Source organism: Plecotus auritus (assembly GCF_963455305.1).
Source record: "Plecotus auritus genome assembly, chromosome: 8".
Taxonomy (NCBI): Eukaryota; Metazoa; Chordata; class Mammalia; order Chiroptera; family Vespertilionidae; genus Plecotus; species Plecotus auritus.
Genome location: NC_137782.1, coordinates 172,317,770 through 172,388,983, shown reverse-complemented (window position 1 = coordinate 172,388,983; position 71,214 = coordinate 172,317,770). Strand labels below are relative to the sequence as shown.

Below are 71,214 nucleotides of genomic sequence, written 5' to 3'. Positions count from 1 at the left end.
TTGTTGTTTCCATCCTCATCAGTATATGATGTCATCATATTCATTTATGGCTTTGTCTCCCCTCTCTGGAATCAAGCCTCCATCCAGACAAGGACCCCGTCTCGTCCACTGCTCTGCTTGTAGCGTCTGGACAGCGCATCATGTCCAGTGGGGGTTTGATAAACACTCACAGCCTGACCATCTCTTTCTATGACTCCAGGCAATGTCTTTCTTTTCAGGCCAAGCTTTGTGTCTCCCGGGCTGTGAGGACCCGTCTGCTGTCAAGGGACCTGGAGAAGGTGCAAAGTTAATGCTCCTGCTCTTTAGACGCAGAGGCAAATGGCTGTGATTTTCACATCCTCTGAAGATGAAAATTACAGCGTGGCTCAGGAACTCGCCCCATTGTCTCACCACCCTGCCAGGAAATTCTTCTGCAAATCTGACCTAAATTTGTCCAGCTGTGGCTGGAACCGACTTAGTCCTGGGTGGTCCTCGGTGGGGACAGCTAGTGAAAGAATTCTTTGTGTCAAATGACACAAAACCCTGCCCAGACCTCTCTGAGAGAGGGAAGCTGGGGATACAGGCTCGGTTACAGCCTCGCTGAGTGAGCTGTCCCCGGTGGGCAGGGGGGCAGCCGGGTGTGTGGGCAAGGCCCCTGAGAAAGTCTGATAGGCCTGGGCTTCTGTCCCAGCTCTCCCTGCCTCCCGGGGGACCGGGGCTAAGGCATTTAACCTCCAGGAGCTTCTCTTTGTCATCAGTCGTGTACACAGTAACACCTGTCTCCAGGTGTGTGCGACGATGGTGGTGAGTTGCTATTTGTTTTGTCATTGGTTTAAACACTGCTACTAACTCACCAGGATAATGAGTCAGGACCAGAAAAATTAGCAGCCCACCCAAGCTCACAGAACCAATTCCTGGTAGGGTTCAGATCATCTCTCTTCACAGTCAGACATCACCTTTGAGATCCTCCCAAATCCCCAAGTCAGGTTTGACGCTCCCCTTGACATTCCCAAGGCAACATGGGAAAGGTCTTGGTTAGCAATGGATCATTTGAATCCACAGGGTGTGCTCCCGAGAGGAGCCTGCGGGCCTCGGGCTCCCTGGCTGCCATGTGTTAGGTTCATCACAGCTCCTTTAAGTCATCTAGTCCCCATCCCGCCATGGAAGCTGGCGAGCGGCAGCTGACAGTGCAAAGAGATGGCCAAGGCTACAGATGTGGGCTGCTTGCTGGGCCTCAGTCCTGGGTACATGTAGTCATTTCTGACATCTTCCAGCAAAGAAAATGCAGCTGTGACTGGGTTTCTCAGCTTAATAAGCTTCTTTTTCTTTTTTTTTTTTTTCTTCAGCATTTTACCCACATGCATGAGGCACAGAATAAATCCTTAGTGCCAGAGGCACCTTCGTTGTCTTGCACGTGGGGAAGCTGAAAGGCACAGGAGGCGAGAGTCTGGCCCATTGATTCTATGACAGCATAGGGCTGGAGCCCAGACCCCGATGCCCAGTGCTGTACCCTTCCCACAGCGCCACCCTCAGGCTGCTGGGTGAATCTGACTCTGCAAATCTCATAGGCACAGACCCACTTTCCTGTTCTCGCTTAGTGTGGAATCACAGAATTCCTGCGCCTGGGATTCTGTTATCATGGACTTCTTACACCATGGGATTCTGTTATCATAGAATCCCTGCACCATGAGATTCTGGCCGTGAGCATGGACATCCTCCCGCACCATAGTTCACCACGTGTTGCTGATACACTGTGGAGAGGGACATGGCTCTAGAGACGGATGAACAGGGTTATAACCTGGGCATAACACTCAGTGATGTGTCCTTGGGTGAGCTTCATCGTCTGTCTCAATTTCCTCACCTATAAAGTAGTGATAATAACCAGAAGTGTCCTTAAAGTTAATGAATTAAATGAGTTACTAAATATTCACTGATTAGAATGCCTGGCTTCTAGTAAATGCTGTTATTTCCATTGAATAGACAAGGAGGCTGAGATGCCCAGATGCAATGACAGAGGGCAAATTGATGAAAAAGGAGAAATGGGCATCAAACTTTCCTGACTCTTGGTGCAATGCCCTTCCTCCCTCATCAGTTTAATTAATAGAATCACAAAGCATGAAGGATAGAGAGGGTTTTAGACTCTCTTTGCCAGTTTCCTGTTGCACAGCAGGGAAACTGAGGCCTAGATCAGGCACACCTGGCTGTGGACCACCTGGAAAGGTAAGGAGGAAGGAAGAGAACTGGGCCCTACTCTGAACCTATGGCATTTCCAGAGGTGGCTACCTGAAATTATTTTGTGTTTCCAAGCAGATCTGTGGGACGGCGCTTGGCAGTCACTGGATGAGAGCCATCCAGCCTGGCTTAGATGGGACTCTTGGTGAGCTGGATGCTTATCTCTAGGCCAGCAATCTACACGGGATTGCATTTTACCTCCCTCCCTGTGTATCACCCCCATGGGCCACCTCTCCTGCAGGCTCTGCACTCACCACAGATCAGCTTCATGTCAGTAACATTTTCCTCATGTACTTCTTAATAAGCAACTTAAATTCCAAGCTTGGGTAGGACAAATTCTCCTGGCTTTGAGTCACAGAATTTGGGTTTCACCACTGAATGCTTGGGTGACCTTGAACAAGTCAATTACCTAACTGGGTCTGTGTTCTCATCTGTGAAGTGAAGGTCCTGTAAACTGCCCTGCCCACCTCCTTGGGCTGGGGTGTGAGATGACCTGCATAAATGTGCTCTGTGAATTAAAAAGCCCACCCAAATAACAGGGACACGAGGCCACCAATGGAAAGAAAAACAACCCAAACAAAAAAACCACACATGACTTTCTGTTTTGTTTTTAATGCAAGGCAATTGGAAACTCAGTGAACTCTTCCCTCTTTCAACAAAATTCTCATTGGAATCCGCAGACTTAGGAAATTTGGTGAAGACCGTGAGAGTTAGGGAAGCTTCATAGAAGTAGCCATCATTCAATCATTCATTCTGTATTTCATGGTAAAAATACACTGAATCCTATTATCTGTCAGACACCGTCCGCCAAGTCCTAGAGAGAGAAAGGTGAGTGAGACAGGGTTCCGGTCCTCAGGGAGCGCCCAGGCTAACCATCCAGTGTGATGGGGATGGGAACCTTGTGCTGATGGGAGTGATCCCAGCCTGGGAGAAGTGACCTGAAATAAGTGCTAAAACATGAATTTGAGATAAAAGAAGGCTTTTCACCTTCAGAAAATTCCGAAGAGCCCTGCATGGCCAGAGCATCTTCTGTATATGGAGTGTCCGGAGGGACATGAAGAGGGTTACAGGGACACGGAGCAGTGGAGCCTTGAACCTGAGAGCTGGCATGCTCTGGGCTGCGTTTTAGAAAGATCATTCCGGAGACTTCTTGAATTAATCATGTGCTAGTATTAACTAGAGGCAGGGTTTTGCAAATGAACTATCAGAATCATTCACGGAGCTTGTACTGAACTCAGATTCCTGGACCCATGTCTTCTAAACCTGAGTTTAGAAATGTGTCTTTTCAAGTAATTCACATGAAGCCATGTCAACTGAAATGAGCTGAATGGTGGCCCCTAAAATTATATGTCTGTACCCTCAACCCCCTGACCTATAAATGTTGCCTTATTTGGAGAAAGTGTCATTGCAGTTTATCCTGGATTATATGAGTGGGCCCTACCTTCTTATAAGACAGGCGATGTGACCAAGAAGGCAGAGATTAGGGTGAGGTGGCCACAAGCCAAGGAATGCTGGGGTCACCAGAAACTGGAAGAGGCAAGGAACAGACTCTCCCCAAATCCTTCAGGTTGAACAAGGTTCTGCCAACTCCTTGATTTTGAACTTCTGGCCTCCAGTGCTGTGAGAAAATACATTTCTTTTGTTTGGAACCACCCAGTGTGTGGTTATTTTTATTTATGGAAGTCCTACGAAACTGATATGACAACCAATAGCAATGTTGCTTATTTCCTCGGTTCCAGAAAGGCAGGAAAAATGATAGTACAGACTGAGGCGAAACTGAATAAATTGCTAGATGAATTTGTTGAAGAAAAACAAAACAATTTGCATAGGGAGACTTGTGTTTTTTTTCAACCTGAGCCACAGCCCAACCCTGACCTTGGCTGAGCTTGGAACATAGCATTCTTCTCCCTTCCCTGCCTTCTCTCACCCACTTCAGTGTCTGTTTTGCTCTTTGGTACTGCAAGTGGCTGTGTGGATGGACAACCTTAAAAACCAACACACCCATGGAAGCCGCCTTCAGCAGCTCTCAAGGGAAAACTCCTTCATAGCTTTGAAAAGCGTTGGCTTTCAGGAATGCAGTGGCACCTTCTTTAGGGCTTTAAACTTGATCCTGTCATGGGTCAGATGCTACATCACTGAGACATGGAAGACCTTCTGAATGTATGTGAGGGACTTTCTACATTCTTTTGTTAGCTTATAAAAGGAAGCTTCCTTAATAGGCTGTGTGTGTGTGTGTGTGTGTGTGTGTGTGTCTGTGTGTGTGTGTGCGCGCACGCGCGCACCTGCATGTGTAGGCAGTGTTTGTATGAGTGTATGTGTCTGTGTGTTTGTGTCTCTGTGTGTCTGCTTCTGTGAGCATGTCTCCCCATGTGTCTGTGAGTATCTATTTGTGTGCTCTCCTTCCTAGAAACTGTCTATTTCAGAAGTCCCTTGAATTACACTAACACAATTTCCTGAGCCTCTGATGCAGCCCAGGCCCTACTGGAGGCAATGAGGACACAAAAGTAAGTTAGACACAGTGTCTGACCTAAAAAACGTTCACAGCCCGGTGGAGCGAGACAGGGTATAATGTAATTGCTGAGGAAAATGACTTTGGACCCAGACAAACCTCCATTCAAATTCAGGCTCTGCCTTTTATTAGCTGAGTGATTATTAGCAAGTTTCCTAAGCCCTTGAAACATCAGGTCTACAAAATGAGAATAATAATATCTTCTCTCCAAGTTCTTGAAAGGATTTCATGAGTCAATATATGCAGAACCTTTGATGTATTATGTGGTACATCCTAGGCGCTCGGTGAAAGAGAACTGCTGTTATTTTATTTGTGCTCTAATACAAATAGACAACTCAGTAAACACAGCAGAAAAGAAGGAACTAAGTCAGGGTCAGGAAAGCTTCCCACAGCCATCAGGGAGAATCGTTAAGCTGGCAAACAGGAAGAATAGTTGCGTCGGGAAAGGTAGAACCATCAAGAATCCCAGCTGCCATGTTAACCTTGACCATGCCCTTAATGGGAAGAAAATCTGCATGTTTTTGTAACTCATGTCCATTGAGACTTAACATGATGTTCCTCTAGTTTCATATTTAAGAAAGAGAAAGTGTTTATTCAAATGGAGCAGTGTTTGGCCTCATAAAATCATAGTGAATACCAACCATTCAACTGAAGAATTAAGGTTTTACTGCTCATTTGGAGAAGGAGCCGTTACACCTAAGAACATTCCCTAAAAAAATGATTTTTATCCTGTTTAGGGCTAAAGCATAAATAAAAAATAAATGAACACATTAAAAAATCAAAATTTAAAAAACAACAGCTTTTAGAGAATGCTTGCCTAATGCATGTATGTATAAAAATCATAGCACAGCATCATCATCACACGCATGAATTACGCAGCAGTGCCATTGGTGGACCGAGTCCCACCATTCCTCCATCGTGAAGCGTCCCTGACTGCCCAGCTCTTACAGTGGCCGTGTCTGCTCTTAGTTTGGTCATGAACTTCTGCTGTAGCTCCTCTCAGCGTGCTCTCATCAAGCCCAACCTTGGCTCAAAAAGTGCTTTCACCCACTTAATCTTAATCCTCACAACAGAACTCAGAGGGAAACACCACTGTCCTCATACTAAAGAAGAGGAATCAATTCAAAGAGATTCAAGTACCTTAATGAAGTACACGGTTCAGGCTCCTCAAAAAGTATCTAAGAAATGGCAGATCAAAGCGCAGTCTTATTTGACTCCAAATCTAATCTTTCCACACCAAGGCCTTTCTCATTTATGTTCATTCATTTATTCGCTGAACAAATATTTGTTGGGTGCAACTATGTGGGCACCAGGTTAGATGCTGACACCCTTTGTGGGCTTCTTGCATCTTTCATATATTCTGGTTCTCTTTTTCTCTCTTGAGATGTAGCAGATTGTCTGCTCTCCATATTCCTGAGCTGAATATTGAAGGACCAGCACCACGCTCTTCCACAGTATCTCCTATAACTTGATTTCCAGTGACCACCCAATCCTGCTCTCTTTTCTTGGAATGTGTCCCACTCATCAATGTCAGATCCATAGACCAGGGGTCCTCAAACTTTTTAAACAGGGGGCCAGTTCACTGTCCCTCAGACTGTTGGAGGGCCGGACTATAGTTTAAAAAAAAAAACTATGAACAAATTCCTATGCGCACTGCGGGCCCGGGACGAGTCATCTGCTAAGCAGGACAGGCAGTCGGGCCGGATAAATGTCCTCGGCGGGCTGCATGTGGCCCGCGGGCTGTAGTTTGAGGACCCCTGCTAGACAATCATATGAAATTTCATTGGCCAAGGCAGAGCTAAGCCGGACTGCTGCTTATTCTGAGGTGGCTATCCCTAACTCAGACCAAGGACTCTGGGAAGATAAACCTTTAGTCTAAAGCAATATTCCCTTCCCATCCTCACAAGTACCTCCAGGCACCCATTAGGTCCACAGAGAGAATGAGAGCGAGGCACACTGAAACCCAAAAGCATCACCAGATGTGAAAATTACCCTCAGCTTCAGAGCCCACAGGCATCTGAATGTTTTTTTATCACCTCAGTTCAATGAGCTGCACATGCCTCCGTCTTCTTGTTTTAATAGAACTTTCTCCACACACCTCAATAAATCTCAATGGAGTGCTCTTCTGAGAAGCCCGAATGTTCATGCAAGAGATGCTTAATGACGGCGCTCCCTGCCTGTAAATGAGGCAAGGGAAGGCAAGTATTCCATAATTCATGGGGTGCGCTCTTTTAGAAAACACTTTTGTTAAGATTTGATTAATAGCCTAATCATATTGCGCACACAGATGATTCAGAACTTGTAAAGCTGATTTAGGGAAAAGCTCTGACACCTTCAGAGAACTTATCCCCATTGGGGATGGGGTGGCCTAGAAACGGGAATGAAAACGCAGGCAGTGCCTTCTCACTGGTTGCCTTCAGAGAGGGGTACTTTTTGAGGAGCCTGAACTAGCTGAGCATTTGGTCTGTTCAGGGACTTACAGAGAGTCAGTGTGATCCATCAAAGACAGCAGCCGGTCACCCGGCCAGGGATTGACTCCAGGGTCCGCCACGCACAACTATCCCTGCACAAGGAATTGAGCCCCTCTGCGCCTCAGTGTCTAGTTTTACAGGTGAGAGGACTAAGTCAGGCACTGCGTGCAAAATTCCAGCTACCAAGTAGCTGCTCAATAAATGGCAGCTGGTTATCCATTTAACATTAACCGAGTTATCCAGATAAAAACTCACTTTCGACTTTTAAAGAAAAATAGGCAACTAGCCTTTTTGCTAAATGCCTGGTTAGGAGACCGCCATCCCTGTGGAGCCCAATCTCTGGGGGCCAGGCATTAGGCTCACGCATGCAATCCTCACCCTCTCTGTAACGGGTTGAATGGCTGGCCTCTACTAAGATACGCTGACATCCAAATCCCAGAACCTGCGACTGTTTCCTTACTTGGAAAAAGAGTCTGCAAAGTGATTCAATGAAGGCTCAGGAGGTGAGTTGGCCACCCTGCATTGTCTGATGGATCTCAGCCACTGGAAATACCCTTTTAACAGTCCCACATACACAGACACACAGAGGAAAAGGTGATGTGAAGAGATTCGAGTGGTGTGACCAGAGCCCGGAAATATAAGGGCAACCACCGGAAGCTGGAAGAGGCAAGATGCAGGAAGTGGATTCTCTCCTATCGCTCCCCGAGGGGACCATCCCCGGTGAATTTCTGACTTCTGGTCTCCAGAACTGTGAAGGGAGAAGCCTTGAAACTGGTATTTCTTACTGCAGACTAAGGAAACTCATGTACCATCCTTGCTCAGTGCATGTTTTGGAGCAAGAACCCTCAGAGAAGTTAGTAAATAGTGGAGCTCACTTAAGCTCAGACGGAGTGAATAATGGAGCCAAGATGCAAACGTCAGCCTCCCTCCAGTGGAAACACATGGGTGCTTGTTTGTTTGTTGTTCCTATTGAACGGGCATCCTTAAATGACCCGTGAAGACTCTTGGATTTGGAATGAATTAGTGTGACTCCGAAGTAATGGACATCTCGCCATTTCCCACCCAACATAATTCAGCCTCTGGAATAAACAAGGAAACACCAATGGCATCCTAACTGATAGACAGAAACACAGAGACTTATTTGGAAGAGCAAAGGCCTTGGAGCGTGCATCCCTCCTTCTGGTCCAGAGTCACTAATCAAAGTAAAAGCTATGCAGCAAGGGAAAGTGCCGCAATCTAACAAAAACCACACTTGGAACCACAAGACCGGGAAGCTAGCAGCAGCTCAGAACACGTGGGTCAGACCCCTACACGATCCAGAAAGCATCATGAACTTTTCTAGATTTCATTTTCTTCTCCAGAACATGTTGGGGCTGAAATACATCATTTCCAGAATCTCCTCCAACAAGACCCCCAAGGTCTACCTTGAGGAGCATTTCTTGGCTTTTTCTGGAGCCCACACTTGGCACCAAGTAGCAGCCTTTCCCTATGCTACCTCCCAAAACCCACTGGCTGATACAGAGCCCAGTGAGAACTTCCAAAGTACCACTCAGTCAGAGTCAGAAGTGGAAACAAAACCTGGGTTCCTGGTCCACCTGCCTCCGCAATCAGGGAGAGATTTGTTTCCGAGATATCCAGCTGTCCTCTACTTCTTCTCCTACATACATAACCCCCGACCCCTGACATCGCTCTGCAGCTTCCAAACTGCCTTCACATACACAGCATCATCGGTGTCCACCCTGTGCGTAGACAGGCATCAGCATCAGTTACCAGAGGAGAAAGCAGGTCAGAGTCTGAGAGCCTTGTCCAAGGTGGAGGCTGATGGAGGCGAGCCCAGGTCTGAACCTGCGCACTCTGGGGACAAAGCTCGCTTTTGCCACAGTACTCGGTGCCTTCTGATGACTCGCGGACCTAAACCTTACACCATCACCCATTTTTTGATTCCAGGAATTGAAGGAGTGACTGGAAGCTTGCAGCCACTGCCGCCCATTTAACACTTAGAGTTCACCATCATCATTTGTCTTCGAAGGCGGTAGCTTTCTTTTACTTCCCTACACCTGGTACATGGGCGACGCCCCATAAAGGCTTAATGAAGGGAAGATGTTACTTCAAGTGTGGAAATCCAGAGAGAGAAAGTTTGGATGGAGGGACCGAGCCAGCATGCCAGAATCAGGCTCACTCCCGACGCCTTCCTATGAGTGCCATGCAGAACCAAACCTTTTTAAAAAATGTATATATATTTTTTTATTGATTCCAGAGAGGAAGGAAGAGGGAGAGAGAGAGAGAGAATCATTGATCGGCTGCCTCCTGAACGCCCCCTACTGGGGATGGAGCCTGGAACCCAGGCTTGTGCCCTGACCAGGAATCGAACCGCCACCTCCTGGTTCATAGATTGACGCTCAACCACTACCCATGCTGGCTGGGCAGAACCAAACCTTTTTTAAAGCATTTTCCCAGTTATGCTAAATGACGAGCAATGTATCTTGCATAGGGGTTTGGACAACCTAACGTTATACAAGTTTATATTCTAAATTAAAGACGTGTGGCCAAGCTCAAAGTCGCTGTATTTGTGTTCTTGGAATGAGGCAATGGGTTACGACAGAAGAGCACATTGGGCTAAGCTGGAACGCATCCTAAAGACATATTTGTGTTGTGCTGTGGATGTGGGGCCCGTGGTGTAACGTGTGTGATCTCTGCATGCTCTCCGCTCCCTCTGTGCTCCGGCTGCGGGCCCATCTCCCTATGCTTCCACTCCCTTCAGCATAACTGCCCGGTTATGTAACTGTTCCCTGCACCCCGACCCTCGGAGGTCACTCCTAGAGCATGACGTCAGAACAAGGACATCCTGTGCAAGTCAGACCGAGGCACAGAGCAGGCCCGGGCCACCCTCCCGCCTGGCTCCTGGGCTCACCTGCCTCCCATCCCAGCCCCGCAGGCTGGCACCGAGGATTTTAAGCGCTGTCCTTGTAGCCACGAGGGGAGGAGAGCTGCTGGCTCTCACAGTGGGAGAACAAGGAGCCCCTTTGTCGCAGGTGGAGCTCACCCCAAAGGTGGCTGGAATTTGGGGAGGCTGGGATGAAAGAGGAAATGGGGGTTCAAGGAATTCACCGGTTATGCTTTGCCTGACCTTCTTGTCCTGAAACAAAGAGTGCATTCCAGAGATGAATCTGTCCCGAGGGGCAGGTTTAATACCTTCACTTCCCCTGCCAGGAGAGCAGAAGGGAAAGGCTGGTCACCCAGAGAATCTGTGGCAGAGTTCAGTCCAGTCCCCTTTGCCCTTTGTGTTCAAGATTGAAGCCCATCTTCCTGACTACAGCAAGTCACAGGGCATGAGGACTAAACAGTCAGCCCAGCCGGTGTGGCTCAGCGGTTGAGCATCTACCTATGCAGGAGGGCACGGTTCGATTCCAGATCAGGCCACATGCCTGGGTTGCAGGCTTGGTCCCCAGTATGGGGCCTGCAGGAGGCAGCCAATCCATGATTCTCTCTCATCATTGATGTTTCTCTCTCTCTCCCTCTCCTGTCCTCTCTGAATTCAATAAAAATATATTTTAAGAAAGACTAAACAATCAAGTGTGTAATGCCCCATGTTATTAGGTTTTTGTGTTCTCTCCCACCAATCACAAGCTTGGCAAACTGCAGTGCGTACTATGCTGACTCATTCCTGTACGACCTGCCATGTTGATTTCAAAAATTGCAAAGAAGATCCTGGGACACACAAGCCACTCCAAGTCTCCACACCTGCCCCCTGCCCCCCCACTCCACTCAGGGCACCTGCTACCTGACTCACCTGTCTCCCGGGCTGCACTCCTCAACTGGCCTTTCAGATTTGGCAATGCAGTCCATTTCTCTCACCTGGACCTGGACCTCTACCAGCTCCAGCCCCGTTAGTTCTCATTTCCTGATTGTCCAGCCCTTCCCACCCCGGGACTTACCCACTGGGGAGAGTCAGCGCCAGGATCTGGGTCTGGCTGTATTAAACCGAAGTCATTTGCAAACCATGTTACTAATTTAAAGAACCACAGAGAATTAGAACGTAGCCAGGAAATACAGATTCTAGTTGCCTCATTGATTCATTTTGTAGCCCTTCTCCCCTCTTTTCCTCAAAGAGGTGGTGAAACTGGAGTTCTGGCTTCAGCGTAGCACAAGCATATGAATTGGAGGAGATCGAACAGGTGAAGAGAAAGGCTTTTCTGAATTACTGGCATCTCCCATCAAGGCCGTCAGGAAGGAATGCCCTCCGGGAGGATTATTCAGCTGAGCAAATGCTATCTACACACAAGCAATGGCATTGATTTTCTTAATGTCACAAGCTGTAACCTAGTTTATAAAAAAAGGAAATGAGTTTTCCTCGCCCACTGGGAACATTTCTCCTATGATGTTTTCGTCCTCTGAATGGAGATCTCAGACTGGGATATTCTGGAGGACTTCTGAAGGGTCTGGATTCTGCTGTTAGGAGAACAGATGAGGTAGAACGTTGTCCTCATTCCCGGGGTGCCTCCCTCACCAAGCCTCGGGCTGGGCCTGGTTGTCATTGCTCCATGTCTCTGAGGAAAGCACGGAACTGCTCCTGTCTGAAGTTAACCTGGCCGTCGAACGCTGGATCCCCCTGTCATCAATCACTCGCCTTTCTTCCTAATTCTTCTAATATCATCCTGTTAATTAATTCCACTTGCCTCCCCCTCCCACATTTGTAAGAAACCCCAGACAATCTTCCCAACAGGGAGCAGGCCAACTCCTCCTTTGCTAGTTTATAAAAACCCATAAACAATAGGCCTCCTTCTCTCACCCAGGGACCTCCTGCCTCTGCACTGCCTCTGGCCCCTCCATCTCTTCCCTGGATTCTGAACAAACCTGGCCCATGAGCCCACCTCCAGGCCTGCTCCTGTCCGCCCCTCGTCCCTCTCCACAGCACAGCCGGTGCGGAAGGTGGGTTCCTCGGCCCCTTCCTGGGTAACAGGCCCAGCGGTTCCCCGTTGTCTCCAAAAGCCGTGGGTCTTGGCCTCCATCAATTGACCTGACTCTGCCTGGCTGATACTCCCATCAAATGCACGTGGGCCTCTGTGAGTTTACATCTGCCTTCCTTCCCTTCCTTCAGGGAGGAACCTCATTCCTCATGGGGCTCTACTGAGAATGGGCACCCTTACCCACCCGCTTCTTGCTCCATGAACGACTCTTGTCCAGAGCATCCACAGGAGAGCACAGCAGACTCTTGTCCAGAGCATCCACAGGAGAGCACAGCAGACTCCAGCCGACCCCTGCAGACAAGCTCCCTCCACCTCCCACCATGGATCTGAAATGTCACCCCCAGGCAAGGTAGTGGCATCTGCATTTTTAATTCTTTCTCATGCTTTACTTAATGTTTACTTTCTCCATAAAACGCTCTCTTTTAGGTAAATTGTACTGATAACAGTGATAATAGTAATTAATATTTGTATTAATCTTTGTAGTGTATAAATTTATATATCACATTTATTCCCTGGATTTTTAAAGCTCAATGTTGTATTTGAGATAACTGCAGATTCACATGCAGCTATAAGAAACGATATGGAGAAGTCCCATGGCCCTTGACTGATTTCCCCTGGGACATTCCAATTTTACTATCGTGTTGTGAAACATGTGCACTCTCATAGCCAGGACACCTGACATAGAGGAGCCGGCAACTTAAGGAAGAGAGAGCATTCCCATCACCCCGAGGACCCCTCACGTTGCTCCTTCATTGCCACACCCACATCCCACCCAACCTCCCTCTACGTCCCTGGCCCACTAATCTGTTCTGGAATGTCATTTGAAAGATCTTATAAGAAGGGAATCATATGGTACCTAACCCTTTGGAATTAGCTGTTCTCACTGTGCACAGTACTCTATAGACTCATCAGAGTCCTTGCATGTTTCAGGAGTTTTTCTTTTTTTTATTGCTGGGTAGTACTCTGTGTCATGAATATTCCAGTTTTTAAGATCATTCACCTATTAAAGACCACCTGAATTATTTTCCGTTTTTACCTATTACAGGTACAGCTGTTATGAACATGCACATACTGGTTTGGTGTGAACATACTTTTCATTTCTCTGGGAGACATGCCTAGGGAAAAATGGCTGAATTCCTGTCGTAGTTGTACAGTAATTTTTTAAGGAACTCCCAAACTATAGTCTTTTTTCTAGTCTAACTCAGAAATGCCCGCCAGTAGATTTCTCCATTCACAATCAAAGTCATGTACACTACCGTTTGGATTTCTCGAACTAATTCCTACTCAAGGAACTCAGCCAATAGCTAGTAACAAGTGAATGGCCAGTGACTGTTAACCTCTCTTAGGCCAACGCTGTTTGAACTATTTAAATGAAAGCATCTTTCAGAAATGTGTCTTGCCAGTTGGCTGCTTAAGCATGAAACACCTTTTTGAAAAGTTTTAAGTTGCCGGCTTCCTGTGGGCTGGAGATAAAGCAAAAACTCTCAACACTGCTGTGATCTCTTTGGTTCCAATTGGCCTGTTTTCTTTTAAGCTCTGATTTAAAACCTATGCCCTGTTTAGTAGATCATGGGACACCAGTCCAGAGAGGGAATCCTGGACACAATGAAAGATGAAGAAGGAAAGATCAGGAAAGGTCTCAAAGCAAGATGCCCAGTGTTACAGCTCATTGCACTTGAACTTGTCTGTGTGGAAGGGAGAGTGGCCTCGTCCATATTTGTAGACCCCAAAGTGACAGGTGGCTGAGGAAAGAATTAAAGAATTAAAACTCCTGCATGAGCCTGGGCTGCAACCTTTGCTTCCAGGGCTCTCAGCCTCCTTCCCATGAAAGAAGAAGCTTCACAATTAAGTCTCGAAAATCTTCACTTCTCTCTTCCTCCTCGAACACTGGCGGTGTGTGTGTGTGGGCGGGGGGGGGGTGGAGGGGGGTAGGGGTGTGTGGGGGGTCTGGCACCAACTCTCCCGCACTGATTGAGGCCGCATTGAGTTTCACAGAAAACGGGTGAATCTGATGTTCTGAAATGAAAGGAAGAAAATCAGGGTTGAGTTCCCCTGTCATTAAAATTCCTTCCTAGACTATTGAGTTCCTGCGCATTTGAATGAATTATCTAAGAATCAGTGTTAGTGTCTAATTGGAAGACAGAGAAGACCTGGGAGAGTCTGACAGGAGGAGGCAGATGAAACAGACATGTCTCCAGGCATTGAAAAGTTTGACAAGCGGAAGAGCTTGTGACTTGCAAGACAGCTAATGGGGAACATGAGTCAGCAGGAGATAACTTTAAACTTAAATAATTAAGCTTACATAAGAGGTATCTGATTGATGCTCTAGATTTGGATTCCATTGACATGTCTAACCTCTCTTCGTCCGTAACTATACATTATTCAGTTGAAAAGTGGAGAGCTTTCGCTGTTAAAAAAAAATCATTTGCCTACAGCATGCCTGTGAACTTGTTTCCAAATTTAGTAAAGAAGTTGTCCTCCCAACCCCACCACCACCTACATGCAGAAAACCTCACAGCTAGTTTTCTAAAAGGAAAGGCAATTGAGACTGTGCCTCCCTCATCGTTTCCTATAGGAAACTGGGAATGGAAGTACTATCATGAAGTGAATTATTAGCATACTAGAGGCCCAAAATTCATGCACCGGGGGCATCCCTCAGCCCAGCCTGCACCCTCTCCAATCTGGGACTCCTCAGGGGATGTCCAACTGCTGGTTTAGGCCCGATCCTTGTGGGATCGGGCCTAAACCGACAGTCGGACATCCCTCTCACAATCTGGGACTGCTGGCTCCTAACCACTCGCCTGCCTGGCTGCCTGATTGCCCCTAACCACTCTGCCTGCCAGCCTGATCACCCCCTAACCACTCCCCTGCCATCATGATTGACACCTAACTGCTCCCCTGGCTGCCCGATCACCCCCAACTGCCCTCCCCTGCAGGCCTGGTCGCCCCCAACTGCCCTTCCCTGCTGGCCATCTTGTGACAATGTGGGGGCAGCCATCTTGTGGTGGCCATCTTGTGATGACGTGGGGGCAGCCATCTTGTGACGATGTGGGGCGGCCATCTTGTGACACGAGGGTGTGAGGGTCACTTTACATATTTCCTCTTTATTATATAGGATTCACTGGATGGCAGGCCCTTTCCTAAGCATGGGGATTGGGAAGGGGGAGGTGCTGAGCTTAATCAGACCTGGTCTGGGCTGCCTTTGAGCAGCTCCCAGGCCATGGAAGACAGACCATTAAATAAACGCCATTTGCGGGAAAGTAGCTAAAGGTCTTTTAAGGAGAACAGAAGGCTTTTCCCCAGGGTGGGGCAGAGCGTTTGGGGCGAAGTCCAGGAGGAGCCTCAGTGGGGTCCCAAGATCTCCGTAGCCTGTGTCCGTGCAGCATGGTAGAAGTGGAAAGCTCCACCATGCCCAGGTTAACCCCCAGGCCTGCTTAGGGCTCGCTGGCACCCCACGCTCCCCATGGCATTGCCACGCAGTGATGAAGTCCTGATGCACATAAGGAGCGAGTATATGTCTGCTGTCAAACACAAGTCTGATGAGGTCAGGGACAACCTCTGTCTTTTCCGACATTGGAACCCAGGGCCCATGATAAGGGCACACCTGCATGTGGAAGCGTCACTACCTCGGGGGGGGGGCAGGGGGGCCTGAGCTCCCTCAGCCTCGGTTTCCCCATTTGTGAAAGGACCTCCCTGGAAAGCTCTTCAGACAGGAAGCATTGACACCCTGTGGGGGCACAGTTTCAGCGGGACACATTGTAGAGCTGAGACATGCATTGGAGGACACATACAGATGGATGTCCCTATCAGGAGGTGAATGAACTTGGAATAAACGCAATGAGGCGGGGGAGGAAGAAGACATAGGTTGACCTGGGGGAGAAGGAATTCCCAGCTCTGAAGGGGCTTTGGCATGGTTGGGGCCCTTGCCTTGTGCATTGGGTCACTGGAGATGTTTGGATTTTGCCCTCTACTGCGTGGGGCTTCCCACGGCCACGGAGGTGAATTCTAACTCTGCAAATAGAACGAAGAGCGCTTTGGTGCTAAATTATTTACTGCCCATTACATCTGGCCCCGAGCCATGACGTGTTTAGGTTGCACGAAGGTAGCTGGCATAGCCTCTTGTCGGTACAGAAAGGAAACTCCGACAGCTCACGTTATAAAAGATGAATTACTTGTTCATTAACCCGGAGCGGCGTGGGGCTGCTCTACTGCGGAGACTAGAACTAGAGTTCTGCCTCCTCGCCCACACGCTGTGTCATGTCCAAGCTCGCCATCAAGGCCCGGGTGCATCTGGTTGCAGTCCTGCAGGAGATGTGACAAGCAGCCGCTGCTGGCTGGGCCCAGCTCCCAGGGCCTGGGGCTCCGAGGAGCCTTCTCCACGGGCGTCAAATACAGAATGAGCCCCTTGGAAACGACACACACACACACACACACACACACACACACACACACACACACGTTAGGAAAGGCGGACTGGGACCCCCTTCGCCTTCCTCTCTCTGGTGACAGCAGGTTTGGGGTTGAGGGAGATTCTAAATAGGAAAACACCCATATTCATGCCTAGACCGCATGGGGGAGAGGGGTGGGGGAGTGGGTGGGTTGGGGGGTTGGCGGGGCTGATGCTGCAGTTCCCAGACTCCCATCTTGACTGGTTTGGGCTCCAGCGGGCCAATGAGGGTCGGCTGAGTGACAGAGTTTTGGAGGCAGGGGAGGCTGGGTGGCTCTCTCTCTTTCCCCTCTCCAGTCTGGCTGGTGAGCGGGCCCTGGTCTTGGCTGGCCCAGCCTCATCTCTCCGCATCCCATTTGGGCTGGCCCTGGCTTTGCTTCCTTTGCTGACCTCTGGGTTGCTTTGATGCATTTGTTATTTATTCTCTTGGGCTTCTCAACTCCTCCATCACCAGTGTAGCTAATTCCCTGGATTAAATTCCTCCTGTTTTAAATACCTAAGTAACTTCCGCTCTTCTGGAATGACAAACAAGTGAACTTTGCAACAATAGAAAGCCATGGGCTAGCAAACATGCCCCCTTACAATACTGCACAAGATTCCCGTTCTACACCTCTTGCCTTGAGGTGAGTTCCACCACAGATTTTGAATGTTTAACAGTAAACACTTTATTTGCATAGAAGTCGAAGTGTTTACTTTGACTTCAGAAAGGGGATTTTGAAAGAATGATCAATTTCTTTTCAAGTTCTTATAATGAATTAAGACACGTTATCATCCACAAATTTTCGAAAAGGCTCATCCATATTTAATTTTCTTGTAAGAACCACATTAGGATTAACATTACAAAGCAAACAGGCTTTTGTTCCAAGGGAAAATGTGTCTCTGTAATGCAGCCGCTTTATCTGATATCTCCGTTAGCATAATACAGTGGAGGGGAGTGTATTTATTCTAACAACAGAGCCCTTTTTTGGAATTTCTGCCCCTTGCTTCTTTTACAAACGAAGCAGCGTTTGCACCAGCAGGGAGGTGGGGTGCATGACACTTCGCAGCTGCAGGAGCCCTTCCTAATGTTTGGCTAATCTTTGGGTGATCTCTAAGGGAGGGCAATGGAAGAATGTTCGCAGTGAGCAGGGCTGCTGTGAGTGGCCCTCTTTGTTACCTGGGTCAGCTAAGACTGCAAGATGTTGAGGCACCAGAGCCTAAGGGATGCGTGCAGAGCCTCCTCGCTGCTCCGTTCAGACCCGATTTGCCGGTACTTCCTAAGTGCTCAGCTTTCATAGAGATGCTCTCAATAATTAATCCTTTCCTTAAAGTGCTTTGATTTTTCTGATTCACATTCAGCTGAGTATAAATTTGGCAACTCGAAGCCTATTGTGCTGTTGGAGGGGGTGGGGTTGTGTTCCAGCCCCGGGGGGTTCTAGTGGAAGAAGCTAGGAAGCTGAGCTGCCTCCACCTTGAAGAGGAGTTGGCATTACTCACCTCCCCAGAAGAAGTACTTGCAGCGTGAATTAAACCCTCTAAAACACTCACGTGGGCTGGTCCCCATGCAGGCTGGTCCCCACGCATGTCGTTCCACACGCATGTGCCATTGCTTTGTGTTGCTGCTTTCCTACCTACTCCACTACTCCATACTTCTCTCTGAGGATTCAGCCATCACTTCCTCCAAGAAGCCTTCCTTGACTACCCCCTGTTCCAAGCTTCCTATGGAGCCCCTCCTCAGCATTTCCCAGCCTCCCCTGCACATTTCTTCCACACATGGGGCCAAGGGGATCCCTTTGTGGGACTGCAGCCCCTGCAGACTCCAAGGTTCTTTCTTTCTTTCTTTCTTTCTTTCTTTCTTTCTTTCTTTCTTTCTTTCTTTCTTTCTTTTATTGATGAGCAAGAGAGAGCGAGGCATCACTTCATTGTTCTACTTATTCATGCATTCGTTGGTAGATTCTTGCATGTGCCCACAACCATGACACTCTAACGGACTGAGCCACCAGCCAGGGCTGGGGACCTGTTTCTTGCCCACAGCTGCGCTGAGCCGAGCAAGTGGCTGGCAATGGATGGAGTCTAGACCAGGCCTCCGACAAGGCCCCAGAAGCAATGGCTCCGCTCGCCCCGCACTCGGGGACCGTTTCGGGACCCCAGCACACTCAGGTCACCTGTAGGTCGCCTGGGTGGGGACCCCGCTGCATGCTTTCCTTCCCTTGCTGGCTGTCTTTCTGTAAGAATCACACAACCTGGCGCCCCGCTTCCCCCCTCTGCTCACCCTGCACTGGGCTGGGCTCTGTAGGGCTCTGGATAAGGAAGCCAGCTGGTGCCGTGGGATCCGTTACTAATTCAATACGACTCCCTCTCCCCTGAGCCTGGCGGGGAGGCAGTGCCTGGGGAATGGCAGGACAGGGGAGCTTTCCCTCTTCCCAGCGGGAAAAGCAGGTCTCAGCAACCCCAAAGGGCTCGAGGGTCCCCGTCAGGCTGGCCCGACTTTTCTGGGAACCTGTGGGCCGTGAGGCCTGGGACCCAGGTCCTAAAGGCTCTGCTCTTGGCTTCCTCCTTGTGACCCCAAAGCAGTTACTCTACCTCGTTGCAGCTTGGTCTTTTCATTCCTAAAATAAGGCCAATACTATTTATTGCACTGTATTTGGAAGTACATTAATAAAATAATGTTATAAAGAGTCTAGCACAGCCGTGGGCAAACTACGGCCCGCGGGCCGGATCCGGCCCGTTGGGCTGTTCTATCCGGCCCGCGGAGCCGAAAGAGCGGAGGGTTCTCTTGCTCTCCCCTCCGCTCCTTCACCAGCAGCAGTGTTAACATGGCAACGTCGGGAAACACGGCCGCAGCACCTTCTTCTGAGTGGGCGGACTTATATCCCCATTCAGTAGAAGGAACAACCTCTCCATCTTCCAGAGGCTCCTTGGAATGCCCGCGGACGCGTCCCCGACATCACCCTGGGAATGCGGAGACATGTTATCGTGGTGATGTAGGGAGACACACCCCTGGAGAGCACAGTATCAGAGCATTAGCTAAAAAGGAGACCAACAACACTGTTCCCACTGAAGTTGATGTTTTAAAGACCAAAAACCTTTCAACCCAGTCTACATTGCCATCTACATCGACATCCCGGGCATAATTTGGAAGTTGCACTAAAGAAAATGTTTAATTTACTGTTTACACATTTTGTTCTTTTCTATTTGTTTTAGTTTTAAATTATTTTATTATATTTAAGTTTAATTTGAAAGGCTTTTGTACCTTTCCTTTGTTAGGCAATTTTATTTTGCCTTTGCCATCTTCAATATAAGGTATGTTATTGTGCTATGATTCCTCCATTTTTTGAAGTTTCAAATTATAATAATTAGTGTTTACATTCTTCTTGTTAAAATGTTTGAAATGAATAAAACTATTGAAATAAAAAAAAAAAGACCGTACCCTTTTATGTAATGATGTTTACTTTGAATTTATATTAGTTCACACAAACACTCCATCCATGCTTTTGTTCCGGCCCTCCGGTCCAGTTTAAGAACCCATTGTGGCCCTTGAGTCAAAAAGTTTGCCCACCCCTGGGCTAGCACCTAGTATTCAAAAATGGGTAAAGATAGTAGGAGTAGTAGTAGTAATAATAATAATAAATTATTTCAAACTGTTATAGCTCAAATTGAACCCCCAATTCCTTCCCCCCCACCATTCATATGCTGAAGTCCTAACCCAAGAACGTGACCGTATCTGGAGAGGGGCCTTCCCAGAGATAATCAAGTGGAAATGTGGTGATTCGGGGCCCTCACCCAATAGGACTGGTTTGCTTCTCTCTCATATTTAGTCACACCTACCGGATGCCTTCGGCCAGGCTTTCATCCAACCACCGCACTGTCACACGGGCTAGGAGTGGTGGTTCCCGTTGGCCTTTGAGGTTGACTAACTCGGACATTACCGATTGACATTGCCTTTCATTTCCTTGACTCTAAAAAGAAAAGTTGGCCCTGGCTGGTGTGGCTCAGTGGATGGAGCGTCGGCCTGGGGACTGAAGGGTCCTGGGTTCCATTCCAGTCAAGGGCACATGCCGAGTTGTGGGCTTAATCCCCAGTAGGGGCCATGCAGGAGGCAGCTGATCAGTGATTCTCTCTCATCGTTGATGTTTCTATCTCTCTGTCCCTCTCCCTTTCTCTCTGAAATAAAGAAAAAAAACAAACATATATATATATATATATATATATATATATATATATATATATATATTTTTTTTTTTTTTTAAAAGCAAAGTTTGGTGCAGACTCTGAGATCCCAGCACGCTCCAAAGTTGTAGTTTATAACCTGTAGATTCTAGGTTGTCCTGACTTGTCCCCCTTCTGTCAGGACCCCCTGTCCATGAGCAACCTATGTCACTTCACCGCATCCCCATCCCCACCCTCAAACCTGTTCACTCCTCTCAGCTCAGGTCTGAGCTAACACCGTGCATCTCATAGGCGCGGGCAGCGGCGTGCTGGGTGCACTGTCATAAACACGCGACTCTCACCAGAAGGAAAATGTGTCTTGGGGAGGTCTTGATTCAGTTGGTGAAGAGGAGAAAGCTGGCCTCTTGTGTGACACACCGTGAAGTAATACACCACTTTGTCTGGCATCAGCTGGCAGCCGAGCGCGGGCCTCGGGCGCAGCTCAGCCCCAGGACACGTGTGAGTCACCTGGCGAACAAATTGGACGGCTGCGGGCTGGTGGGGGAGGAGGAACCCGCGCAGATGCCGCCGGGACCCTGTGCATATGGCAGCTTTGCCCAGACGTTCTGTGTTCTTCCGTTCCAAAGTCTCCCTGGCCTTTCAGATGCATGCTGCGATTTTTTTTCATAGCATGAAATTACAGCCGCTCCGAATTATATCAATAATGACGGTCTGCTCAGGGGAGAGGGCGGCGCGTTCCAAGTTGCTAGCAGGACCTCTACAGCAGGCAGGGAAGGCACGTCTTTGTGCCAAATAATTAGGAAGAGCGTTTTCAGCTGAGGCGTTGGGAGGCGAGGCTGCGAGGTCACACGGACCCGAGGAGTTTGGTCTCGTCTCTGTCATCCGGGGGCCAAGGTTAAGTCCGCGAAGCCTCATTTTCCAGTGTGTCAATTATAAATAACAATGTGCTGTGTGTATGGCATAGATGGGGATGATGGCGTGAGAAATGTATTTTTTTTTTAAATATATTTTATTGATTTTTTACAGAGAGGAAGGAAGAGGGATAGAGAGCTAGAAACATCGATGAGAGAGAAACATCGATCAGCTGCCTCCTGCACACCTCCTACTGGGGATGTGCCCGCAACCAAGTTACGTGCCCTTGACCGGAATCGAACCTGGGACCTTTCAGTCCGCAGGCCGACGCTCTGTCCACTGAGCCAAACCGGTTTTGGCGAGAAATGTATTTTTAAGTACATTGCAAAGTCTCTCACAAATAGATGGTGACTAAGAAATATCCCGAAGTGAAGGCGAATAGGCCTTCCTGGGTCTCCCCGGAGATTCCAAAGGTGGGAAATGAGTGTTGCAAAACATTCACTTTCGTTCGCTGTCTTTCAAGAGCAGGCTGCCTCGCTGCACCTTGACCCTGGAGTTGGCCATGGGACCGGTTTGGGCCTTGAGGTGGGAGTGGCTGGGACGTAAGGTTTAGAAGCGGTGGCAGGTTGACCTTAACCTTTCTTTGCTTCTGTCATTGCCTTGAGCAAAACGTGCCCCATCTGGCCTGCTGCCCCCGGGGAGGACGGGAGAAACACGGGGCAGAGCCCAGATATGGGGGGCAGAGCCCAGATATGGGGGGCTGAGCCCAGTGGGCTCTTAGAGTCTGTGTGCCTAGCAGGAGACGCAGACCCTGGCTGACCCAAGGGCCGTGTGAATAAGGGCTTGTTTTGGGGCCCTGAGTGTTTAAAGAGGAGTCATATATTATTTAATATAAAATCTACAACCATTTGTAATGGTTTTATTCAATAAAATTTTCGTCTTTTATTCATTATAGTGGCATGAAAGAACTAAAGAAAGTTAATAATTAATGGAATATATAGTGTAATGTTCTTTCTCAAGAAAGCAAATAATGATGGTCAAGGGCATGTACCTCATGCTGGATCCCCAGCCCTGGTCAGGCCCCTGTGGGAGGCAACCAATCAATGTGTCTCTCTTACATTGATGTTTCTCTCTCTCTCTCTCTCTCTCTCTCTCTCTCTCTCTCTCCCCCCTCCCCCGTTTCCTTCCACTCTCTCTAAAAAGTCAATGGAAAAATATCTTTGGGTGAGGATTAACAAAAACAAAATCATTATTCATGTTTACTTATAAGAACCTTTCTATTAAATAGGAAAAAAATGTCAAAAGTCTAGTTAAAAATGAAATGCGCTCTTGTCACAAACCAACATTTTTAAAAGCCTTACTTTAAGGCCACTTCATGACCTCTGTGCTAGCTGCCAGCTACCTAGAAAGATTTAAAATAATATTACAAGTGGCAACTCTTGTTCCAAAGGTCACAGCCACTCTCGGGTGCTTTGCAGCGAAAAGGAAGGCATTTGAAGATCAGAAACCCATCGTGCGTCCAGTCCTCAGGGTGTGATCTTCCACATACAACTCCAGCCCCTGTGAGCAAGGCCTGTGCGCTCTCACCTGGCTGTGACCCTTTTCATTTCAGATGACACGTCCACATACACCACTCCATTGGATTTACCATGTCACCTGTGGGGAGGACCCACCAATGGTACAATTCTCCCTATATTCTATAGGAAAATAGAAACATTCCGTTTTCAAGTTTTACATTGCTTTTTTTTTGATCCTGAAAACCATCTAATGCAGGGGTGGGCAAACTTTTTGACTCAAGGGCCACAATGGGTTCTTAAACTGGACCGGAGGGCCAGAACAAAAGCATGGATGGAGTGTTTGTGTGAACTAATATAAATTCAAAGTAAAGGAGCGAAGGGGAGAGCAAGAGAACCGGATAGAACAGCCGGATCTGGCCTGTGGGCCGTAGTTTGCCCAAGGCTGATAATGGGAAAGTCAGCATAAAAATTACATACCCTTCTCTCCCCAAGGCTGAGGGAGTTGCAAGGAACATAAAACTGTGCAGACTCGGTCAATTGAGAAGGAAATTTACTGTAAGGATCACCTTTCCAACCCAGAAGGACTGGTGGCATCGTAGGAACTGAGATGCAAGCAAGTCTGTCCGCTCTCTGCAGTGATCACCTGGCGTGGCTGACTTATGGCTGCTTTTCTCCATCTCTTATTTGGCTCCACTGATTCCCTGAGGGCCCACATGGCAGGCAGCCCCTAACCCCCTACACACCTACTTAGTTCTACGTTCACCATCGTCATCTAAGTGATTTTAGGGTCTCATAAAAAAATCTGAATGATTCAACACTTCCTATGAATTGGTTCCCTTGCGTTAGAGTGTCACCCCTCATCTCATCAGCTGGGGATGGCTGATCCTTACAGTAAAGTGAAGTTCTAGGAAACTTTGGAAAACTAAATATCTAATTAACCCTTGTTAATACTTTCTATGTGCCATTTGCTGGGCTAAATATTTTATGCATTTTTTACTTTACCTACTTAACAATGGTATGCATCCATAGTATTATGATTATTATTATTTTACAAATGAAGACACAGATTCCCCGGGTTGATTAAGATCACAGGTGAGAAAGTTGTGAAACCCTTCCTTTAGCTCCAGGCATTTGATTCTAAACTGCTTTGACTCATTCGGCCGTGCTGCATCTCAAAATCTCTAAAGAGAATACTGCCTCAGCTTGAAGAAGTCATTGTGAGATGTTTATAGAGCTCAGCATTTGACACCAACGTGTATCTGGATCCTTAAGTGTCTGAGGATGATTAGAAAACAGGAGGAACAGAAGGAAGACGAAAGTGTAATACACACTAATGGAAACAGTATGGCATTGTTGCAAGGTGCGAAGTAATCATATGAAGATTACAAATAGTGATTCATGCTCTAGATAAGTACCTGGTATATGATAAAGTAAATCATCTAAATCCTCAGGGAAAGAATAAACTACTCACAAGATGAGACAAAGACATTACCTATTAGGATAGAGTCATACTCCCAACACACAAAATTTAAAATTTTAAATTCTGGATACATTCAAGGTATGCATTCTTTATTTAATACATATTTATGAAATATCACTAATGTTACACAAGGCAGCATTGTCTCACATCCAAAATGGTTCTTATGTCGGTTTCGTCATTCCGACAAAATTGATTCTCCTTGACTCCAGCTTTCCGATTCAACAAACATTGACTAAGCACTTTCCCTGGGTCATGTGCTATGACTGCAAGCTAAAAAGCCCAGTCTCTGCCCTTAATTGCCAGCTCTGTTATTCTTCTCTGTTTCCCACAGCACCCAGTCCAATTCTGGTCTAAAACGAGTTCTGAGTTCTCACTGATGGCCAAGAACTTTGCTATACTCTGAGCATACAGAAGAGGAAAAAGAAGAATGAGGAGAAGAAAAAAGGAGAAAAGAGAGGAAAGAAGGAAGGGAGAGAAGGAAGGGACTACTGATTAGTTCCAGCATTTAAGAAAAGTATATTCTTGGAAAGATATACAGACAAAACAATTATTTCAATATAATGTGATAGATGCCAAAAACTTATTTATAATGCCTGGCAGCTAAGGAGGCCCAGAGGGAGGGCATGTAGCTGAGGGTGGGATCCCAGGGAAACTTCTTCAAGGTCACGATTTGGGAGCATGATTCTGAAGTCCAATTTCAACCAGTGCAATGAAGAACGTGTAGTATTAAGTAAGAACATGTTGGACTGATTGAATAAATTATGATTGATTTAATGGATGAATAAATAAGTGGATGGAAGAATCAAAAATGTCTAGTGTGATTTCTCGCCTTTAGACTTTCAATGACCTATTTACTGGAGAAAAGAGACAAAGACAAAATAAGTTCCATTATTCCTCCAGAAAAAAAAAATCTGAAGAGAACTCTTCCATCAGAATGCTTTTGGCTGCATGTTCACAAAAGATATGACTAACTCACAGCGTAAGTAGTAAGTGTTTGTAAATGAATCTCGATGCACGTGAATTCTTGAGGTAGGAGTTGGGTTGTCACAGTGCGATTCCACCAGGCCTCTGGGCGACTTCTCTCCAGTTCTCTCGTGTAAAGGAAAAAGCAACACCCCCGGTGTGTGTTTCCTTTACGCTCAAGACTCTGCTGTCACACCACTTCACAGACCTGTGGGTTTTCCACTCCTGGAGCCAACGCAGCAAACACCTTTTCCTTGGCCTTACCCCTGACATCCTGTGACACCCGCCGTGTGTCCTGCTGCTTAGCTCACTTCTGACACTGTCTACCTGGAGACAGTCAGATCCTCCAGGCTATGGGCTCGGTCCCGCAAGGCTGCTCTCACTTCAGGTTGTTTCCTGTGCTTAGGATCAACGGCTGTACATTGGAGGTTCCCCTGACCCCTCCTAAGGTTCAATTAATTTGCTGGAGTGACTCACAGGACTCAGGAAGCCAGTTTACTTACTAGATTACTGGCTGATTACAGAGGATGTTAAAGGATACTGAGGAATAGTCAGAAGGAGAGATACACGGGGCTAGGGCCGGAAGGTACTGAGCATAGGAGCGTCTGTCTTTGTAGAGTTGAGGGTACCACCACCCTCAACGCACTTGGATGCTTCCTTGTCCACCAACCTGGAACCTCTCTGAGCCTGTCCTCTCGGGTGAGTGAGTTAAATCATTGGCCATTTGTGATGGAACTGCACCCCCAGCCCTTCCTCCCTTGCTGGAGATTGGGGGTAGGGCTGAACTTCCAACCTTGTAACGTAGGTTGATTCCCCCGCAACCAGCCCCATTCATAGAGGGCTTACCAAAACTCACCTCATGAACAGAAACTCAGGTGTAACTAAATGGGGTTGCTTATGAGTGACAAAGGACACCCATTTCACTTGTATTGCTCTGGAGCTCCTTCAGGAACTAAGGACAAAATGAAATATTCTAACAAAAGATGCTCCTATGGCCCTTCTGTAGGAAATTACAAGAGTCTGAGGAGCTGTGTGCCAGGAACGGTGGAGAAAGACCAAGTGTATCTTTCTTATGATAGATCACAATAATGCATCTTGGCTTTCCCTGTATGGTGTCCAGATGCAGTTACAGCCTCAAGCATCACATCCTCACCCAAGAAGTTCAAAGCAAGAAGAGGCTTCCTCCCATGAAGTTCTGTCTTTCACCATAGGGGGGAGGGGGGAAGCTTTCCCAAAGTTTCCCAAGGATGCTTTCCTCAGTCCCATTGTGTCCTGTGGCCTTGCTTAGTTGCAAGGAAGGCTGGGAAAAAAGTACCTGGCTTTCAACCTCTGTGCAGGAAGCTGGATTCAGCTATCACAGAAGAAGCATGGGACAATGGCCGCAGGCTGTGACAACAGGGTCTGCACCTGAGCTAAGCGAACGCTAAAGGGAATTGACAACAGGTACGTGTGATGATCCTCTGTATGCTGAGATGACATGTGTCAGCATCAGTTCCTGAATATGAATAGTAAGAACTAATGACTTAGATTTGTTCTGTAATGTTTACTCTCTCTTATGCCTCTCCTACGCACAGGCTTGTCCCTGTCATAGAAGTGACTTTCTTTTAAATATATTTTTGTTGATTTCAGAGAGGAAGGGAGAGGGAGAGAGAGATAGAAACATCCATGATGAGAGAGAATTATTGATCGGCTGCCTCCTGCATGCCTCCTACTGGGGATCAAACCTGCAACCTGGGCATGTGCCCTTGACTGGGATCAAACCAGGGACCCTTCAGTCCACAAGTTGACGCCCTATCCACTGAGCCAAACCAGCTAGGGCAGACGTGACTTTCTTTTAAATATCGTATGCATGGCAACACAGCAAATACCTTTTCCTTGGTCTTACCCCTGACATCAACTCTAAGGAAATCAATGGCTCCATATTGTAGATGGGACTGGGAGGAGGTGAACATCGATTATGTGCAGGGCTCTTGACTGGGACCATGACTCACATCATCTCATCCAGTTCCTACGCCGACTCCGCAAGGCGGGCGGGTCAAGTGTCTGTCTCCAGTCAGAGAGCTGAGAGAGGCCTGGTGGGTGTCCGTCCTCGGCCTGTCTGACTCCAAAGAACATCTACGTGTCAGGAGGTGACTTCATGAGTACTCGAGTGTGCACACATTCTACTGTTGTAAGCACTCCTGCTGGTCCGACTCAGCCCTGACAACAGGCAGAAGATGTCTCTTTTAAGTCCTCTCTGGCTTATTAATTCATTACATCACTGAGCCTCACACTGTGGGGCTCATTTCCACAGTCCAGGAAATTTACACAGATTGTGCAATGACAACCATAAATCATACTCAAAGCAACTACAAGAACAAAGATACCCAGGGTTTGCCTGAGGTTTGCAGAACCTTTCATCCGAAGGGTGACGTAATTTGTTTTGAACCTACACATGCATTATTCATCCAGCAGATATTAACAGCATCCAGCTTGCGCTGCGCCCTGTACTCCCGGAGATGCTTATAAATGTTGATTTGTGATCAGCCTTTCATTCAACAAGTATACCCTGGTTCTCTACTGTGCATCAGACATTCCCACACATTCTGATGGCTTAAACAACTAAACAAAACCTGGTCCTGCGCCCCTCCCCCCATCTCTCCCACCCCAAACTCTGTTGCTTGAGAATCACTCAACCGCTTGGGGGAAAAAATGTGTTCTGCCTGTGACCCAATGCGCAGCAGCGTAACCACACCTAGGATGTCACAAAGTGCTGGTGGTTAGCCTTTTGGTTTTCGCCCCTTCCAGATGCATTATCTGCCTTCTTTGCCCAGATCAGTGCCACTCGAGGCCAGTCCCTGTGGCCTGCTTACCTGGCTCCCTGGCTGATGGCGTCCAGTTGGGTTTGACGAATGAGAAGCACCAGTGGGACAGTGGAGAGGCGGAGGATAAGTCACAGGTTAGGTTATTTCTTCCTGCTCCCCCTGGGTCAGCCCTGTGTGTCTGGGAGAGACTGCATTCCACCCCTATCCGCACTGTGGCACCCATTGGGTAGCCCCACCAGTGTTCTGGGTGGGTCTCCTCCAGAGCTCCCGTTCTCACAGGCTCCAGTAATGCTGTTTTCCTTTCGGCCATGCAAGCGCCAATGACTTCCTGCTTTTACTAGTCTCTGGGTATCTTATTCTCTCTTATTTGTTCCCCTAGCCTGGCACACACATGTACATGGAGTTCCTTTATTCAGATCTCTTTATCTGAACCATCTGGGGCAAGTTCTGCTTCTTATTGGGACCCTGGACCCTGGCTGATCAGAATACCAAAGCTGATGCAAATGTAGAAATCATCTGATCTGTCTTTTAAAAATATACACATTTTTATTGATTTCAGAGAGGAAAGGAGAGGGAGAGAGCGATAGAAACATTAATGATGAGAGAGAATCATTGGTCAGCTGCCTCCTACATGCCCCCTCCTGGGGACTGAGCCTGTAACCCCGGGCATGTGCCCTGACTGGGAATCAAACCATGACCTCCTGGTTCATACATTGATGCTCAACCTCTGAGCCACACTGGCTGGGCTTATCTGCCTTTTTCATTTCACAGAGATGGAAACCAGGTCCAGGGAGGGCTCCCAGTGCCAGAGGTCACTCAGCCTAGGGCAGGAATGAGCACAGGGTCACCTACCTCTGTCACCCATGCTCCTGAGACACGCCCCCCAGACCACCTCCCAGACTGAGGCCAGCTTCCTCTGTGGGGTCTGATCTTCCAAATGTTGGACAATGGCCCCTTCTGCAAGTGTTTAAGCCTGTAAGCCAGGGACATGAATGAACTGAGTCATCCCCACAGAGCTTCATTAATTTCAAGGCAATTTGAGATTTCTGAGTCATAGGTTTCAGTCATTTAGACTTTTCCAGCTGGTACTGTACTTGCCCACACACATTTTTCTTCAAAGATTGCATCTGTGTCTAGATTGTGGTTCTGCCCACTCTTCGTCAGTTTCTGAGAGTAACCAGCCCTGTGGAGGGATACATGCAGAGCGATGCTTTTCCCCCTTGCCATGTGCATTTCCGTCTTTGCCTGAGAGCGTAATGGAATTAGCAGTCTACAGCTTGATCCAGACTCTATCCATCAGCTACAGGCTCATTTCCACATCCTATATCCGACGCGATATATTACCCAGCCTCCCAAGGAAACATACCATATGGTGACTCCACTGGCTGAATAATATTTAGCAACTTGACGAACAAGGGCTGAATCATATCTTAACCATCTTCGCCAAATATTGTTTTATATAGCAACAGTATTAGTAATATATATGTTTTATCCTTTACACTGGTGCTTCCTGCTACGCCCACTGAAAATTAAGAGCTAGACCTCATGGAAGTAGACTGCGCAGTAAAAGAGTTCTCGCTCATTAGCGATGTTCAATTCAATATTGCATTGTATGGATGATACATTCAGAATGTCTGCTTTTTCTTCTCCTCCCGAACAGCTGCTGGGGTTGAGCAATAGTCTCCTGGGGTACCGCAGCAGGGAATCCTGGGGCATTTCCCAGACGTGGAAAACAAAGGAGATGCATCCAGAGGGAGGCCAGGGCTGGAGCACTCTCCCTCCCACCAGAAGAGATGTCCATGCTCTCAGGATGTGGGAATCATATTAGCAAGCCTCTATGTGCGGGCCCCTGTGGCTGGGTGATCTTAAGAAAGTCACTTTCCTCTCTGAACCACACACAGCTCCATTATTCAACAGGGATAATGATGAACAACCTTTATAAACTGTAATATGACAAGAGTTAGTTCAGTCATGGATAATGGGCAGGCACTGTATATGCCACCATGTGTAAGACACAATCCATACTTGCAATGAACCAGTTGAAAATAGAAATATGCAGAGATCCTTTCGATAAAATATGGCTTGGTGTATGGCCGGCGTGGCTCAGTGGTTGAGCATCGACCTATGAACCAGGAGATCACGGTTCGATTCCCTGTCAGAGCACATGCCCCTGTTGTGGGCTCAATCCCCAGTGTGGGGCGTGCAGGAGGCAGCCAATCAATGATTCTCTCTCATCATTGATGTTTCTATCTCTCTCTCCCTCTCCCTTCCTCTCTGAAATCAATAAAAATATAGATATTTCTTTAAATGGCTTGGCTAAGACAGCTATGCACCACGAAGACTCAGCTCAACCCAAGAGTTCTTGAAAGAGCTGGTGCTCAAGATGAATCTTGGCAAGACTTATGGAGATGAGAAGAGTCTTCCAGCAGTCAAGGTCATGAATATCAGTTACCAGAGAATATAATGCATTGCACGGAGAGACAGGGAATAAAGCCATAGTCATAACTATTAAGAAATATTAGTTATTACCATAGTTTCAGTGTTTTTAGAAAAATCAAGAAAAGGATTTCAAAGAGAGTCCTCATGTTATGGCAATAGCAACTCACCTCTCCCAATGTCCCTGGCAACAATTGTGCCCATCTCTATGGGAAATTGTTTCTTGTAACTCATTAGAATTAGTGGGAAGTAGCCATCCTCCTCTATGTAGATGCTCCTTAGCATGCAAATCCCTGAAGAAAGGAACAACTATCTTCATTCCCAGAGGAACACGTGTTGCCTTCTGTGTCCTAGTGAGGTTTTCTCTGGCAGCTACCAGTGTTTGCAGAATGAATGAATAAACACACTTCTCATTTGAATACTGAGTGTCAGAGATGAAAGGGTCTTGAGTATCATTGACTCTAATGTCCTTACTTTGCAGCTCAGATGATTGAGGTCCAGTGAGAGAAATTACCTTGCTCAGAGGAACCTGATAAATCAGTGGCAGAGCAACAGCAGATGGGAGGTGCCCTGAATGATAGTCAAGGCTCTTCTAAGGACCGAAAAAATTCTAAAAGCTTAAAATAAATGACACCATTGTTTTCCTAGTGGATTTTCATCCTCTCAGCAGGCATACATACCCATCACTATGACAAGAGTGGAGCAGAGGAGAGGGGAGAAGATATGGTCCTTGCCATCGGCAAGCTCCTGATCACTGAGAAAGTAGTGTTTATCTTCTACCACCATGACATATTAACCATGAAGAATTCATCATAAGATGATTGATTGTCGAATGATGCTGTGCCCATGAGGAAAAGAGATATTCCCCTAGCTCAAAAATGTCAAGAGAAGGAGAGCTTGAGGTTCTTATTAATACCATCTTGCCATCGGAATGTCTTTACTCCTCTGGGTAATTCTTGCCTAGAAGGAACTTGCCTAGAACACTGAATAAGAAAACCAGACCACATTGTTCTAGCGTTCTATTACTGAGTAAAATGCTAAGCTGATACTTAATAGTATAAAACCATCACCGTTTTATTACATCGTGATTTTGCGTGGCAGGAATTTGGATGGGGCCACTGGTGGTTGATGGGTGGTATCTGTTGGCTGTCAGCCTGGTCTAGAGGGGCGGTGGCAGCTTCATTCTCATGCCTGGGGACTTGTCAAGGTTTGGTTAGAAGGCTCAGCTGCACCAGGCCCCTCTCCCTGCCCATGTAGTCTTGAGGGCTTTCCATCTGGTTCCTCTATCCAGGTGGTTGGCTGGACATATTGCATAGAAGCTCAGGGCTCCAGAAATGAAGCCAGAGCCTCCAGTCCTTCAAGGGCAATGCCTGGGACTGGCTGTGTCATATCTACTATTCTCTATTTTTCCCAGCAGTCTCAAACCAGTCCATATTCCAGGAGAGAGGAGTGAACCCCATCTCTTAATGGGAAGAGTGACCAAAATGTGTGCCCATTTTAACCTGTTATATATACCTCTCTACTGTGTTCACTTCATGTGTATAAGAAGATCTTGGTGCTTATGGTGCTTGGTGCTTAAACCATGATAAGAGAAAGAAAGAAAAATCTCAGAGGAGAAAACAGAGCAGAGTATGAGTTATATCACGAGTTTCTATGTGATCCACTCCACTCTGCCCAGCGCCTAGCATGGTGCTTGGAGCATAGCAGGTGATCCATCAACAGAACTGAGCTAACTGACAGGCGGTTGTTACTATATTTGTTGTTTGATGAGTGAATTTCTCACACTAAACTTCCCAGGAAAGGTGCCAGGGGAATCTTATTGCAAAACTAGCAGTTTATTGGGTTGACAAAGAGAACATTCAATTAAGAAGGTTTTTCAGAACACAATGGAATCATTTTAGCTGTGAAATGTGGACTTAAAAATAATCACTTAGAAGCATCCAGGAGGCCCTTGAAGACTGGATGACAAGATGCAGCCCCTTCACTCAAGCACTGCCTGAGGGTCCTGGGTGGGCACAGGCATGCAAAGGCACAGTCAGATTTGGGTCAATCCCTGGTGCCTCTGCCCCATCCCAGAGTCCAGGCTCTTTCCACAACACCGGGCTAAGAGAATGCCACTCAGAGATTGATTTATCCAGAAAACAAAATTAACAACCACCAGGTGCTCCTTGCCACCTTAGCATTTTGGGTCCTAGGTCTTATAGACCTCCATGTCTTCAGATTGAAGAATTCTCTGCCATTCTTTTTTTAAAAATATTTTTATTGGTTTCAGAGAGGAAGGGAGAGGGAGAGAGAGATAGAAACATCAATGATGAGAGAGAATCATTGATTGTCTTCCTCCTGCACGGCTCCTGCGGGGGTTTGAGCCCAAAACCCAGGCATGTGCCCTTGATTGGAATTGAACCCGGGACCCTTAAGTTCACAGGCCGATGCTCTACCCATTGAGCCAAACCAGCTCGGGCTGCCCATTCTTAAAGTCCAGGAGAGTTTGGGGTGTCCTGAAGTTGATGCAAGATGTTGGGTGCAGAGAGGCTGAGATAGCGCATTGCCTAGCCATGAGATAGTATGTAGAGGGAAGACCCTTGAAGAGCATCAGAGGGATATCGACTTGCTCAGCAGAGGTCGATGGCTTTTAGCTTCCATTTCTTCCTGTCAAACATAATAATCTCCACCCCAAGATCCATATGCCTCTCTAGAGAGTGCCAAGGGAGACAACCTCCCAACGAGGGATTCACTTCCTGTGTAATCCTCTCCCCTTGTATTTGGGCTGCACTGGTGGCTTACTTCTAATGAGCAGAGAGAGTATGGTAAAGTGATGGGGAGGGAATGTCACTCCCAAGATTAGGCTATAAAAGACTGACTTCCCTCTGGCTCGTCCTCTCTCTCTCTCTCTGACTCTTCTCACATGTTTGCTTTAATGACACAAACTGTCATGCTGTGAGCTGCCCTGTGGAAAGGCCCATGTGGCTAGGAACTGAGGGAGGCCTCCAGCCAACACCCAGAGAGAAAATGAGACCCTCAGTCCAACAACAGTCAAGGACCTGAATCGTGCCAATGACTATATGAGTGATCTTAGGAGAGGAGTAGAAGCTTGGGTGGCTGGGGGGCGGGGGGATGGGAGGGGTTGTTACATAGCACTAGATGACTAACACAAGTATATATTTTTTAAAAAGGAAAAATTACAATTAGCTTAGCTCCTAGTCTAGTGCACTTTCTACAACAACATGAGATTTCTGGACAATAAAGATCTTTCACTGGCCAGGGGAACATCTGACCAATGAACAGAAGTCCTAGCATTTTAGTTCAGCATTCACACTCCCCACCCCCACGGTCCAACAACAATCTTGTCTCTCATCCTTTAGCTTCTGCTTTCAGCTCAGGTTAACTGACTGCAGTTTCTTATCCCATCAGGCCTGTGCCTTCATACCTTCAGGACTTGGCACACTCAAGTGCTTCTCTTAAAACACCTTTGTATCTTGACTTGCTGATATTCTGCTCAGACTTCAAGGTCAGTTCAAACGTTTTCCTTTCTCCATTTCCTGGCTGGAAAGATTCGTTTTCTTCTCTAGAATTTCCAAGCATGTTTTAGGCATATATATACTATATATATATTAGAGGCCCAGTGCATGAAAATTCATACACTAGACAGGGGGGTCCCTCAGCCCAGCCTGCCCCCTCTCACAGTCTGGAAGCCCTCAGGGGTGGGAGGCGACCCAGTGATCAGGAGAAGGCGATGCCCCATCACACCTCTGCTGCTGCCACTGCTGACAGCACAAGTCTCCACTGGCCCTGGTTACCTGAGCCTCGGAAAGCCCCTTGGTGGCTGGGCAGCCACCATCTGAGGCTTGCCTGTGCCTTGGGCTGGCCCTGGGTGGCTGGGGGGCTGAGGGGACTGGGGGACTCTGGAGGCAGGTGTGCAGAGTGGCCAGGCCCGCCTGGGGACGGGCCCGGCCTTGCCCACCCCAGCGGGGCTGAAGGGACTGGGTGCTGCCATCTTGTGGCTGTGGGTGCTACCATCTTTGAGGGCGGGGCAGTCAATTAGCATATTCCCTCCTTATTAGCTGTGGGCGCCGCCATCTTTGCAATGGTGTGAGGGTCAATTAGCATATTCCCTCTTTATTATATAGGATACACACACACACATACACACACACACACACACACACACACATATATATATATATATATATATATATATATCTCCTATTTTCTGCAAAGGACTACTCTAAAGAATGAAATGGCAAACAAAATCTTGGCCTTTATTTAATTTCTATTTTATAGTTATAGTTTCTACAGTTGACTTTATGGTAGGATTACTTTATGTACATCTTGTGTGCTTGAACTCAATTATAAATTCTGAAGGCAGCCCTAGCTGGTTTGGCTCAGTGGATAGAGCATTGGCCCATGGACTGAAGGGTCCTGGGTTCAATTCCAGTCAGGGGCACCTCAGTTGCAGGCTCCATCCTGGTCTGGTTGGCCCCTGTAGGAGGCAACTAATCAATGTGTCTCTCTTACATCAGTGTTTTTTTCTCTCTCTGTCTATCCCCCTTCCCTTCTACTCTCTCTAAACAATCAATGGAAAAATATCCTCTGGTGAGGATTAACAAAAAAAATAAATAAATAAATTCAAGGGCAGAGATATGATCTTAGTATGCTCTGTAATGTTTGTGGTTAAAAAAAAAAAGTCCCAGAGCACTGTACTGTCTATTATGGACTGAATCTGCGTCTCCCCAAATTCATATGTTAATCCTCACCTCTAATTTGACTGTATTTATTTATTTTTTTTTATTTTAAATATATTTTATTGATTTTTTTACAGAGAGGAAGGGAGAGGGATAGAGAGTTTGAAACATCGATGAGAGAGAAACATGGATCAGATGCCTCCTGCACACCTCCTACTGGGGATGTGCCCACAACCAAGGTACATGCCCTTGACCAGAATCGAACCTGGGACCTTTCAGTCTGCAGGCCAATGCTCTATCCACTGAGCCAAACTGGTTAGGGCTAATTTGACTATATTTAGAGATGGGGCCTTTAAGGAGGTAGTTAAGGTTAAATGAGGTCATAAGGGTGGGGCCCTAATCCAATAGAATTGGTGCCCTTATAAGAAGAAGCAGAGACACCAGGAGTGTGCACACACTGAGAAAAGACCACATGAGGACACAATGAGAAGGTTGCCATCTGCAAGGCAAAGAGAGCGAGGCCTCAGCAGAAAGCACACACCTTGATTGGCAGCCTCCCAAATGTGAGAAAACAAATCTCTGTCATTTATGTTCTGGCCAGTGGTATTTTGTTATGGGTTCCTATGCAGACGCATTCACCGTCCTTTACACTGAATAGGTCTATAGTGGAGTAAAAAGTGCAGAGGGAGGGGCTTCAGACTCACCTGACTTTGAATACTTTCTTTTCCTGTTCTACTCAACAGAGCAACTCACTTTTGCGGAGACTCAGCTTTTCTTCCTTGTAAATGGAGTTCGTCTTGCCTATATTTCCTTTGACCATGAAGAATATGAGTGAGGGAGGGTTTGCAAAATGCTTGTCACAAACTAAATGCAGAAAAAAAATTACTTATTTCCTTTTCTCCCTTCCTCTGGGGAAAGAAGGGTCAGCAGCAGGGCGAGGCCAGCCATTGGAGCCGGCGGCGGCAAAAGGACAATCAGAAATACTGAGCTAACAAGCCTCAACGTTTCTGAGTCCTGGGACCCAGATTGAATGGTGCAAAATTCTGCGTTGTCCTGAGTGATAGCAATTACACTTAGATAGATTTTTAACTGCCTCACAGGAAAACATATTATGAAATCAGTTATTTGTGTACATGTTTGTGTTTTATGAACCACAAGAGCAAGCATGCCTATGTGCAAGTGAATTGCAGCGATACGGTGAGACCTACTCTCCCTCCCATCTGTAGTCCTGAGCAGATTGCCCACCCACAGCTGGGTCTCCATGCTACCCACACACGCTCAGCTGTAAGCCCAGCTGGGGACCCGGGGCTCACACGTTGGCACTACTATTCCGTAGCTGTCACCTTTGTGTTCAAACATGCTTTCCTGGTTTGCAACTCTTGTCGTTGTGATCAAATGAAATTCTATGCAAGGAGCCCCAGGGCATGACCCACAAACTGCTTCAAATTTAGAATGACATTTGGACACAGAAGAAATTAAAGAGGGAAGAGAGGAGAGGAAAAGGGGCAAAGGGGCGAGGACAGGCACCAGGGGAAGGCAGTGGGAGGAAGGAGAGCTGCGTCATAAAATGAACACAGGGTTTGCTGTCAGGAGCCCTGTGTTTGGCTCCTGAGCCAGTGAGCTAACTTCCTTGAGACACAGTTTCTTCTGCTGAGGCCAATAGTGGGACCTCCTCCACGGAGCTCAGGGGAGGGTTCAATGGGACAAAATACATAAGAGTGCTTTCAAACTGGCAAGCAGGGGACACTTAGTAATTCTTATAAACCTTAATCTGAGCAAGGAGGGCCGTCTGAGGCCATGGTCCTAATTGGCTGAATTGGGGCCCAAATGGAATGAAAACTCAATGCGTCATTGTTCAGACACTGGTCTACCAGTGACAAGCTCATTTTCCCCATCCTGGAAGTTGGATTTTATAAGCCGGAGGGGGATGTAAGCGATCATTCCATTTAGCCCAATCCTTTGTAAGGACAGTGTTATTATTTCCATTCCACAAAGGACAGGGGAGTTAAGTGCCATTCAAGGCCCTAAGGTCTGTGAAACAGAAGGGTGTAGGATCTGGATCCGGGGCTGCCTTCTCCCTCCAGGCCTTTCTGTGTGCCAGGTATAGAAACAGACACTAGATTTCCCACAACACCTTTCAAACTGAACCTGTTCTTACAGTAATATGTAAATTTGTAGCACTTCCTGGGCTAGCTGGTTCCTTTGACCTGTTCTTACTTTTTTTCTGTTAGTTGTGCAGCAATATGTAACCGGATGGTAGACAACTTACAATCCCCAGGAAATGCCCATATGCCGGGTTCCCACCCTCCTCGAATTTAAGAGCACCGACAAGATTTCCCCTGGATTCGCGTCCTTTGTCAGCAAGCACTCCACAGCTATTTTTCTGTGGCAGAAGCAGAGATGCAAAACCAGGGCCCGAGGAAAAATGGTTCCCACATGGCAATTCTGTATTTATATCCTGGACTTGTCCCAGTGGACCATTTATCCAAAGAGAGACACACATCCCTGACCCATCCTTGGTATATGCGGTACTAGGAATCACCTTGTAGATAAACAACGGCTTTCTGCACACGAGCTGTTTAAGAAATGAGAAAGGTATCAGGGTTACGGGAGATTTCCATGGGGGGAGAGGTGGGAACTGGAGTCCACAGGAGGTGAGTGGCTGCCGGGTGTGTGACCAGGAAGAGTGAGAGATGAAATTGTTGGTGTCTGTGCTCAAGGTTCCATGTACGGCCAAGAAGAATGTGGTCTGCCCAGCTCCAGGGTTCCTTCCCAGACACCTCCATGGGAATGAGAGTTGTGCAGTCCACAGCCAGTATGTCACCATGAGGTGGCATTCTATACAATTTGTCCTAAAAGTTTGTCACGGGTTTCTGAGCCGAGGAATGGCTTTCTGCGGGAGTTAAGAAAGGTGAATGGCATCACTTGTGGTACATATCAGCCTTAAAGTGATATGGTGGTCTTAGAAGTCATTCTCAAAAACCATTTGTTTGATCCACAAATGGTGCTTCGCTTAGGGCTTCACCCTTGGCAGGCACCCACTGTATGTTTGCTGAATTAATGAACTAATGAGCAATGAAGTGAGTGAAGGAGCAGCTAAATATATTTCAAGATAGAGAATGATCTGAGAGCATTCACCGCAGGCAACTGGATTTGACTGTCCTACAGAGAAGACCTGTTTAAATGTTTTCCCAGAATGATATCATCCTAGTTTTAATTAGCACATATTTCATCATAGAAGCTTATTGCATTTCACCATTCCTACAACTATATGTTCAACAATTCCCACATATTTGATTGATGATGTAGCATCTTATCTATTATTCGTATTCTTATTAAATGTTGGATTGCTTTCTGTGAATGTATTCCAATAATAACAATTCTATATAATAAAGAGGTGATAAGCAAATTGACCTTCACACTCTCACACAAAATGGCCACCCCCATGTGGTCAATGATGGCCGGCAGGAGAGGGTAGTTGTGGGCGATCAGGCCAGCAGGGGAGGGCAGTTGTGGGTCCAGGCCAGCAGGGGAGGGCAGTTGGGAGGGACAAGGTCTGCAGGGGAGGGAAGTTGGGGGCAACCAGGCCAGCAAGGGAGGGCAGTTGGGGGCAACTGGGCCTGCAGGGGAGGGCACTACTATTCTGTTAGGGGTGACCGGGCCAGCAGGGGAGGGCAGTTGGGGGCAATCGGGCTGGCAGGGGAACAGTTAGGCATTGATCAGGCTGGCAGGGGAGTGGTTAGGGGGTGACCAGGCTGGCAGGAAGGCGAGCGGTTGGGAGCCAGCAGTCCCAGATTGTGAGAAGGATGTCCGACTGCCGGATGAGGCCTGACTGCCAGTTTAGGCCCTGTGGGATCGGGCCTAAACCAGCAGTCAGACATCCCTTGAGGGGTCCCAGATTGGAAAGGGTACAGGCTGGGCTGAGGGACACTCCCCCAGTGCACGAATTTCATGCACCAGGCCTCTAGTAGTAATAATAATAATAATATCTATTTACAATGTGTAAGATATTGTGCTAGCTGCTTTATACACATCTTCCATAATTTTTACGTTAGGTAAAATTTAGATTATAATTCCACTTTATAATTAAGATATTCTAAATTAAACCAAGGTCATATAGGTAAAAAGTAAACAAATAAAGATCACTCCCCAGATTGTCCTACTACATGGTTGTTTTACTTTCAACCTGAAAATTACTGTCAATCACATAAAGATTGAGGCACTTGGCATACATTGTCTAATGTATCCTGCACTGCAATAGCTTCCAAAGGTCATGAATTTGGCCTTTGAGAATGGGCAAGTCAGTGGCCACTGTATAATCTCATCAGTAGTAATAAGTACACAATCCATCATCTACAGCATCAGTTGCACATCACTAAAAATTTCCCATGTTCTTGATCTCTCCAGCTACAGTGCTCTCTCCTTTTTCTTGGAAGCCCACTGGTGTTTATTTCAGTTGACCTCCCCGTGTGACCTTTCTAAAACCTCACTCCAGCCTCGTCACTTCCCGATTTCACATCAACCTTGACTCTGTTTCTCCTCTACTACTAAGACCCTGATCTCTAGCTGATCTACCAAGCCCTCCCCATTCTAATCCCATTTCACTTTGCCAGCACATGCCTGGCTGTTGTTCCCCAGTGGCCAGTACTGGGGATATGGCGAGTTACTAGAAATTCTGGAACATCCCACCACTTCGCTTCTGCACATTCTTTCCCTCGGCCTGAAATGCCAGTGACAATCTCTTATTCATCTTATGTTATGACTCATAGAATTTTTCCAAGATCCACAAAGACAAATGTATTTTTAAAAGCACTGTATCTCTATACCCAGAGTATACCTTGGTATGCACCCATATACCCTGGAATACAGAAGGTTTCAGTAGATATCTGGTTTAATTCAAGATTAAAAAAAAAATAACATTTTTCTGGGAAAAAGCCCTGAAGTCCAAGAAAAGTTGTTTCTGCCCCTCTGCTCCCCAGATGCCTTAAAGTTCTAATTGCCATATGATTACACAATGAGATTCAGCAATTCTTGGTTTTCTCTGGGCCGACTGAGCCCTTGGGTGGCAGAGACTAAATCTTACTCATACGTGGGTCCCTAACACAGAGCATAGACTTCCTGGACTGCAAAGTAGAATTCTAAAGCAGAATTCTACGAGCTGAGCAGAGAGGCTGTTAGACTTTTTATTTAACAGTTGAAGACATGGAGACCCAAGGAGGGGGAAAGCATATGTTGACTCAATTTTCATTTAAAACTGGGGACACAGCCCTAGCAGGTGTGGCTCAGTGGATAGAACATCGGCCTGCAGACTGAAGCATCCCAGATTTGATTCCAGTCAAGGGCATAGGCCTGGGTGTTGGGCTTGATCCCCATGTGCGGGAGGCAGCCAATCAATGATTCTCTCTCATCATGGATGTTTCTATCTCTTCCTTCCTCTCTAAAATCAATAAAAATATATTTTAAAAAATAAAATAAAACTGGGGACACAGCCAGGGTTGGAACCAGGTCTCCTAATCCGAGTTATAAAGCAATACTGGTGGCCACTGAGCAGAGGAGGGCTGGGTCTTTCTTACCCCCTCCCCCTGCCCCCCCATCAGCTGAAGCTGCCTTAGGTCTGCTCTTGAGACCCACGTGAACACACGTGTCTTAATGGAAGAAGACTGGATTAAGGGCCCCTGGTTAGCAGTCACAGAGTCCTCGGCAGGCCTGTCAGCAGTAGGATGTTATGTGCCAGGAGGTAGGACCACTGCTTGACCTTCTTCTCAAACTCTGGTCCTGCTGTGTCCTCTCTGGCCAACTTCCCAGGAACCCCATATCACTAGAGTCCACAGTTGTGCAAAATAATACGTTATAAATAGACAGGAGTGGGCATAATTATAAATAGCTCTTCCTTTTAGTCAAAAGTGGCCTAATACGGGCAAGACATTATATGGCCCCCTCCCCGCCCCCCCCACTAGAAAAAGGCATGTATGCAGGTAACCGCTCAGAGACAGCAGAGTCTTTCCAAGCCCCCTTTCCCAGTGCCTGGCTGTTTTCATTTTACTTTAATTTGCCCCCAATCAGACTGCTTCTGATGTACCAGGATACAGTATGTGAAGGTCTGGAGCTTGAAGCCTTTGCCGAGTCTGGCCCTTTACCTGGTGTGTCCAAACCAGGGAACTGGAACCTCCGGAGAAAGTTGAGAATAATTTGGGGGGGAGGGGGGTGGAGCACGAAACAGCAGGTGTTGAATGCATTTGAGGTTGACTTGTGTTTTGGGGTGAGTTGTGCTATAGAAGGAGGACCCTGCAGCCCAGCACTCAGGCTGGAAGCCAGGGGCCCCTGCCTTGAGGTGTGGGTATGGGGGTTGCTCTGTTTCACTGGGCACACTGCTGTGGGAGGGGAAGAAGTCATGATTAAATTTGGTCTGAGTTTAAAGGTGCCTACAGCAGGTCTGCTGAAAAGACTCAAAGCTCTGGGCCTGGGGCGGGGTGGCAGGAATTTAAAAAAAGTAAGGAATCAAGTTTCTTTATAAATGGGTAGGAGGGTTTAAAAAAAAAGATAACGAAACTAATTTCTGCAACCTCATGCAGCACCCAGGCAAACACATTCTTCACCGACAGAGAAGGGCTCAGGCTCAGAGCACCATCTGAGAGCAGCAGCGGTGGCCTGATGCTCGGAGGACGCCTGGCTTTCTGGGAAAAGCGCCAGGAAGGTGAATTAGGCATGAAGTACACTAGGCACCGCCGGGGCCCCCAGAGGGACACCCGTGGGTAGTTGAGGCGCCGCCCGGATCCTCTCCGCGGCGAATGCGCTCACTCCCCAGCCCTGGAGCCGCGGAAGGATATTGCACTTTGTTTACCGAGCCGGGACCGAGCCCGGAGCGGGGGGCCAGCGCCCGCGCCCGGCCCCCGGAGCTGCAATGGCAGAGGCAGCCGCCCGCGCCGCCGGCGGGCGCTGGAGCCGCCCGCGGACTGGCAGCCTCCAGGTTGATTGATGGGCGCGCGGCTCAATGAGGAGAGCCCGCGCGGGGGCGGGGCGGGGCCGGCTCCAGGATGAGCCAATGGCGAGTGCCGTGGAGGGGTGCGGGGGGAGGGGGCGGAGACTCGGTGGAAATGTGTCGGTGACATTGAATGGGGAGACCGAGCGCGAGCGAGGCGCGCGCGCACACAGGCGCACACCCGGCCGGCCCCGCTAGCTTAGAGATCCCGGCCACGTAAGTAACTATTAATACCGCCTCGCCGGGAGATGCGGGCGTGCTGAGCTCGGGGATTGGCCTCGGGCACCGTCGGCCATCCCCTTCAGTTTTAAATACTCGTTCCTTTTACCTCCGAGGGGGAAAGGAACAAATAAAAGAAGAGGAAGAAAAGCCGGCAATTTCCTCCAAAACCAATCCTTCCAGGCAAATCGGGTTTAGGTTAGGGGAAGCCGGAGTGGTTGCAAATTCTTTCCAAGGCAGGATCCAGTGACCCAGCGGGAAGGAACGCCGCGGGCTGGCAGGGCTGGGGGCGCATCCCCTTCCAGCGCCCGGAGGACCCCGGAAGCTCGGGCCAGCCTGGGAAATCGGAGACCATTGATCTGCCCTGGACTCTGCCCGCACTTCTCCCTCTTTTCGGAGGACCGTTCGAAGCACCAGCGAGCGGCGGCAGCATGAGCCTGTGCTGACCGCCGGCCGGCCGGCCAAGCCCTGCGCTTTGTCGCGGTACCTGCGCCCGGCCCGCGCCGCCACTCCGCGCCCAGCTTTTGCAATCTTTTGTTGGCAGCGCTGACCGCTCTAAGTTAAATGCTCCCTTGCTTTTTTTTTTTTTTTTTTTTTTGGTCTGTTTGTTTAATTCTTGGGAGAGCTCTTGCGATCTTGGAAAAGCCTCAGACGCCATCTACAGTTAAATCGTAGATAACTACCCTCTCCGGCAACCCCCCCTTCCACGCCCCCCACCCTTTCCACCAAAAAAGGGGGTGCAGCGAGGATTCCGTCTGCCGCGCGGCGCGAGCCGGTAGACCCGTGCCGATTTCCTTTCTCTTTTTGTCGGGTTTCTAACGCGTGGAGAGCAAGCGGCCGCCGTGCGCTCCCCGAAGATTGCACCAAACTCCAACCCGCCTGCAAGTCTGAAGCCTGCGTGGGGGTCGCTCCGGGGGACCCGGCGCTGCAGCTCCCATTTCAGCAACCCGGCTCCTCGCCTAGATCCACGTTGGGAACAGAGGGAGAGAGAAACTAAAAGTGCGGCGATTCTGCACATCGCTGGCTGCTTTGGGGTAACAAAAGGACCCGAGCCGCTGCCGACCGAGTACCCCCCCGGGAGCCGGGCTCTCGGAGCAGACCAGGTGCCCAGCTGCGCCCTTTTGGGGCTTCTAACTCCTTCTCCGCGTAGCCCCCTTCCCGTCCCCTCCCCTCGCGCCCCCTTTTAAAATCCGTGGCACGGAGGCGCCTGCAGCCGCACTCACCAGCGACTCATCCCTCCAGCGGGTTTTTGTGTGTTGGTCGTGTGCGATCCCCACACTCATGAACATACACAGGTCTACCCCCATCACAATAGCGAGATATGGGAGATCGCGGAACAAAACCCAGGATTTCGAAGAGTTGTCGTCTATAAGGTCCGCCGAGCCCAGCCAGAGTTTCAGCCCGAACCTCGGCTCCCCGAGCCCGCCGGAGACTCCGAACTTGTCGCATTGCGTTTCTTGCATCGGGAAATACTTATTGTTGGAGCCTCTGGAGGGAGACCGCGTTTTCCGCGCGGTGCATCTGCACAGCGGAGAGGAGCTGGTGTGCAAGGTAACGAGCCCTCGGTGGGGTTTGGCTTTTTTTTGTCTTTTCAAAAAGATTCCCAGGCCTTTGGAGGGGGCCGGAGGGGGCGGGAGGTCGCCCAGCCCGGAGTCTGGGGGGAGGGAGATTCTCGGGTGATACCCGTGGCCTTGGTAAATGGGCTTCTTTATTTATTTGTTCCCCTGCGACTAGTTGTGGCGAAGTTTTCAGAGGCTGCAGACAATGGGGAGGGCTGCGGCGGGGGCGTCGTGGGAAAGCCCGGAGCGGCGAGGGCGGCGGGACCTCGCGAGGGCCACGGACACGCGTGGCCCCAGGGGGCTCGTGGAGCGCCTCCGCGCGCGCGACCCTGAGTCCCACCGCCCAGGGGATTTCTCCCGGGGGGTCTCGCCCCCTCCCCTTCCAGCCGGGAGCAGGGAATCCCCCGCTCATTTCAAGGCACAGATGACTGGGTTCCTTTCGCAGCCATTGTTCCGAGCAGCGTGCAGGTGTTCAAGCTTTGTTCCGAAGGTGCCCTTTAAAAGACACGCACAAAGGTGTCCCCTCCGGCTGAGCCGAGGGGCCCGGCGCAGGGAGCTTTCTGCTGCCTGGAGCCTTAAAAGGAGGGCTGTGGGTGGAAATCAAAGCCGCCTGCACACCTCCGGGTGTAGGAAACAGTGACTCCTCTGGGTCCCTGGCTTGTGTCTGTTTCTTCTCATCCCCAGACTTCCGTGCTTGAAGGCCCCTGGCGCACCCCCTCTCCCCAGCCCCTGCCGCCCCTGCCCCTCCCCCCCCCCCCCCCCACACACACACACCTTTGCCTGTAAGGTTTGGAGCCTCAGGGATATTCTCCCTAATGCAGAGATGGACCCTACGATTTCCTTTTTGTCTTTGACCCCGAACAGTGACTGGTTTATGCAAGTGTGTCTGTGTGTCTTTGTAGGCACCCACGGGGCACCAGTCGAGGGGATGAGCAGGAGGATAGTTGCAAAAAAAAAAAAAAAGGACATTAGAGCACACCTCTACCGAGGAATTGGACATAGATCAAGAGCTCATTGTCACTTCATTTTAGATTTGCTCACTGTTATTTCCCACCCCCCCGCCCGAGGGTGGGAGTGGGAGTTGGGGGGTAGGGGGATGTGGTGGAGAGGGGGGCCATCAGGAGTGGGGGCCGCTGCTGTCTTTGAATTGCCTGACACTTTTACCATTAACCACAGACTTTATTTCCTAGGGGACTGGAGTGCTTCATTGTAAAACATGGGTTTGTGGCGCTCCCCAGTCAGTTTGGCGATTGCTCGGATCAGACCTGGGGGGAAAGGAAGAGACTCTTTTAAATGCTGCTCTCTGCTTGCACCGAGCATTTGGTAGTTTGCATCTTCTGAGTTATTGACACCCAGAGCAACTGTGCCTGGTTTACCAAAATTCAGTAGGCTATTCAGAGCTGGGCTGGAACTCTGAAGACCGACAGCGTTGCACAATAGGGTAGTCATCCTTTGAAATGAATGAATTCCACAGAGCGGCCACTCTGCTAGGAAATATGCACAGTCACCCAGCAGTGAGCGTTTTCGCTCCTTTTGCTCAACTTGGGCACAGCATTTTCCTATTTTTTTTTCCAAAGCCTGGAGGTGCTTTGAAGCGAGGGGACTCGGCCACCCGATTCTGCAGCAGCGTCTCGCTGTTATTTCTTTGTTTAAAAAGCAGAGGTGCCTCGGGCCCCTGCTCTTCCTTTCTCTGTTCAGATTCTTCGAGACATATTTCACGTTGGGCTGACCTCACGGTGGCATTTGCAGACCTGCTCTCTGGCCCCTAACTGTACTTAATCTGCTGGTTTTGTGATTGCAAAGATCGAATCAGCCCCTCGCCAATTACTGTGTGGCTGCGAGTGGATTTAAGTGCAGTATCATTGTTCTGCTTGACAGAGGTCATCCCTTTAAGACCCAGCAGCTTCTGTGTTCCTGCCTCCTTACCAGGGGTGATGATGGGGTGGCTTCTTAGGCAAGCGCAGTGGAGTGCGGGATGTGCTTGGAAGCTCGAAGTGGTGGTTCAAGGCGGCTTCTGTGAACTGCCCTCAGATGTATACTGTGGGCGCTTAGCTCACTGCCAGGCTGAGCGAAACCTATGCATTGATTACGTCCCTTGTGATGTCTGAAAATCGAGAGTTCTTGTCTCCCAGCTCTGTGTTGACCCAAGAAAAAAAGTATTTGCAAAAACAGATCAAATGTAAAGATGCCACTTATTACAGAGGACTGTATGGAGAATTCTATGGGACATGATGGGGGGGGAGGGTCATTGAACCCAAAGAGTCAAGCCTGCTTTTTTGTCCCCATGCCTACCGTAAGCAAAGGGAGGAAGGGGGGCTATAAGGGCCTGTAGCTTATGGCTTTCATGGAAGTGCTGGTAGTTACTGTGCAGACTGACATACTACTATCTTGGCAGAATGCCCCCCCCCCATTTTCTTTTCTTTTTTTGCAAATGCTATTAAAGATGGCCCAATCTTACTGCTTTATCTGAACTGTCACTTTATATACCTAAGGGTCCAAATTAAACATTCAAAAGCAGCTGCCAACCAGGCTCATGGCTCAATTTTGCACTTGAAGGTGATGGTTTCAATACCAATCCAAGCCCATAAAAGCCTGTTATAGCTGCTAATAAACGTTTGGTTCCTGCCCATTTGGGAAAACGTTAGTCCCGGCTTTATTTTTCATTCTCTGTCCACCATCTTGGAGCTTGGTCTCCCCTACAAAGGCTATGGCTAACCTGCCATGAAGATGTTCAGTCTTCTTTTTTTAAATCTACATTCAGTGTTTCAGCCTTGGGCGGGACCATAGACTAAAGGTGCTGAGCAAAAGAATCACTTTTTATTTAAAAAAAAAAATGCGCTTGAAACGGGAAGTATATTGTAAATAACCCCAGGAGCACGGGCCACGGAGCCTGCAGCCGGTGTCAGACACGCGGCGGTTCTGTGAGAGCAGCGTCTGCACCCGCCGAGGTTTTCAGGTTTTCGAGGCGCCGGGGCCCCTGCCCCTGCAGTCTGGGTGTTACAGTTGACTCAAGCATTGCAGATGCTTAATTGAATGGACCTCCGGGGTCAGCGCGTGGAGGTCATCCTTTGACAGCTTCGGGGTGTGATTTGTGGTCCCTGGAGATGCTGAAGGACTCATTCTTAAAATCGAGGGCTTTCCTGAGCTGGCTCCTGAGGGTTCATTCACAAAGTTACTTAGCTTCCTCGCCCAGGGTTTCCACAGGCGCTCCGGAGGTTCTTGCTCACCCTGTCTGATTCATAGGTTTTATTTTTTGAAGCCGAGAGCGACTTCACTCATGGATTCTGAGATGGCAGCCTGCCTCCGTGGATGAGTTTCAGGAGGCCTGTGTCTTCTCTGAAAAGAAACCCAGTATCCTGGGTGCATTTGGGAATGGGCGTTGTCGGCTAAGAGCTTTTATCAGGTTCTCCTGTGGGATCCAGACCCCCAAAAGGTCGATGGGGTCCTAAATCAACGTCTCCTGATTATGAAGAGGGGGGGAGGCCCGTGACCCTAAGGGCTTCGTATCCACCTCAGCCAGATTAGCGGTGGCCCAGCCAGCCAGGATCAGAGCCTCAAATTTGGCGATTTCTAGGCCAGCATTTTCCCCACTGCCCTGCAAAATGCTGCTGAGGGAGAGCAGGTTTCAACTCATGAAAAAGAAACACCAGAAGTGAAATGATGGCGCGCTGATCACACGAAGCCTCTTGTTGTTAGAGCGAGATCCTGCTCTCCAGGGAAGCGCCCCACCCACGCCGGCCCCCACTCCTGCAGGCACAGGATAGATTCTCGAACCCACATTCACAGGCAGATGGTGAAACCACATTCCAAGCCCAGGGCTCTGTGGCCCTGACTCAGGGGAGGGCTGCAGATGAATGAAAGCTTTTTTATTTATGTATTTTTTCACCCTCAGAACTCTCTGCAGGCGAATAACCTCTCATGTCTGTTGCAAAAAGGTGTGGAGGGTGGGTTTTCTCTTTAAATAACCCCACGATGAGGCGGTATTTCGCAGGCTCGTTTTGATTCATAGGGAATCGTTGCATAACTGATTCATTGAGCTAGAATCTGTGGAGGGAAGAGGGACGGGAGCATGTCTGCCTTCCCAGGAGCGAGGACAGCGGCCTATTCCCAGCCCTGCCACCAGGGGCTGGATGGGACCTGTTCTCTGAGGCTCCATTTCCACATCTGTGAAATGAAGGTGTGGGAGCCTGGGTATGTAATCTAGTAACTGCTAATGTGTCGTATAGTGCTATATGACACAGTTGTATTGCACCAAGTATGTGGTCTATAATGGTTATACAGGTAGCTGAATAGTGTCCATGTACATTTTTCTTTTCTTTATTTTTTTTTCCCTGAAGGAATATAAGGTGTTATCTGTGTAGCTTGGGATGGGTCATTCTCAAGTTTTGCATTCATTCTTCTTAAACAGAGTCAATTGGGAGAGAAAAATAATAAAACCGACCTTTTGTGGTAAGTTCTTTGTCTTGCAAAACACTTTTTACCTTCACTTTTTCATATCATCCTCCCAAATAGCATTTGCCCATATTACACATGACGTCTTGGAGGCCCAGAGAGGTTCAGCGACTTCTTCAAGGCCACACAGCTGGCAGGACACAGGCCCGGGGGCAGGGGGGCGGGTCTGGGTTCAAGGTCAGCACACCATTGGTCATCTCAGAAGCCGGTCCCTGTGGGAGGTGCTCGCATTCTGTGATTGGCCGTCCAAGAGGCCCCCTCTGACTCCTGGTCTTGTTGTTCATTCTGCCCTAGGTGTTTGATATCAGCTGCTACCAGGAGTCCCTGGCCCCATGCTTTTGCCTGTCTGCCCACAGCAACATCAACCAAATCACCGAAATTATCCTGGGGGAGACCAAAGCCTATGTGTTCTTTGAGCGGAGCTATGGAGACATGCATTCCTTCGTCCGCACGTGCAAGAAGCTGAGGGAGGAGGAGGCGGCCAGACTGTTCTACCAGATCGCCTCTGCCGTGGCCCACTGCCACGACGGGGGGCTGGTGCTGCGTGACCTCAAGCTACGGAAATTCATCTTTAAGGACGAAGAGAGGTGAGTCTCATCTCCGTCCACACCCGAGTGCTGCAACGGCTGCTCCGAGCCTGCTGAGAGCCGGATGGAGGCTGTTCTGCTGCCTGTTGTCTGGGTGTGGGGAAGACAGCTCAGAGGGACAGACAAAGGGGTGAATATCCTAAGGCTTGAGGTGCCCGTGAAAAAGAGTCACCCCTCCTCCCAAGGTGTTCTCAGATGCTCACAGGACAGGTGCAGGGTGTTTTGTGACCTGCTCCCTATTTTGGTTTTGGTGTTCTGAACTCTGAAAGTGGCTGCCAGCCTGGGTGGCATCTTCAATGTGAACGAGGCAAGATTTTCAAAACCCTCTCTTCCACACACTCCCTCTCAAAACCCTCTCTTCAGTGCCTGACATCCGTCCTTTAATATTCATTCATTCATTCATTCATTCCCTCCTTCAATGGATATTTCCTAAACACATAGTATTAGTCACAGTCCTTAGTGTTATGAATAGCAAGATACATTTCCTAGTCACCTGACCTACAAAGATGGTGTTACAGGCCCTAAACAAAGGGATGTCGTGGGTCAGATGGGATTGGGGGCTGGGATGGCAGTACCAACTAGGATTCAGAGTCAAGAAGGTTTTTTTATAAGAGAGATGAGTCTGGGGCCAAGACTTGAAAGAGGAATGTTCTAGGCAACGTGGGAAGGACCGGCCTTCCAGGTGAGGAGCCTGCGCGGCACATCCCCGGCCCCGCGAAGGTCTCGGTTATTTTGGGAGACAGCTGGACAGGATGCTGGGCATCTGGGTTCCATTTCTGGCTCTTCCATTAACTCATTACATTCTATTTAGCAGACCCCACGGGGGCCCTGCCTTTTCCTCCAGCTGACTTTGATTGAAAAACCTCTTTCAAGTTCCTTCTTCCTTTTTTAATAATGCGCTTTTGTAGAGGGGTGGAGGCAGCCGATTTATCTTCAGTGCTGACTATTCCAAGAATTGGCCTAGAGGGCCTACGTGCGTGATGTCACGGAATTCTCGGGGCTGCCTGTTGGGCAAGTGGATAGTGGCGTGCAAGTCCATGGTCACCGAGCGGCCGCACGCCGCCTGGATGCAGGTCTAGCACGCGCCATCCGCGCCCTCGGCTCGCATTGCTGGAATGCCTTTTGTGCGCGCGCAGGGCTTGCTATCTGGCCACTCTGCCTTCCGGTCTGTTTGCCACCCGCCCCAGTGGCCTGTGGTATGTGCCAGGGGTCCTCAAACTTTTTCAACAGGGGGCCAGGTCACTGTCCCTCAGACCGTTGGAGGGCTGGACTATAGTTTTTTAAAAAAACTATGAACAAATTCCTATGCGCACTGCAGGCCCGGGATGAGTCGGCTGCTAAGCAGGACAGGCAGCGGCACCCTGCGGGCCGGGTAAATGTCCTCGGCGGGCCGCATGTGGCCCGCGGGCTGTAGTTTGAGGACCCCTGGAGGCTGTTGATTATGGGCGTCTGAGAGCATCCGGAGGAGGCAGGTCCAGTGGCACGGGCGCGGGTTTCCCCATCGTGTGCTTTGAGCTGATGGGGAAGTAAATGTCTGGGAAGCATTTGGGGATTCGCAAGGGTGGAGGGCCTGTGGCTGCGTAACTCAAATGGAATAATTCCATGAGCGCTTATAATCCAGAGGGGTGTACAAAGTGCAGACAGCCCTGGGCTCCCCAGACCCACAGAGGTTGGTTATCATCCCGTATTTATACCCATTAAGGGGTATCAGAGGAATCTGTGGCAGTTACATCCGGGTCTCGATAGTGAATGGCTTTTAGTTTTGTTAACAAACTGAAGAAGAGAGAGATACCCTAAGAGAGTGTGGGGGGTGCTTATCTTTTCTTCACCTTAGAGGCCTCTGCCCTTGGAGTCTGCAGGCCCAGGCCCTTATCCTGGTTTTGCCTTTAACATCCTGTGTGACCTGAGACCGGTCCCCTCCCCCAGCCTCCAGTGCCTTATCTCCATCCGGGCTCTGTTATATTGGCTGCAAGGTCTTTCTGAGCTGAAACATTCAGGCATGTGCTTCTTTGTATCTCATTTGGAAGGTAGATCTATATCTGAAAAGGCACCCTTTTTAAAAAACAAATCTTTATTGTCCCCTTTTTTCAAAACTCTACTGACCCCTTCTAGCTGCGCCCCCCCCCGCCACCCTCCAGGCCTTCACCACCCTATTGTCTGTGTCCTTGGGATATGCATATATGCATACAGTTCTTTGGTTGATCTCTTCCCACCCATCCACCCCAGCCTTCCCCCCTAAGATTCAGCAGTCTGTTCTATGCTTCTGTGTCCCTGGATCTATTTTGTTCACCACTTTATTCTGTTTATTAGATCCCACATATGAGTGAGATTTTGCCTTCCTGTGTTCCGCCTTTCTTGGAGATGTATCCGTGAACCGTAACTACAAATGTAAGAGTTAATATTTGGTGGCATCTATAAGGTCCTTCTCTAAGGTTATCCTGCAACTGACTTCTCCCTATAAACTGGAGAGGTGACAATCGCATGTCCGGTTCACTGAGGGGGGCTCCGGAGGGCAGCGCGGTGGGAAAGAGCCGTCAGTCGTCTGGGCGGATTCTCTGATGAGACAGCTCCCAAGAAAGCCACTTGCCCGACAGAAGGAGTAGGGCAGCAGGTGGATGCCCTGTCCCCGGGATCCCCTTTGGAAGCACCATCTTTGATCCCCTCTCTTCAGAGAGGAGTTTCAGGCATCAGCAAACACACGGGGTGGCATGTCCAGCCATGGCTCACCATGGTACATGCCTGTTTGTGAAGTGAGGCAGAGTAGGGTGGATGTCCCAGGTCACAGGACATAGAGCAGGAGTGGCGTCTGGGAGTTCCCGAGGGTCTGGGGAGCCAGCCCCAGAGGTGAGCTTGCTCCGGTGCCCACAGCCAGCTGGCTGCAAACCAGGGCTGAGCAGAGCTCACACTCTCGCCCTTGGAGGGCTTTCCCCAGGCCTGGCCTGCCCTTTGTGACAGCGGGTAGAAAAGTTGCCAAGGACCATGCCTTGGCAAAGCCCACATCCCTGATGGCCTTGGGCCTCGGGAAGACACACCAAGATGCAAGAAGCTTCCAGCCGGAGGACTCTGATCGCTGGTGTTCGCTTCAGTTACGTTTGACTCTTGCAAAAGAGCCTGGCCTTTTCTAGAAAGAACTAGAAAAAGTGTCCCAGATGATTTGGGAACCCAGAACCGTTCCCTGGAGCAAACGTGTCAAAGCTGAACCCTTTTGCATTTTAAGGAGCATTTGCCTTTGAAAAAGAAAACATTAGCAACTGCCTGTCATCTGTCCCCCGAATGTCTGAGAGCACGTGGTCCCTGCAGCCCTGCTCTCCCGAGGGACCACGGGGGAGGAGAACCGCTCCACCCGATCGGTGGTGATGGCCATCCAGGAGTTACGTGACCTTGCTCAAGGTCACACAACCTGTTTGGCAATGGCACTAGCCTGGAAATCCTGTCACTTCACCCCAGAGCCCCAGGGCCTGTTGTGGTCCCAGGGGACTTGCTGTTCTGAACATGACAAGTGTCTCTGTCTGGTAGGTCTGAGAAGGTCGTACTCAATGTTCTCATCAGTAGCTGCTAAGATTTTTTTTTTAACCAACTGTCACGTTTTTGTCAAAGGGAGATCATGCCTAGTAGCCTTTTCCTTCTTAATGTTTTGGTTTTGAAACCCTTGATTGCAGAGTGTGAGACCCTGGTTGGTCACGTATCAGTCATATTTGTCCCTCGTGATTCCCAGCAGACGAGTCTCCGTGGCCCGCACAGTGGCCTGCAGGGAACAGGAGTCCTGCAGGGGCCCTGGGACCTTGTTGGGGCCTCGCTGCTGACAGATCTCACCTTCTATCCTGGTAACGAGGACCTAATCCATAGGCGTTTCAGTAGGACTGAGCGCCCTCTCCTGATAGGCACTGTGGGGAAACTGGGTTGAATCTGAAAGACTTTTGGAAGGGAAATGATGGCATTTGCCTGCTTTCTGAACCTTTGTGCACTGGTCCTCAAAGGGAAAGCATAGAAGAGACTTGGAAGGGCTGCTTCATTATTAATCTTCAAATGTTTGCACATCAGTCTTCTCAGAGAGAGGCGTCTCCTTCCTTGATGCCCTTGAAAGTGATAAGAGGCACAAGCATGACCCAGTGAACTTGGCGTCACCTGGCCCAGAAGGAGACCTGCCTGTGGGTGGCTCCCACGCGTAGACTTTCCATCTCCTGGACCACCTGGAACTCTGAGTCCGTGGTCAGCCATCGAGTGGCACTGCCAGCACCGGAAGTCATTTCCCACGGTCACTCTGCGGACGTTGTACACAGATGACACTCAGCCTTGCCTTAGACCCGAAGCCCGTGTGCCCTTGCCTTCTGCCTCGGGGTTGAATTCGCAGCATCTCAGACCCTCCTGCTTCTGTTTTATTTCGATTGGGGCTCGAGATGCAAATTCTGGCTCTACCACTTAGGAGCCACCTGATCTTGGATACGCGATATAATGCTTCTGAGCTGCAGCTTCCTCCAAGCTGAAATAACGGTGGCATCCCTGAGAGGTGGTTGCGAAAGTTCAAGGAGAGGATACTGCGACGCATAGGATGGGGCGGGCACTCACTGATGGACAGCTGGTCCTAGAGTCATTGATGAAACCGAACCACTACGGTGAGCAGTTCCCAGGGTTCTGTGGGTTCCTGGGGGAATGTGGCCCGTCTCTCCGGCAGCCATTTCTGTGAAGAGTGGGGGCTCTTGTGATGTCAGGGTTCAGATTGAAGCCACATCCTCTTCTCTCTGTTGAGTTATCATCACTGAATCAGTGCTGGGAGGGTGACTGATAGAGGTCAAGGGCATGGGCTGTGGAACCTTCTGCTCTGAAAGGCCAGAAGGTTGACAAGATGTACGCAAAGGAAGGTGGACACCAAGCTCACCAGGAAGTGAAGGGCCTGGACCGGCCCTGTTTCCTGCCCTGCTCCTCCTCTGGCCCTGATGTTTCTGCAGGCACAGCCCCCTTCTTTGGTTTCTGTTTTGAGAACGTTAAACCCCAGCCCTGGTTGAATTCGTCCTGGGCACACCCTTTGCATCCACAGTTCCTATGGTCAAATCTGCATGGGAGGGGCCCCCCTGAGTGTGGGTTGGGCCTTGAATCTGATAGAAGGCAGTGCCCAAATCCCCAAAGGGTGTGCCCTTGTCCTGTGTCCTCCAGCCCCCCTGGCCTGCTGTGGCATGAGAGTGGTCTGCATGGTCAGCTGTTCTTTGGGGCCCCGTGTTGCAGTCTGAGCCTCTCCGGGGAGGCCTGCGCTTGGGAGAGGCTGGTTACTCCCGTGTGGAGGCAGAGCCACTGTCTGGATAGGGATCTCTGCTCTTGCACTTAACCTTGCCAAGTCACCTCACCGCCTCTGCTCGGAGCGCCCCCTCCGTGGGCAGAACAAGACTTTCCCCCTGGGAGTCAGTGAATGCGTGCGTGGAACCCGTGCGTGGCTTTGAATTTGCATCTGCTGGCCTGAGCCTCCCCGTCACGGGGGTCAGTCTCTCTGGGTGACCCAGGGCCAGCTCGCTGACTTGGGGTAGGAGGAGTCCTCTAAGCTGGGGCAGCCTTGGGTGCAGGGAGGGCTGCTGAAAGGAGTCCCTGTTTTGCCAGCTTGACTCCTCTCCCTGGGGACAAGGCTCCTTGCCACCCCTCACTCTCCGCCCCCCTCACTCCCCGCCCCCCCTCACTCCCTGCCCCCAGTCCAGGCTCGGTGTTGACATCTCATTGCACAGAAATGCCCCTGTGAATGGGAAAACATGCCTCTGTACATGTTTCTTCTTTGGTTAGAAGATCTTTATCAATTGACGTCACACATTTCATTTCCTGTGCTCTGTGGAAGCTGATCTGTGGCCGTGTCTGCAGGAGGGAGCTGGGACCCCATGTAGGAACCTGGGGCCACCTGTTCCAACCCCTCCCCCCCCCCACCCCCCCGTTCCTCAAGCTGGGGGTGGGGATGTTTCTCCCTCCCTCCCCAACCTGGGTCAGGGCTCTTTCTCTGTTGTTAGCATCTGTCCTGGCTCTTCCTTTAGATCTCCAGGCTGCTCTTGCCTCTGTTGAAGCTGTAAGATCCAACAGAGCGTAGCAGGCAGGCACCGAGCCCTGGAGACCGGACTCTGCTTCCTTTCGTTGACAGCCCGTGCCATGAGCTCCTGGAATTCCCTCCTTTATGTTGACCACTACCGACCCTTGGGGAAGGCCCAGGTACCCCCCCTTTTCCCCAGGATGGTGAGGAGTCCCCTTCCCAGCCCCCACTCTCTGTCACAGGGCGTCTCTCTGTTCTGCGTGCCCATGTCTGCATCTCGGGTGCTGTTGCTTGGTCCCCACTCCTGGAACGTGGTGGGCACTGAATCAGTGAAGACCTCCTTCATGGAGTAGGTGCAGCTTGGATTGGATTCTAGGGACAGAATGAGGGGGGCAAGGAGGAGTGCGGACCATGGGTGTCATTGCCCGGATGCGAGCCTGAAGGACGAACAGATGGATCTGCCGTGGGAACCACTTTCCCAGGTCCACATCGCGCGAGAAATCCACCCAGCGTTTCCACCTGCGCTGAACGATTTACACAGAAGCGGCACTTCCTTAAGACCCTGCCATAGGTGTCTGTGTTGGGGTGTCATTTCCCTTAGGAAGGGCCTAAGCGCAGTGTGTGGGGAGCTCTCTGGGGGTCGCTGCTTAGGAATAGACTCAACAGGAGGGAAGGGAGTTTGAGCAAAGGCCTGGAATTCCCAACATGTTGTGTGTAGGGAAGGACATGCTTTGGGGGGACTCTGTGAGGAGACAGAGGAGGCTGAAGGGACTGGCCTGTGCCCTGGCCCCACCCTGCCCATGGGGCATGGAAGGAAAGTTCTGGACCCTAAGCACCTGGGCAGGTGCACCTGGCTGTCAGGGAGAACAGGGCTGGCTGAGCCCGCGTCCCAGCATTAGCAGTAGGTTGGTGCACAGACACCTGTCTGGGAGGCCATCGGGGAATGATTGATTTGGGGTCGGGGATCCAGCAGGAGTGGGGCTAAGTGCAGGGCAGCGGGAGGCCATTGGCGCCTTGATGAGGAGCCCTGAGCTGCTTTGTCTGTCCGGGGATTCCCTGCCTGTTCCTATGGAGACGGCAGGCTGTGCTATACCTTCCTGAAGAGAAGGCGTTGGTGGAGGTTGTGGCTTCCCCCGCTCTCCCAGGGGCCAAGAAGGCTCCAGCGACCGTTCCTGCAGGCAGTTAACGCAGGCCCGTGCATGAGGCCCGAGCATGAGGCCCGAGCATGAGGCCCATGCACGAGGCGAGGCCAGGCAGCGGTGCAGTGGGAACACCTGGGGGCAGGAGTTGGACTGAGATTCTCATCCCAACTGTGGGACTTCCTAGCAGGTGCGTCATCTTTCTAACCAGGGGTGGGCAAACTTTTTGACTCGAGGGCCACAATAGGCTCTTACACTGGACCGGAGGGCCGGAACAAAAGCATGGATGGAGTGTTTGTGTGAACTAATAAATTCAAAGTAAAGGAGCGGAGGGGAGAGCAAGAGAACCGGATAGAACAGCCGGATTCGGCCCACGGGCCGTAGTTTGCCCACGGCTGTATCTCCTTCATCAAGCCCAGCTCCCTGATAGGCCTGTGAGGTGCCCAGAGTGTACAGCTCCCTGCACAGCTCACCAGCCCCTCTCCTGGGCCCCTCCCTGGGGACTCTTCTCTCCCTGAAGCGTCACCCTTCCTGGTGTCCCGGCTGCTCTCTGCTCATTGGTGAGCAGCTTGGCCTTGGAGCTGGCCTGTTCATTGGACCTGGTGCATTGGTGGCTCTCAGAGGGGACTGTTGGAAAAATGTATGCGCATAGGAACCAGGATGAAAGGAGTGAAGGTTTATTGGGAAGAGTTTCGCGGCCCGTAGAGACCCAGTGGTGGCTGCCAGGTTGGCTTGGTGCTGGGATGGTCCTTCCCTAATTCCTCCCCTCCCTTTCCCCCTCAGCTACAGCCCCAGGTGGCTGCTGGCTGGCACCAGGACCGATGGCCAAGGGTGGTAGCATTGCAGTAGCAGGCAGAGCAAGGCCAGACCTGGCTGCAGCTGATGGTTCTCGCTCGACCCTTGGCCGGCTTGGACCCACCCCCTGGAATGGCCTTCAATGACTTCTCCGGATTCCACTGACCTCAGGCCACCGGACTTCCCATCCTGGCCAGGCCCACGTTGCCTGGCTGAACTCCCAGCCCAGCCCCGCCCTGGCCCAGCCTGTCCTCATCCCTTCCTGCCCAGAGCCCAGGGCGCTGTGTAAAGGTTTAAAAGCCAGGCCTGATCTGCTTGGGGAGGCCAGTTTTGAGGTTTTGGAAGGAGCACTAAATGTGGAGGCCGAACGCTTGGGTTTGAACCGGAGCTCAGCCACTCATTTGCTAGTAGACCTTGGACAGGTCGCATCGGTGTGCTGTACCTCAGTTTTGTCATCTAGTAAATGGGCAGGTCCAGCTTCCCATGTGCGCCTCCTGAGTGACAGCGACTCGAGCATGTTTGTGATGTTCTGTATAGGCCTGGGCCCTGTTGGTCTCAGTGTACCCAGGTTTTTCCTTAAAAGTGTCCCCATTTTTGACTGAGAAAACCTGGGATGCTGGTGTCACGATGCACTTTGGAGAGGGCTCCCACCTCAGGATCCTCCCGACATGGATTCGGAGCTCAGTTTTTTTCAATTGCCCTATACAGGACCCAGCACATTCCATTCTCTGGGCCTTAGTTTCCTTACTTTTTAGGAAGTTTGCACATATAATATTTGCCTTTCAATTTTGTTAAGAGAAATAGAGACCTAGACTGAAGAAATTCCAGTATTTATTTATTTTAAATTGATTTCAGAGAAGAGGGGAGAGGGGGAGAGACAGAAACATCAATGATGAGAGATTTATTTGACCGGCTGCCTCCTGCATGGCCCACACTGGGGATCGAGCCCGCAACCCGGGCATGTGTCCTGACTGGGAATCAAACTCATGATCTTCTGGTTCAGAGGTCCATGTCCAACCCATTGAGCCACTGGCCGGGCAAGAAATTCTAGCCTTTAGACGTTCAATTTGTGGTTGCTATTGTTACTATAATGATTATATCATAAGGATGCCATATAGGAAGTGTTGCTACCCCTATAAGCTTAAAGATTAAACTTAGCCGAAACCAGTTTGGCTCAGTGGATAGAGCGTCAGCCTGTGGACTGAAGGGTCCCGGGTTCGATTCCGGTCAAGGGCATGTACCTTGGTTGCGGGCACATCCCCAGTGGGAGGTGTGCAGGAGGCAGCTGATCGATGTTTCTCTCTCATCGATGTTTCTAACTCTCTATCCCTCTCCTTTCCTCTCTGTGAAATATCAATAAAATATATTAAAAAAAAAAAAAGATAAAACTTAAAATCAGGAATTGTAAAGCTGAAGGAGCCCTTTTCAGTCCATGTAGCCATATGTTTTCATTTATAAATGTGAAGGCCAGCGCTGCTCCGCAAGGCAGGGAGCAGAGCTGTGTCCTGCTGGTTCTGGCTTCCTCACCTGGCTCGGGAGCCAGCGACACTAGGCCTGGCACTCGCTGGGCCGGCCCCAAGTACACAGGCTGCCCCGGGCGAGCCACGTTCATTCAGAGGTCGAAAGCAGAGCCGGCTGTGCCGTGCCTGGGCCCGGGCCAGGTTGCAAGATGCATGCGGGGATGCAGCGTCTCTGCCAAATCCATCCTGCCCTGGGCTCGTGGCCCTCTCCTCCAAGAAGCCGCAGGAAATGGCCACCGTCCTTTACAGCGTTTTGGTCACCGGCATCTCCACTGTTCCTCCTCGTCACGTTTGGGAATCTGTATCCTTCATCTGCCGCCTCTAAGGAAGCCCATCCTGAAAACCTCCCTCAGGGCTGAGTAAAGGGAGCAGGAGTGAGCTGGGCACTCGGGCGGGGGACGGACATGCCAGGTTGGGGAAAAAACAAGTGCAAAGAGCCGAGCAAGGAATCTGGGCATAGCGTTCACACCCATGTCCATCTGCCTGAGGCTTGTCCATCTGTCTTCCCCTCCAGGCTCTGGGGTGGAAGTGGGACCCTGCTTACTAGTGAGCGCAATCTGTGTGGCCAGCATGTGCCACCGGGTTGCTAGGTTCTCAGCAGATACTGTACAAGTCCTATGAGAGCATCGCTCACTGGATCCTCACAGAACTGAGAAAATGGGTGTCACGTGTCACGCCGGCACCCCCAGTTCCTAGTTTAAATGCCCACATGATGGACATTTGAATTATGAGGCCCACCAATGGTCACGAAAATCAATTTCTTCGCCTGGAAATTTATAGTCCTCGGGCTCTTCAGGAGACATCAGACATGGAAAGCAGATTCATTCATTTCTTCCCACTGGGACCCACGCAGGTACTCCGCCAGGCCTCCCGCACCCGCTTTATAGAGGAAGGGCAGTGGCCCCCATTCCCAGAGGGGGAGTCAAGCCCCAGAGACCTTCCTTGCGTAACAAGTCCCCGTGGGGACTGGACCGGAACGCCAGCCCAGCTCGGTCCCTGACATGCACACCCTGGAAGGACCTTGTCTAAAGACGTAACCCAGGCCGCCGCCTCGACCCTTGCCTGGGAGTGATGTAAACAAGTTCAGGATGTTCCCAGAAGCAGGCAAGGTCAGACGCCCGCGATGCTGCTTCCTCCGCGTCCTTTTCCTGGCTTCTCCTTCCCTTCTCCCTCCCCTGCCTGGGAGGCGTGTGCGCCTCCATCCAGGGAGCAGGCTCCCGCCCCCTGAGGCCGGCTGCCCTGGTCCTGGGCGCACCTGTGCTGCCCGCTTAGCTGGAGCCTCGCTGGCTGAGCTCACAGCCCCGAGAGAGGCGAGCACTCAGCCCCCAACGAGCCTTGCTAGCCGGACGAGCTTGCCCCGCCTCTGAGCATTAGGCTCAGGGCCCACATGGAGGAAAGATCATTTGTGCTTTGGAAGCTGATTTTAGGAACTTTGAAAACAGATGTAGGCACCTATCATACGTTCTGCACCATAGCTTGGTCTTTGTCTGGTAATTTTCGAGTTGAACTGGTAGGCTGGGTGGCTGTCTTGCCCCGGCACATACCACACTGGATGTGACAAGCAGGTAGGGACACAACAGATGGGTGAGCTCGGGAACAGCTGGAGCACAGCGCATGGGGTGTCTTGATTTCACTCTCAAATTCCCTAGGTATTTGCATAGCCGCTGAGTCCCGTCTCCAGGTGGGGCGGGGAGGAGAGAGGAGCTGCAGGGAGGGGTTCATTGACAGGAGAGAGCCCTTAAGCATGTTCTAGGGCCCTTTCTGGAGAAGGATCCCAGAAGAGGGTTTAGGGTGCAGGTGTGGTCCCTGCTGCCTGGAGGTGGAAGGCGTTGGGGGAGGGGATGGGGCGGGGAGGGAGAGAGTCTGAACCTACAGGTGTGACCTGGACAGGGATAAGAGTGACAGGGCTTTAGATGTGGCTTAGCAAAAAGAGCTCGAGGCGCTGCAGTCTGTCCCTGGAAGGGCTGGGTTGCACCTCCCTGCACCCTCCTGTCTTCCATGGCTCCTTCACTTGACCTCACCTAAGCCTGGCCAGGTAGGCAGCTGGTGATTGTTTCTTTAAAGCTGAGCCCACAGAAGCGCCGAGGGCATAACTGTGCGATTGCCTTTCACCCGTGGATGGCGTGTCTGCCGTGTGCCGGGGACCAGGGCAGGTGCTGAGGGCATAGCAGTAACACAGGTGATGGTCTCTGTGTGCAAGTGACCTCAGCCACCTGCCATGGCTCCTGCAGGGGGCAATGAGGCCATCACCCCGAGATGACACGGGAATAAGACATAGAGCGAACATGCCTAAGTATGGGAAGGTGATGCGTCATGTTCAGGTGGTGACGGGGTAGGGAGCAGCGGGGTGGGGGCCGCACTATATGGGATGGTCAGGCCAGGCCTCTTTCATGAAGTTCACTTGTGCCGAGACCTGAGAGAGCCGGAGTGAGCTGCCCTGGCGTCTGGGGAAGAGCATTTGGGGTGAGGTCCTGAAGGGGACCCTGTTCAAAGGCCCCAGGAAGGACCCAGGTCAGTCTGCGTGTTTGAGGAACAGTGGTGAGGCTGGGATGGAGAGACGGATGGTGGCTGAAGACGAGGCTGAGATGCCCACGGGTCACCGCGGCCTCGGCGAAGGTGTTGGCCTCACCTGGTGCATGTCCGCAGAGGAGCCCAGCCCCGGGCTTGACCCCATTCCGATTTAGTGCTCACTCCGCCGTGTCCCTCGCCTGCTGGGTAGGCTTATTATCATTATTACTGTTCTTTCCACTGCGATGATTATTCCCACAGCTCCTCTGCTGCCGAGACAGTGAACTTGGAGGTGAGGAGTCTGGCTCCCTCCTGAACTCGGCAGGAGCGTGTAAGGGTGAGAGTGGGTGGAGGAAGCTGTGGAGAGAGCCCACTTGTGCCTGCGGTTTGCGCTTCCCTCCCCTCCTCCCCTTGCATTTCACTGACTCACCTCCAATCTCTGCGGGTACTGAGGCTGCTGTGGGTCAGCGCCACCTGCCCCCCTAGAGGAGAAAAAGCAAAGCAAGAGGGGGTCTGTGCTTAGCCAGCACCATTCCAGATTAGCCCCCTAGACCCTTCCTGCTTTTCTAGGCTGTCGGGGGAGGAGGGGGTGGTGTGGACCGCAGGGTACGATAGTGCATGGGGAGCACATGTAACAGATCCACTGCTCCGTGTCCTAGACCCCCGGGATGGCCATCCAGGCAGATGTCCAGACTGTCTTGTCTAGATAGATGCACAACAATGAAAAGGTACTTCATGCTAATGAACCTTACACTTAAAAATGGTAAAAGTGGGACATTTTATGCAAATTTTACCACAATAAACAACTAAAATAAAAAACAAAGCAGGATTACCTTCTTCAACAGTCCTCTGCGAGGCTGAGAAGCATAGAGGTTGAGTGACTGCTCCACAGCCACACAGCAGGTGGAGAAGTCTGGCCTCGGTCCCCTCTCCTAGCTCCAACCCACACCATTTCTTGCTCATGGGTGGAAATGAGTACAGGGCAGTTGTCACTCCTTGGTCTTTGAAACTGCTACCACCCAAATATGAGATCTTAGCCCGGCTTGTGTGGCTCAATGGGTGAGTGTCGAACTATGAACTGTGAGGTCACGGTTCAATTCCCAGTCAGGGCACAGGCTGGGTTGTGGGCTCAATCCCCAGTGTGGGACGTGTAGGAGGCAGCAGATGAATGATTCTCTCTCATCATTGATGTTTCTGTCTCTCCCTCTCCCTTCCTCTCTGAAATCAATGCAAATATATTTAAAAACAAAAAGCAAATATGAGGTCTTAGATTCAGCCAAGATTTTCTCAGACATTTCCTGTGGAGCTCTCCCTGGGTGCGTTTGAGACTCGCCTCCTCTCTGGGGCTCTCTGAGCAGCGGTGGTCATCGCCCTAAAAGGCTAAGATGCGCAGTAGGAGGAAGGCGAGAAATAGCAGTGATGGACCGGAGTCAGGGCTCTGACGGAGGAGGACCTTGTGGTATTTCCAAGCACTTTTCTCTTCTCTGCGCATGTGAGCCTCATGACACCTGGGCAACAGGGAGATGAAGGAACCACTTGATGTGACTGATACGGACCTTGTAGGACGTAGTTGGTGCTATTTATGAGGTTCTAACCCTAAATCTAGTCCCTCCTCCCTGTCCTATGTCACCTTCGTGGCAAGCCTTGATCGGGGTGATGGAATAGGGTTCACTGAGTTTACGGGGCCTGAGAACCACTGGAACTCTGTGGGCGTGGCAGTGTTCTGGGCCGGGAGAGTAGGAGGAGGATTATGGTTTTAAGCACTAAAAGGTAGTAATTCTCCATTTTCCCCTTAAAGAATTGCAAGGTGGGGAGACAGGGATTCTTAGGAGGCCTCTTGGCTAAACAGAGAACACTGGGCTGTGAGCTTATGGTGCTGGGTCAGGGACAGCCCTCAGTCTTGAACAAGTCACTTCACATCCAGGTCCTCAGTTCCATTCACTGGAAATCATGTATAGCTAATGATGAGAATTCAACCCAAAGTGTTTACTGAGTACTTACTTTATTTTATACCCAGTGATGATATCAAGACCCACTGTACTGGTATAAAGGCCTAGATTCTAGAGACTCAGAGTTTCATGAAATTTCTCCACCTCTGTTCTTACCCAGTGCACCCAGCAGAGTCCTACATTCGCGTCAGCCAGCTCTGTGGTCCTCACACAGCAGGGCGACGATTGGGGACAGTGTGACAAGTTTGAGAAGGATCTTGAGCTCATGCTATTATTCATACACACACACCCATGCATGCAAGCACACACACATGCACACATGTGCAACATGGTTGACTTAGGGAGACATGAGGTCAGGCCTTCTGTTTCCCAGCTAAAAGGCTTTTAGCATGTTACTCAAACTCTGAGCCTCCATGTTCCTACCTGTAAAATAGGATTGTACAATCTTCCATGTCTCACCAAAGCATTGTGTGAGGCCAAAGGGCACTTGAGTAATGTGAGAGGTCCTTGCAGACGGTGTGTGCCGGGTCTACCAGGCGGACAGGACTTCTCTCAGCTTCCCAGTTGGTTGGATCTGAGTTCAGATCTTGGGAATCCCAGTCATTACTCAGATGTGACTTGGAGCAGGTGACTTAATGTCTTGTTCCCTCAGCACTAAGACGAGGCAGTGCTGTTATTGTGACCTGTTTACTTGCCAAAGGGTTGAGTCCCCCAGTAGGTTGTAAGCTTCCTGCAAAGTCTTTGTCCGTCTTGTTCACTTTTGTGTCCCCAGCTCTGGAAGAGGGTTGGCCACAGAGAAGGTGTTCAGTAAGTAATGTTGAAGGCTGGTGAGTGGATGAATGAAGGAGAAAGAGTCGCTGGACACCTAGCAGGAGCTGTGCTATAATGATGTGTCGGAGCACCCTCAGGAGCTCATGTGTCTTTCCCTTCCTTGCAGGACCCGGGTCAAGCTGGAAAGCCTGGAAGATGCCTACATTCTGCGGGGAGACGATGACTCGCTCTCCGACAAGCACGGCTGCCCAGCGTACGTGAGCCCGGAGATCTTGAACACCAGTGGCAGCTACTCGGGCAAGGCCGCCGACGTGTGGAGCCTGGGCGTGATGCTGTACACCATGTTGGTAGGGCGGTACCCTTTCCATGACATTGAGCCCAGTTCCCTCTTCAGCAAGATCCGGCGCGGCCAGTTCAACATTCCAGAGACGCTGTCGCCCAAGGCCAAGTGCCTCATCCGGAGCATCCTGCGGCGGGAGCCTTCCGAGCGGCTGACCTCGCAGGAAATTCTGGACCATCCTTGGTTTTCTACAGATTTCAGCGTCTCCAGTTCAGGATATGGTGCTAAGGAGGTGTCTGACCAGCTGGTGCCGGATGTCAACATGGAAGAGAACTTGGACCCTTTCTTTAACTGAGCTCACGCCCCACAGAGACTGGGCTGGTGGTACTGGAGCGGCAGAGGGCAGCGAAGGGACTTCCTCCAGGGACCTCACGTCACCTGGCTCCGTAGCAGGAATGACACTGACACTCACAGGTTTCTTGGTTCAAAGAAGGAAAACCTTCAAGGAGCTGACGGAACATGTAGCATGGGGGCGAGAGGTGTGGGGTGGGGTCGGGCTCTGGGGCCGGGTCAGAGGTAGGGGGAAGCCCCCCGCAGTTTCTCCTCCCTGATGTAGCCCCGAGACCACCCCCCCTCAGCTGGCTCCGTCTACCCCACTTTTCATTTTGTTCAAAACTAGTTGCAGATCCTGACAGAATTGAAACTCTCTGCCTCAAACCCACATCTCGGCATCGCACTGTTAGCATCTAACTTCTTGTCATGATTCAGGGAAGGTACAATCGGCCAAGGGTTTTCTTTTTTCTTTTTTTTCTTTTTTCCTTTTGAAACAAGCCAACCACCTATCTGACAATTAAACGGTCACTTAAAGAAAATTCGGTGCACACAGACTGACATGAAACCTGGGTGCTAAACTAAAAGAAAAGGAAAGTCCAGTTGTGTCTCTTAATCGCTCTCTCAACTCATTCCTTCGAAGTCAAGTATTCCATACCCCGGTCAGGAAGTGACATGTTCATTTTCTTGGCTCCTTGAAAAGGGGAGGGGGCCTGGCCTTTAATAAGCTATTCTGTTTGGTGCCCATTGGTTTGGGGCAGGAAGAAGCTCTTAGAAGTCAAACTTCCAGAGCATCGCTGCCCTCATAGTTTCAAGAAAGGAAAAAGAAAGGACTAAAGGAGCAAGGCCTTCGCCTCCTTAGTCTTTTTTTTCTCTTGGAGGACCAGGGTTGCCTGGGAGGCATCCGCTGGGCGGAGATGGGAGTGAGAGAGCGGGAAGCTTCGAGTCTGAAGCTTCTACACCCCGTGGCTCTCAAGGAAGCATTTTTGTCTTTGTTTGATTGGAGGCGAGCGAAACAAAGCAGGTTGTCCCCCATGTATGAAATACAGGACACGTGTTCTTCGGGAAGAATGACCCTCGTGGCTTGGAAAGGCCCTCTGGTCCGGACAGAAACCCTCGGGAGGGATAAGCAGGAAAGACAATAAGCTGAAAGCGAGGATGCTATAAATAAAAACAGCTTCTACCCCCACACGCACCTTTGTATCTTCGAGAACTCTTCTATTTATTAAGGAAAATGTCACATTGTGATGTATTAAGCCAGTACTTCAATTACGGGTTGACTTGGGATGACATGTTACATGCTGTCGTTAACATTTATATATATATATATATTTTTTTTTTTCCTTGTTTGAGTATTTCTGTCCCTGAAATAACCTTTCCTTTGGCTTTTCTAGCTAGCTTTATTTGATTTTGAGTGGCCAATGTTTTTTATTAATGGCTTTTCTATCGCTGTATGATACAGAACTCCTTTGGCATACATACTTGTGTTCCCAGTACCTCAGTTGTTTGGATTTTACTGCCTGTATCCGTTTTGTGAACTGGTCCTGTTTTTGGGGTAGGTGACACGTGGACTCTAGTATGTAAATGTTACTTGAATCTGTGCTCCATTATCGTCTGTGGCATGTATGTGCGGACCGTGGATGCTTCACGCCTGCCCAAAAGGAGCCCGGCCGGCCCCTTCCGGAGCGGGCGGCTCCCCCGTTCGTGTGCGGAGACAAGGCGGCCATGGGCGTGCCCCGGCTTCTATTGCGATGACAAACGATGGAGAGGAGAGGGGTGCCTCACACTTTGAGGATGGTGCTGTGTCGAGGAGGAGGACCTGTTTCCTTGCCTCCCCCCGTATTTTTAAGGACCCGGGCGGAGGAGAGGTTGGTGACATGCATGGTGGGAATCTGTGGCCTCTGGTGCTTTGTCCTGTATTTGGTTTAATGTTTTTGTCCTAATCTCTTCAATCAATAAAATCGTGCGTATTTAACTAAAAGTCTGGGGTCCGGCGAAGGTGGCTTCCTGCTTCGGAGGTGTGTGGCCGCTGCGCACCAGCTGGGAACTCAGATGTTCTCGAGGGTCTTCTCCCGTTCACGGTGAACCATCACCGCTGCTCAGACAAGGCCAAGGCTGCCTTCCCTCATGACTGGCGTGCGCTGGCCACTTAGGAGTAACGGCTCCCTGACTTGTCTCTCTCCCTGAGTGAGTGGTCACCCCCGCCTTCAGAGGTGGGAGTTGCGTTCCTATTTCAGATTGGGAGAGGAACCCGGGAGACACATGACTTCCCCAAGGTAAACACCCTGTGAGGACAGAGTCAGGCACGGACTCCAAAGCCTATTGAGTCCCAAAGCCTGGTCCTGTTTCTGAGTCCAGCTCCCAGGGTGAGTCTAATAAAAGCCCCGGGGTCGCCGGCCTTCCTCAGGCCCCAGTGATCCAGGCTTCCACACGATTCAGCACCTACTGGAACCTGATTGGAAACCTCCCTGGAGATCATCCCCTTCCAGAAACGAGTGTCTCAGTCAGCCACAGAACATCAGGCGGGCGGTTTCCATGGGCAACCCCATCCATCGTGCTCATTGAATAGGAGTGACAGCAGCCCAGCGAGGGCCCGCTCAGCCCTGAGACGTTAACAAGTGCCTCCTGTGTCATTTCAGTGCAGGCTGGGGAAACCTATGGACATGGACCGGCCGTGGGCGGGCAGGATGGTGGGTGGCGCCGGCCCAGGGGTTCATGCCAGCCCATCAGATGGGCTCCCACCTGTCCAAGACTGCCCTGTGACCTGGAAGAGGACGCTGCATCAGAGTCCAGAAAGAATGGATGGGAAGGAAGGAAGGAAGGAAGAGAAGCAGCGGTACCGCTCTCACCATACCCTGGGTGCCAAGCTGTGGATAACTTCATTCGCACTCCATGCAAAGACAGCGTGTGGTGTACAGGGACATGGCTTTCTAGCCGGTTGGACCAGGCCTCTCAATCCGCAAAATGCTTGTCGTCCGATGATGTCACTTCTGTCTGCATCCCCAGCATCACCAGACCCAGTGCCTGGCACATGGGAGGTTTGCAGGAACAAGTGCTAATTGAGGGATCATTTGTGCTGGGCGACTCTGTGCTGCTAACGTTCCTTCCAAGCCCAGGTTTCTAAGAGGCACATCGTTAGAAAATAGCCTTTGCCAGTTCTGAAGCCCACCAGTGGCTTTTGTTCGGGCACAGATAGGCCGATCCAATTTCCTTGCTCTTTCCCTGCCTGGGATTAAGCAGGAGCGGGCCTGCTGCCTAATGAGGGCCTGTGTGAATTGTGTGCTCTGTCAAACCTTCGCATGTGTGGTTGATGCGGAGGGAGCTGTGGGCACACACTCACAGCCTCTGCATAATGAGCTTCCTTCCACCTTGGTGGGGACCCAGAACCGGAAAGATCCCTCCCCCTGAGTGTCTCCAGGCTTAGCCAGCCAGACACCTTTTATTCTCTAATCCCTTCGGGGATAGGACCTCACCCCCTCGGTACTTAATATGGACCTGGGGCAGGGCAAAGGACCTGGGCCCCTGAGAACCCAGCACGGGTTGGGGAAGTAGCTGGCCTGGGCTCTGAATCCTCATTTTCATCTCATCTGAGCAGATCACGAAACTTTGGTGAGGTCCATGGCTGTTGAGAGGATTAACTGAGTTAGGGAGTGCCAAGGGCTTAAACCTGTGCCAGGCTGGATGAGTGATGGTTACTACAATCCGCCAAAGGCACAATAGGGTGGAGTTTTTTGACTGGGAATGGCACTGGACTTGAGACTCGATGGCGTGGAGCGGGGCAGGGACCCACTGAGACCCGTCCCTGTCACATCCAAAGCAGCTGTGCTTTCTGTCTTCCTTGGGTAGTTCTAGTGTGGACTTACTGAGAGGAAGACGAAGGTAGGCTGCGAGGTGTGTTTGAAAGCTATCGGTCAAGTCCCACCCTTGGAGAGTTGACAAAGAAACTTGGAAAAAGCAACCAAGGTCCAGAGAAACCAAGAGCATCACGAGTTGCCATGTCACTTGGACATGGGCTAGGCCACCCAGAGAAGAGCAGGAACTCAGCTCCAAAGCTGAGCTGGACTTGGAAGAGAGAACAGCTGGAGCTGCCAACCAGCCACCCTCCAGGAGTCCTTTCCTGAGGGGGGTTTTCAGAGGCAGCTTCCTGGGTCCCCTGCCTTGACCCACACCATCGGTGAGGTTGATCAAGCAGATGACTCTTAGGAAAATGTAAATTCCAGCCCAAAGATTTGGTTTCTCAGTTGAAATACATCCTGATCATGTCTGCGTGAGATACGGCTCAGGCTCTGCAGGCAGCTTATGGGCTTGTTGGAGAGCCACGAGTTGAAGGTATTTCATTTTCAGAGCCCATGGTGTTCCCAGGTCTCTGATTGTTCCTATTAAAAAGAAATGGATTCGGACTTCAAAGGGAAGTACACATCCTCCCTGGAACAAGCCAGCCCGTAGGAAGGAGAAACAATGGGTGACATCCTTAGGCCAGTTTGTCCTTTGCTGGGAAGGCAGTGGAGATCTACGGGGCCTGGCAGGAAAACAGAGCTCTAGATCCCCCCCACCCCCATGGTCCCCGGCTGTGAGTCCCAGGCCTGGGGCCCGAGAGGAAGCTGGGAAGGGGGCCCAGGAGGACTTCCTTGGGAGGGGTCTGGAAGGGATGCGGGAGGAGGAGACCTGAGTATTGCTGATATGTATCTTCTGCCGCCAGCACCACTGTTCTCACAGCACCCTGGGAAGCAATGACAGGAGATGAAGAGATTGGCCATGCAAGGCCAGATCTTGGACACTGATTAACATATTTTCCCAAGAAAAGGGGCTTGGGCCAAGGTCGAGGACCATTAAGATATAGTAAAATGTTTACCTAGCTAGGCCAGACTTAGGGCATGAAAAGAAACTAAAAAAGATAAGCTCCTTAATCGTCATAGAAAAGAACACAAATCTTAAGCTTAAGTTAGGGTCAGGTTTAGGTTTAGGGTTAGGGTTAAGGTTAGAGTTAGGGTTAGGGTTAGGTTTAGTGTCAGAGTTAGGGCCAGTGCTAGGGCTAGGTTTAGGACCAGGGTTAGGGTTGGGTCTAGGGCAGGGGTGGGCAAACTTTTTGACTCGAGGGCCACAATGGGTTCTTAAACTGGACCGGAGGGCCAGAACAAAAGCATGGATGGAGTGTTTGTGTGAACTAATGTAAATTCAAAGTAAAGGAGCGGAGGGGAGAGCAAGAGAACTGGATAGAACAGCCGGATCCGGCCCGCGGGCCGTAGTTTGCCCACGGCTGGTCTAGGGTTGGGGTTTAGGTTAGTGTTAAAGTTATAGCACTAGGACTTGGTTAGGGTTAGGATTAGGGCTAGGGTTAGGGTTAGGGCTAGGGTTATGGTTATGTTTAGGGCACAAGTTTAAGGTTAGAGTTAGGGCTAGGGCTAGGGTTAGGGTTAGGGTTAATGCTAGGGTTAGGGTTAGGTTTAGTGTTAGGGTTAGGGTTGGAGCTAAGGCTAGGTTTAGGGTTAGGGTTAGGCAGTTTTGTCATTGCTTTTCTTCTTGTATGGTAAAGACAATTAAGACTCATCGAACCTGGTCCTGAGTCATGTGGAGAAGAACATGAAAAGTCAGGGGCACATAGAAACCTATTAGCTGTTCCTCCAACATTGTCCTTTAAGACAGCTCTGGGGTCACCTCTTCCGGAAAGTTTTTCTTAAACTGTGACCTCCAACAGGGGCCCTGTTCCACCTCAGGGCTGTGACCTCCCTGAGGGCAGGGTCTAGTCTAACACCTCTCTCAAGTTTAATAGCCCTCACAGGCCCTGGCACAGAGTCAGGGCTCATGAAACACGTGAAAATGAATGAAGATGGACTAGAGACATTCCCCGGGGCAGACCAGAGAACTTCGTCTCACGGTTTTTCAGAACACAGGAGTTGGGCATGAATGTCGTGGCTGAGATGATTATGCCAAGGGGTGGGGAGGACAGTCAGGGAGGAAGAGCAAAAACAACTGGTGAGCTGGGGAAAACATCCTTTCTAAAAATGGCCTCAGTCGTCTTCATTACACAGGAGGATCTGTCATTTTTAGCATATTGAATGCAGCTGGCAGCGGCGTGGTGCTCAGAGCTGTAAATACGAAGAGCAGCCATGATCTGACTGGACTGTCTCAACTCTTCCTACCAGTTAAGGGACAGAAACCCTGAATATACGGGCTTTTGCAGGCATTATGCTGTATTTATTATAGAACCTTCACAGAAGGTCTGGGAACTGACTGGCCACCAAGGGATATTTGCAGGTAGAATGAGCACCAGGTGTAATAGACTGATGTTTTTTCCCCAAAAGCCATGCTGCTTGATGCCTTTTAGCCAGAGAGGCTATTCTGGAGAGTAATGCATGTGAGGGAGATTTTTTAAAAATAGATTTTTATTGATCTCAGAGAGGAAGGGAGAGGGAGAGATAGAAACATCAGTGATGAGAGAGAATCATTGATCGGCTACCTCCTGCACGCACCCTACTGGGGATCGAGCCTGCAACCTGGGCATGTGCCTCTGACTGGAACCAAACCCAGGACCCTTCACTGAGCCAAACCAGCCAGGGCAGGGAGATTTTTTATACGATTGCACCAGGGTCAGTATGCCATTTACCGAGGTTTGTAGGGTGGTGGCCTGAGACCTTTCAGC

The 71,214-nt window shown here is 49.9% G+C and overlaps 1 protein-coding gene across 1 annotated transcript; it reads left to right on the top strand.

Annotated features, from left to right (window-relative positions):
- Nucleotides 1–42,639: 42,639 nt before the first annotated feature.
- Nucleotides 42,640–66,545, top strand: TRIB2 (tribbles pseudokinase 2). The gene is made up of 3 exons (XM_080683428.1): nt 42,640–44,237; nt 48,992–49,284; nt 64,131–66,545. The coding sequence occupies exons 1-3, from the start codon at nt 43,968–43,970 to the stop codon at nt 64,597–64,599; spliced, it is 1,032 nt and encodes a 343-aa protein (XP_080539554.1). The 5' UTR covers nt 42,640–43,967; the 3' UTR covers nt 64,600–66,545.
- Nucleotides 66,546–71,214: the final 4,669 nt, after the last annotated feature.

Excerpts from the sequence above, each read along its gene's own strand:
- TRIB2 (XM_080683428.1), top strand. The coding sequence starts at position 43,968 with ATGAACATACACAGGTCTACCCCCATCACAATAGCGAGATATGGGAGA. Across the intron at positions 44,238-48,991 it reads GAGAGGAGCTGGTGTGCAAG|GTGTTTGATATCAGCTGCTA; the intron begins GTAACGAGCCCT and ends ATTCTGCCCTAG. Across the intron at positions 49,285-64,130 it reads ATCTTTAAGGACGAAGAGAG|GACCCGGGTCAAGCTGGAAA; the intron begins GTGAGTCTCATC and ends CCTTCCTTGCAG.